Source organism: Scomber scombrus, chromosome 13, assembly GCF_963691925.1.
Source record: "Scomber scombrus chromosome 13, fScoSco1.1, whole genome shotgun sequence".
Classification (NCBI taxonomy): Eukaryota; Metazoa; Chordata; class Actinopteri; order Scombriformes; family Scombridae; genus Scomber; species Scomber scombrus.
This window is the reverse complement of record NC_084982.1, coordinates 9580059-9641418: the sequence shown is the minus strand read 5'-3', so window position 1 is coordinate 9641418 and position 61360 is coordinate 9580059. Positions and strand designations below refer to the sequence as shown.

The 61360-nt window shown below is 40.2% G+C and overlaps 6 protein-coding genes across 11 annotated transcripts; all 6 read right to left on the bottom strand.

The window, feature by feature from the left end:
- Positions 1-853: 853 nt before the first annotated feature.
- On the bottom strand, positions 854-19208 carry tspan7b (tetraspanin 7b). 4 transcript variants are annotated; one of them, XR_009927047.1, is made up of 11 exons: positions 19064-19208; positions 11389-11577; positions 10958-11032; positions 10765-10860; positions 9872-10027; positions 9540-9623; positions 9000-9085; positions 8849-8894; positions 5493-5568; positions 4219-4293; positions 854-3929 (listed from the first exon to the last, which is right to left on the bottom strand). XR_009927047.1 is itself a non-coding variant. In XM_062431570.1 (8 exons), the coding sequence occupies exons 1-7, from the start codon at positions 19127-19129 to the stop codon at positions 9017-9019; spliced, it is 735 nt and encodes a 244-aa protein (XP_062287554.1). In that variant the 5' UTR covers positions 19130-19208; the 3' UTR covers positions 6414-8894; positions 9000-9016. The 4 variants fall into 4 exon arrangements, 2 of the variants coding, with proteins under 2 accessions (XP_062287554.1, XP_062287557.1); XR_009927048.1 differs by lacking the exons at positions 854-3929; positions 4219-4293 and having other exon boundaries at positions 5551-5571; XM_062431570.1 differs by lacking the exons at positions 854-3929; positions 4219-4293; positions 5493-5568 and having other exon boundaries at positions 6414-8894.
- A 2497-nt stretch (positions 19209-21705) lies between these two features.
- On the bottom strand, positions 21706-35914 carry katnal1 (katanin p60 subunit A-like 1). The gene is made up of 11 exons (XM_062431593.1): positions 35843-35914; positions 35108-35281; positions 33930-34090; positions 32628-32796; positions 31596-31723; positions 31388-31493; positions 27308-27466; positions 27063-27189; positions 26784-26918; positions 26399-26525; positions 21706-24894 (listed from the first exon to the last, which is right to left on the bottom strand). The coding sequence occupies exons 1-11, from the start codon at positions 35846-35848 to the stop codon at positions 24696-24698; spliced, it is 1491 nt and encodes a 496-aa protein (XP_062287577.1). The 5' UTR covers positions 35849-35914; the 3' UTR covers positions 21706-24695.
- A 1213-nt stretch (positions 35915-37127) lies between these two features.
- On the bottom strand, positions 37128-39386 carry zgc:101559 (Ras-related protein Rab-33B-like). 2 transcript variants are annotated; one of them, XM_062431720.1, is made up of 2 exons: positions 39093-39386; positions 37128-38345 (listed from the first exon to the last, which is right to left on the bottom strand). In XM_062431720.1, the coding sequence occupies exons 1-2, from the start codon at positions 39348-39350 to the stop codon at positions 37899-37901; spliced, it is 705 nt and encodes a 234-aa protein (XP_062287704.1). In that variant the 5' UTR covers positions 39351-39386; the 3' UTR covers positions 37128-37898. The 2 variants fall into 2 exon arrangements, with proteins under 2 accessions (XP_062287704.1, XP_062287705.1); XM_062431721.1 differs by having other exon boundaries at positions 37128-38339.
- A 1970-nt stretch (positions 39387-41356) lies between these two features.
- Positions 41357-45166, bottom strand: kbtbd7 (kelch repeat and BTB (POZ) domain containing 7). The gene has a single exon (XM_062431734.1). It carries the CDS (start codon positions 44850-44852, stop codon positions 42975-42977), a length of 1878 nt encoding a protein of 625 aa, XP_062287718.1. The 5' UTR covers positions 44853-45166; the 3' UTR covers positions 41357-42974.
- A 1603-nt stretch (positions 45167-46769) lies between these two features.
- On the bottom strand, positions 46770-47524 carry wu:fc50b12 (uncharacterized protein LOC103911624 homolog). Its single transcript, XM_062432273.1, has 3 exons — positions 47504-47524; positions 47232-47395; positions 46770-47001 (listed from the first exon to the last, which is right to left on the bottom strand). The coding sequence occupies exons 1-3, from the start codon at positions 47522-47524 to the stop codon at positions 46770-46772; spliced, it is 417 nt and encodes a 138-aa protein (XP_062288257.1).
- Positions 47525-49007: 1483 nt separating this feature from the next.
- Positions 49008-58838, bottom strand: slain1a (SLAIN motif family, member 1a). 2 transcript variants are annotated; one of them, XM_062432037.1, is made up of 9 exons: positions 58387-58838; positions 56498-56634; positions 53742-53858; positions 52646-52753; positions 52331-52480; positions 51380-51715; positions 50476-50664; positions 50011-50344; positions 49008-49083 (listed from the first exon to the last, which is right to left on the bottom strand). In XM_062432037.1, exons 1-9 carry the CDS (start codon positions 58836-58838, stop codon positions 49008-49010), a joined length of 1899 nt encoding a protein of 632 aa, XP_062288021.1. The 2 variants fall into 2 exon arrangements, with proteins under 2 accessions (XP_062288021.1, XP_062288022.1); XM_062432038.1 differs by lacking the exons at positions 51380-51715; positions 52646-52753; positions 53742-53858; positions 56498-56634; positions 58387-58838 and having other exon boundaries at positions 52331-52391.
- Positions 58839-61360: the final 2522 nt, after the last annotated feature.

The window sequence follows — 61360 nt, the reverse complement described above, 5'->3', positions numbered from 1 at the left end:
CTGTATTTACAGCTGAATATATGCTAAACGGTTTACCGCGCGTAATTACGCACAACAGCTGTCAGACTGCCTCAACACTAGTCTCATCCCAAACTTAACTTACCGTGCAATGTGCTGCTCTGTGAATCTATGATTTTTTTTTCTGGTGAAAGAGTGGCTGACATTACATCACTGCATCTCACATTCTGTTCCGATGAGCCAAACAGCAGACACGCGGGGTGAGGCCTCGCCGGGCGGACAGGACATGAATATTCATTAACCAAGCCATCAGCCCACTGCTCGGCTTCCAGTAGAGCCAATCAGATGGCCATATGCATTTCCTCAGAGGCGGGACAAATCAATGTTGGACCAATGACAAACGCCACTGTTGACTGTTCACATATAGAAAACAGAGGCAACACGTGTTTGAGATCTGAAACTGTAAATTAAATTGTATTTAATTCATGGAACGACGTCCAGTGTGTCACCAACCTACTGGAAGAGGTATTTATATCCTCAACTAAAGTGAGACCAAGATACAGTAAAAAACAAAAACAAAACTCCATTACAAATAGAAGTCCAGCATTCAGCTGTATCATCAGCAAAATCTAACAGTTTTAAAATGAAGTTATCATAAGTTATAAGTTATCAAAAGACAATGACCCAGGTGGGAAAAATAAAGTTCAGTTACACAAATGCATTTTATAGGTTTTGTCTATTTTGTTTTTAAAAGATTAGAGGGGAAATGCCTCTCTAATGGAACTGCTGATGGAACTGTTAATAACCTGCCCCATTGTTTGTGCCCCAAGCCAAAATACAAACACTCATTTAATCTTTAACAATGGATGGTATTTTATAATAGTTTAAATTATTATAATGGGAAAATCTTAATCTGTAAAGTAACTAATAGCTATGACTGCAGTTAAGTAAAAAGTGTAATATTTCCCTCTGAAATGCAGAGTAATCATTTTGAGTAACTGTTCTCTGTACTCAGTGCACATTTAGGGTCTCTATTGAAAACATTGTGATGAGTTGAATTAGTAGTGAGATAGTGAAATATTTGGTGCCACATCAGTAGGCATTCCCAACATAACCATTATACTTTTCCTTGTTGTAGTTGCCCAATTACTATTAAAGCGTTAGAAAGGGATTTGAAAACATTTAAGCTCACACAAACATGCTAATATTCCTGCAGAAATACTACAGGCCTTGTTATTTCTCCTCAGGATAACTTTTGTCTAAGCCAATTACCGTAGTGACAAGCTTTTCAGATTACACTTTAAACTAAACTGTTGCACTAGCCAGTTTCTCATATGCTGGACATCTGATTTCCCTTCACTCTGCTAACTATAGCTGCTGATAAACAGGGGGGGACCCCCACAGGCTCTGCTTTAGAAATAGCCCACCACTCATACTACAGTACATGTGATATGGGCACACTACAGTGCATGCACCACACATGCACTCATGGAGGATCTCAGATTGAAATCTGAGTTTTGGTAAACACATCTGCTAAGACTGAAACTATAGAAACATGTTTTTCACTGTGTTGCCATCAACAAAAAATAAGTCAGCCTGAGTGGTGTTGAATAAAAACAAGTATGTACTCTATTCATGTATTATATTATGGGATAGGCTGGAAGGAATAATATAAAGGAGGGAGGGGAAGATTAGACTGGAATAGAAAGGTGGCCTGAATGATACTCCATGCCCAGGAAGAGATGTCTAGTGGCACAGTTTGCCCTAGATACTAGCAAATGAATCAGTGTTCAAAAATTGTTGCTCAGCAAGATTGGTGGGAATGTGAACATGGATGGTAAAACCTGCTGGAGAGTTTCTCTCTGTGGCCCAGCCTACTTCCGGCTCCTCTTGGAATTTGCCACTTGTCGCTTTTCATTGCGCAACTCCTTGTCAAAAGGTCAGTGATAGAAGAAGTATTCATTTACTTTAGTAAGAGTATTAATACCATAATGTAAAGTAAAAACCTGCAAAATAACTTGTAACTATAGCTGTCAGATAAATATTCCCTCTGAAATGCAATGGAGTGGTGGTGTAAAGTAGCATCAAATTGAAACAGGTAAAGCACACCTCCAAACTGTACAGTACAGTACTTCAATGTATTAGTTTCAGTGGTGGAAGAAGTACTCAGATCCTTTACATATGTAAAAGAAGGAATACTTAAATGTAGAGATACTGTTAAGTAAAAATCCTTCATTGAAACTCTTACTCAAGTCAAAGTACATCATTATTATTGGTTAAATGTACTGTAAGTAGCAGAAAGTCACCTGTGTTTTATATTATAGATATCATTTATTATTTTTACACAATTAAATTTGTATTATTATACAGATGAGTAAACGTGTAATAAGCACATTAATGCTGTAGATACTAAAGGTAGAGCTTATTTGAGCTGCACTGTAAGTTAGTTTAATCTGTTTACTATGCATCATATTTCATAATTTGTTATTATGAAATATACTATTACTGCTTTTAAATAAATGTAGCAAAAAGTGTAATATGTTACTCTAAATTGCGCTGTGAATGTATAAAGTAGTACAAAATGATAAAGCTGTACTTAAGTACATTAGAGGAATAAATGCACTTAGTTTCTTTCCCATAACGCATCAATGGCACATCTGCCTTGGAAGCAGCTTCACAAACAACACAAATGGACTAATCTGATCTCCCTTCCAAAGATTAGCTGATCCTCAATCCAGTTAGGGGGGGGAAAAAGCAGGTCATCAGAGCAAAGGGTGCACTACTGCTGAACAGAGATCAGATAGGAACATGCTCTCGCTTTGCTCTCTCAGCAGGCCTGTCAATCAAGGCCCCACCTCACCCACTTTCTCTATTCTTCCATGAAATGCCTTTGCACTTGTCAAGAGGACGCCCCGCGCCTGAGTGCAACAATGAAAACCTGGATCGGTTCGGAAGGGTTTTTCGATTGTGTGTCATGTCAGAAGCTGAGCATCCACCGATTACGGCGGGTGTCATCATCATCCCGCTGTCTTCAAAGAGAGAGCGAGAGGGAGAGAGAAAGGGGGGGAAGTGGGACAGGTGGTGGGGAGGAGAGGGGTGCTGCACTATAGGAACAGGCAGCTTGAGTGGGAACTGTAGTACTTGTCATCGCAGCTGCATGTTACTGAAAAGTGTGAGGCAGGGGTGTCTGAGTTCAGCAGGGAAGCTGGAAGCGAAGCAGCAAGAGCAATTAGAACAACAACTGCAGCAAGAACAACAGTGACAACAGCTCACATCACAAACAGACAAGCAGGGTGGGAAGGGCATGCTATATTAGTTTATAAGGTAGTAAACGAGATATCAGCGCGGATTAGAAGAGAAAGGTTGTGTGTGTTTGAAAGAGGAAGAGAGAGAGTCTGCATGTTTCCATTTACATGTCTCACCTTAAAGCAGTAATATAGATTTAATAAGTTTTAATCTGATTGAATTACCATTTGAAAACTAATTTCTGTATACCATTTAATGTAATGATATGAAGCTGACTGATTAACAAGATGTTCTTCTGATGAGCAGTGAAGGACTTTCTCTTTAAACAAACACCATAATGTGATAAGTTTAAAGATCCCCTCAGATTCCGCTAAAAATGCAATTTACATAAATCTTCTCCTTCTCCAATGAACAATACAGAATCTATGAATATGCAAATATTTTTAATTTCAAAAGTTCAACTGCTGAATGCAATATGCCTTCTACTCTATTGAAAACTGAAAAGTCCATTCTCAGTGTATGTGTATTTCAAGTTTTCACATTACACTTGAGTAAATTGCATACTGGACCATGATTGGCTCACAACTAGTTGTGATGTCACAAATACACATCTTAAACTCAGATTTAATAAAACCTTCCAGTTTCAGCAGATGAATGTGAAAACAGTCTTCTAGTGTCACAGTCTGTACATACATCGTTCTTCACAGTGAAGATCAAACATCCAACTGAAGGAACAAGAAGAAAAACACATTTTGGGGGTGGGCATGGTAGAGCCTATCAAGGTGGGAGGACTTACATTTTTCATCCAATTCCCACCACTTTAAAGTAAGCAAAATAAAATATCAGCCTAAATAAAGGACATGCAATTTCCACTTTTATTCCTGACAGTGTATAAAAAGGCTTTAAAACCGCATTTAGATCTTCGTGCTGGGAATATCATATAATATAATGTCCCATAAATAAAACATGACCAATCCTAATACAGTAATTAAAAAAAAAATAGAGCTGACATACTGAAATCTGGTCAGGATATTTCTGAAGGGAGGGGGGCGTCATCTGATGACTTCAGTATTCCTGGCTACTGCCCTGCTGGAAACACCACAAGACACCAGATATAGTGATTAGTCATTAAGAATAACGCAGGCGTTACAAATAACATTAACGATGGCTCCGGTCTATTACAGTGTCCCAGATTTGAACTCATGCTGGAGCCACCAAGAGGGTCCAATCAAGTTTTTCTTTTATTAGGACATATAATAAGACACAATGGGACACTGCCCTTCTTTATGGGCTATTTTGTCAGAAAATACATGGACATAGTGGCTGTAGTGAAATGCAATGATTTACTCAAGGCTTTGAATTTGAATTTTAAAAATGTAAATTAATGTTGGCTGATTGCCACCAGTAGGGTATCCCTCTCACTTGATTGGCACTTCAATATGTGTGTGCGCGCGTGTGTGTGTGTGTGTGTCGGAGAGGGAGAAGGGGGGGAGTAATAGCGCTTCCCCGGTGGATGGTGGATGACTCCCTCTAGCCTATAACCCATTAAGCGTATTCGGGAGGCGCAGGCGAGGAGGAGGCAGCGCGAGGAAGCCAGGGGCACGCACGCTCCATTAGCGGACCCACTGCCGAGCCGCTCTGCCGGTAATTTGCGTAACGAGATTGAAGCGAGCCCGGTTAGTGCGGTCTCCCCGAGCAACAGCCTCTCCTTCCCTTCATCCCGCCGCTTTTCTGGCCTTATTACTGATGCAGTCCGCAGCGCAGCGGGGACAAGGCGGCCGAAGAAAGAGCGCCGTGATCCGTCTCTCCTCCTTCTCCTCTCTCCACAGCTCCGGGTTCGTTTTCCACTAATGCCTAAGCGCCATCATGTGGATGAGGACGGTAGTCTGCTCACTGATTTCATAGTCATCAAAAAGTCACTCAGTTTATGGAAAGTGTGGATGACATTTTCCCCCTTCTCTTTTGTATTATAAAGAAATAAAACAAACTGAAATTATGAAAACAAATGATATATAGGCTATGATAAGGCTGTATATAATGGTAAGACCCAGTAAAGAAAAGACTAAATATAGCCTATCAAAGACTGTCTCATGTTCCTGCTTCTATGACCATATCAGTATCACGGTTGTTTCACATATAAACATTTTTTAATAAAATGTTTCATAAAATAAAATAATTAAATCTAATAATAATAATAATAATAATAAGAAGAAGAATAAAAAACATAAAAATGAAAATAAAAAATGACCAATCCTAATACAGTAATTTAAAAAAAAAATAGAGCTGACCTACTGAAATCTGGTCAGGATATTTCTGAAGGGAGGGGGGCTTCATCTGATGACTTCAGTATTCCTGGCTACTGCCCTGCTGGACACACAAAAATGCAATGTTTCTCAGTTTCTGCTCGTTCACGCTGATAGTTGATGTGGCCAGTGGTTGTTTAATGTTGATAATGTGTGCCTCACTCTGTGTGTGTATATATACACACACACATAGGTCTATAAATACGTTACACACACACACACACACACACACACACACACACACACACACACACACACACACACACACACACACACACACACACACACACATATATATATATATATTTGTGTTTTTTTAATGGGACAAAAGGTCCTTCCAATTGCCCTTGGATGTATTCTTTTAGTCCTAAATATGTCAAAGTAGGTTTATATAGGCCTATAATTTCTTACTCACTATCTCTGAGTTTTCTGTGACGACACGGGCTGCTGAGGTTTGATGTTAAGGGGGCAGATAGCAAATCATGTCATTTTAATAACTGAAGTTTTACCAGGAGACTTTATTGCCCTCTGACATCCTGTGCTGCATGACTAGTTAACCCTTAAACTGACCTTACACCAATCCTAAAGCTGGAAATATCATTTGTTCTGATAAAGGTGTGGAAACAGACCAAATGATCACATTTAAGGCAGTCTATATGATAACATTTATAATTATATATTTTTTTTAAAACAATAATGTTCATATTATAAGACAGTTAATACATGATTGTGTGGTGCAGATTCCTTGTTTAACAGGGTCATATGGAAACATATGGAGCAACCGGTCCAGCCAACACTCACATGCAGCTTTGGTAAATACATGTAATAACACACCTGCTCAATCCTGCATTGAAAACATATAGAGCGGCCTCTGTTCTATCAAAAATGAGCAAACTATAAACAATGTTGTTATTCTGTATATTTATTGATAATAAGACCACTGATGGTGACTTAGTCAATAGTAGACTGCATGGTGCAATTTCTTTTTGAGTGTCTGGTGACCCCATGTGTAAGCTGGATGGTATTACAATTTAGTATTTACAGAACAATATCAGTCTGAGGAAGGAAAAACAAGTTTCAGAGTGTTGGAAAACATACATTCACTAAATAAATGTACAGCTTTAAAAGCAATGAGTTTTTAAAAGCCACAACCAAATACTGACCAAAAGTGAATACAACAGGATCCACAAAAATCTCTCTCTCACACACACACACAAATACACACACTCGTAAACCTCATTATACAAGGAAAATAAACACTCAAGGTTAAGGGGACAGTCAAATAAAGAAAAGTATCACACACATTCAGACACACGCACACACACACACACACACACACACACACACACACACACACACACACACACACACACACACACACACACACACACAGTGAAAGAGAGATAGAAAAAATCACTTGGTGAAACTGTAAACGTAATGCCAACCAAACTATAATAAATATACAGCTAAATTGAAACAGCTACATGTTGCACGTTACTCTCAACGAAACATTGGCCACAATTATTTTTCAGTGCGTTTTTTCTATAAACTATCAAACAAATACAGATTAACAGCACAGTGCAGAATCAAAGCTCTGACACACGACTTTAACACTTTAGCATATTAGAATGAGAAACATTACATCATATAAATTACATTTCCAATACATATCTACAGATGGTGATGAATGCGGCATGTTGATGCACTACATAGAATACTGTGAATACTAGATGAACACTGTTTGAGTCCTGCGTTTCTCTAATGTTGACTTCTCTCACTGTGACACACAGCTGGTGTTATTTTCCATTAAAAGAAAACAATTTATGACCTTAATGACTTGGTATGACCCTGGCAAGCTAAGAAGTGTTATTGCTGACCTCTTCGGGACTGAAACTTCATGTGCTTCAAGCTGTAAAGATGTATGCTTTAAATTAAGTGCTTGTGGGACAGAAACTGACTATTTCTTCTGCTTTTCACAACCAGCTAGCCGATAACCTACGTCACGCAGCGACTGGCCAGATGTGCAGAGGTGAGAAAGTAAGCAAGGTTTCGACTGCTCTCTCAAGCTCTCTTTTTTTGTCACTTTTCGCACAAACGACATTATTTGCCGTCAGATGTGTTCGGACAACACCTCATACAAACTACTTCATTTGAAGCATACTGGTGCCTTGAAGTGTTAGAAGCATTACTCAGTCTGAAAAGTCCCGGTCACACCAGTATATAATACTGCAGAATTAATTCATTAGACTTCATTTCAAATTCAGTCCCAATAATAAGTGGATTCACTTGCATGAACGAAGTAAATGTGTGAGAATTTCTGACTGAAGCCCAACTTGAATTATGAAAAATCTGTGCTGTTGACCAAGCCGTCTTAACAGCTATTGATGTGTTGTGTTTGAGGGAAGAGAGAGCCAGAGAGTTCAAAACAGAGGAGAGTGGATTTTCAGCTATCTGTCCACTTTTTTTTTTTTTTAACTCTTCCTCTATCCAAAATGGGAGCAGCTTTTACAATATTTTCAATAAACGGTGAATTTATTGTCCCGTTAGCAAGCAAGCTAACGTGTTTCCTGACTGACCGTTAGCTAGCACTCCTTGGTGCTGATTTGTTTGGTTTGCTGTTTGATTATATCTCTGTTGAGTTTTATAACAAATTGAGTTAGTTCTTATGTATTTATAAAAAAAACTTTACATTTATACTGAATAAAATTTGAAAATGATTTAAAAAAAAATTAAATGGGATTCAGCTCATAGTCTGCCACAGAGTTAAATACTAGGGACAAAAGCAATGTGCCTTGACTTACGTAAAAATACTCTTAAACCACTCCAACTTTGCTCTCCTATCAGTTTCCTTATTCCTCATATAAACTAAAAATATCCTCAGTACACATAATCAGTTCACAAAATGCCACAGCTATAGGAATATACAATGGTGAGCAATAGCAAAGTCAAATGCAAAACTAAATCATCTATCAAAGTATTACTTTCAGGCTTTAGTAATGTCATTCTGTACAAAGATGGTGGTCGGTGGAGCATGCTGCAACCAACACTAAAGCCAAGTTGCACTCAGTCACCTATCTGAGACCAACACCGCTGTCAGCTCGGACAACTCTGGTCTACCTTTCTGTTGTAGGCTGTACTGATCCAAGATATGTGCTAATGAGCAACGTGTACATCAAGTAGCAGTGTGATGTATGGTACAGAAAGCTTTGATGCAACAGCAGTGAGTCAAGGAATGATGCTTTACAATAAGATACATTAAGATATTACATTGAGATCACAGGCAGAGAGACAGAGGGAGGTAAATTCCAAATGAGATGTGTGATAGTGTTTCAGGAATTTACTGTTGTCATGTGCCACGGCTCTTTGTCTCTTCTTCTCTTCATCTCCCTAAAAGACAAAATAAACACATAGAGAGGAATTCTTTGCGTATGAATAAACCCCGAAAATGTGCAGTTGCTTATGTTGGTGTGTTCATCTTTAAATGTTTCTCACCTGCCACGTCACATCAGCTACACCATCTCATACTGATTGGCTGTGATGATCCTGGACAGACAGCAGGCCAACAACATGCCAATCAGCTGAAAGACAGGACAGATGGGGGCTTGGGTTAAATTTACGCCGGGAGAGCAAAAACGTTCCTTCTTTTTGTAAAGATGATGATGCTACAAGTATCTAATTTTCTGCAATAGCAAAAAATGGTAAATAGAGTCAGTAAAAGCCCTTAATAATGATGTCAAAATAGACAAAAATAAAGTTACATTTCCAAAAAAAAGTTGCTAATTCCTTACTAACTAAACTGAGATTGCTGTTTCATGCAATTTTCCTAAAACCAACTCAGTAGATTTCCTGTTAAAATAACCTTCAAGCACACAGTGGTAAATGCGTTAAAATTGTGTTTGTTGATCTCCTTAGCAACTGTTTCTCTTGTTTTCAGTTATGCCTCCTTATTTAAATGCTAAAACACTACTAAGTGCAGTGTTTATTTGCACAGCATCCCCTGTAAAACCATCCAATTTTTGCAGCAGCCCTTACCTGTGAGAAGGCAATCCCGAATGTCACTCCTGCAATGATGGCCATGTTGGTTTCCATGAATGCAGTGACCAGTTCATAGCAGCCCTGAAACACAGGGGGGAGGTTAGTTTGCAGAGGGTACAGGGACCTGTTATATGTACAAATTAGGGGCAAGATGGATATCTGGGAGATTATCTGAGGCAGTTATTAGTGTATGAAAGAGGGAGGTGGTTTGAAAAGGTATGTAATAGATGTAAATACAATCACTGATTACAAGAGATGTGCATTCATAGGCTTCATACAGTGTTCATGCAGTAGATAGGCAAGCAAAATAGCATGCCAACACAACTGACCTGGTGGTAGACTTTGCTTGGAGCTACAGTTGCATTGCGAAGGTCTTCTGGGTTGCAGTCAGAGGAGTTGAAGCAGCAGCTGGCAGGAATGCCGTTGGACGGGTAATACACACTGGCAAGCCAACTGGTGTAGTTATACACTCCACAACAACGCAGCTAGAAATGCACAGAGAAAGAGAAAGTATTAAAAACAAATGAGGATTAAAGGATAAGCACAGTGACAGCTGTGACATACAGCTACTGTAAAAGTTTGAACTAAGAACCATCACGTTAGACTTTTCTTGCTTTTTTCCTTGCAGCCTTCCTGTATATTTGCTATTGATTAGTCGACGGCAGCCACTGCAGTGTTGGAGAGCAATGCTAATGTGCATACATTGGCAGGAGTTCACTGCAAGAACCATGCTGGGTGGTTGCTGATGGCGTTATTCTGTATTGTTTCAATGAATCCCGTTAACAGATCAAAAACAGCAATGTGTTAGTCCATCTCTTAGTATTTTCCAAATACCTTATGCTTTCTTTACCACTCAGCCACAAACTATTAATTTCTAATGAATACATAAATTAATAAATGCAATAAATAGTGCCTTTAATGAGGACTGTTTTCAACTACAAGTTTGTACGTGGGATTAAATCAAACTACAGTGTCAGTGTTGACAGAAATTAAGAAACTCAATGCAACAGTGTCAGTGATGTGTTTTTAGTCATTTATGAACAACAACAATGGAGGCCTGTGGCACAGAGAAAGAAAAAATATCAGACACTGGCTACACAGGTAACAATTCAGTGTTGCTTTATGTCTTTGTTGAAAAAATGAAATACATAGAAAATCCTTCAAAAAATCAAAGTTTCATTCAAATTGTGTACCCTGTTGATGTCACATCACTGGGACTTACCCTGTGCTGTAAATTATCAACAGCACGGCTGGCTTCATCCTCAGCGTTGTAGTTCAGGACTGCATCAGTGTATGTTCTGTGAAAGGTTCCCTTTATCTGTGGCATGCAAACATACACACACAAAAGAGTGCTTTATTTTCAGTCCTGGATTTGAAAAAGTTGTTTTGGATTTAGCTCTGAGTTGCATACTGACCTCATGGCGAAAGACAAATCCAGAGATCCCAGCCACTAATTCAGCAAGGAAGACCAGTGACAGAAACATGGCATACTACACAGAGAGGAAAAGAAAAAGCAAGAGGGAGATTTGCATAGTTTGCATGAAAACCTTTACCTTTAAATGTGTATCATTTTCCTAAGCTTGCAAACACACACACACACACACACACACACACACACACACACACACACACACACACACACGCACTCTCAAATAGACTCACTTGACCACCATTAACTGAACAAAGTGCTTTGCAGCAAGTATTGGATTTCTGATCCCTCTCCTCAGAATAGAGGTCAACCATTATTCCCTTTATCACGTGACCTGAGGCTAATTAATCAGCATCTACAACACTCCTCTCTTTCCTTGTGATACAGCACCCCACCCTTCCTCCTGAGGCCTCTCACCAGCTTCAGCATCCATGGGCTTCCTCTGCAGGTGGCGAAGCATCCGAACAGGCCGAACACGATGATGACTGTCCCGGTGCCGATGAGGACGTAGGGGGCGTTGGTGGAGTTGTCGGCTATCAGGGAGATGTATGGGCCCAGCATCAACTTCCCCCATACTCCCACTGCCAGCAGGATGGCTCCTGTTATCTAGAGGGCGGGGGGGTTTGAGGGATGCATGTAACAGAGAGAGCGCAGGAAACAGAATGAAAGCAGGGAACAGGCTTTTATCTCTGCACTTCTGCGATATTACAATAGCTGTATATTAGCACGGTGGCAAGGGGGAGGAGGAGAAAGAGGATCAAAGTGGAACAAGAAAGGAGCACAATTAGAGTAAGGAGGAGGAGATGGGAGACAGAAGACACACATTTATTTGGAGTATGGGATAGCGATCACCTGCTTTATGAATATGCCTGCACTCACACACACACGCAGAAAGAAATAGAGAAAAAGGGGACAAATCAAAGAAGCTCTTTGATCCCAGGCGAGACGCTTCCTCCTGTTGCGCCCCTCTTAGCATTTCAAATGAAGGCAGCGGATAAAAGAGCGTGTTGTACGAGGCAGCTGAAACGGCGTGTGTCTCAGCTGGGTATGTCTTACTGGCATCTGAAAGGGAGCGGGGTGTGGAACGGCTGCTGATGATCTGCCTCCAGCGAGGGCCAACTCATCCTAACCTCCTTCCTTCCTTCCGAGAGGAGCCTGCTTGCCGTCCTGCTGTCATGTTTTCTGGCTAGAGAGGGAGCAGCTTGTAAAAAATGTCACTGTGCACCCCTGAAACTTTGAAAACTGGGGAGAAGAATAAGCTCAGCTCTGGCAGAGAAGCAGCCACAACGACTGAACTGAAGACTCAGCGACTTTGCTCCTTGAATAAAAGCATCCTCTAATTGCTATTAGTCAACAGTGTCTTCGAGCCTGATGCCATGTTATGTAAAAATGACAATGACACAGACGTGATTCACAATTATGCAAAAAAAAAAAAAAGAGACTTCTTTACATAATCTTTGGCTGCGTTGTCTGTCCTGTGACTGCAGCTCAGAACCAGTCACAGCAGGTAAATGACTGGGTTAACAACATTTACACTTTGCCCTGTTGGCAATGTGTGGTGACGGGGCAAAGGTTTTTCACCACAATAAATCATCACTACTTGTCTTTTGACTGTTGTGTTGCTCTGAATTTGGTTGCATTTCCTCGACAAAGCTACGAGGAGTCATTTCAGCCACACTGAGTCATTTGTAGTAGTAGTTTGTACAGCTATGACTGAACTTGATTGTGACTCATGCAAAAATGCAAATGTGAATTTCCATATCAAACACTATGACACGCAAAGACAATGAGTTTCAATCAAGGGTGAGATGATAAGAGGGGTTACAGTGAGAGGAAACACTACTGTATGGATGGCAGCTACTGAAGAAAGCAGAAGCCATATGTTTCCATTTTAGGTAGGAAATACTTATATTTTAAAAGCTAAAAACATTGAATTTTTCAATTGGATCAAATCTAGCTACACCTGCCTTCCACAATACCACTAATGTCTTTGTATCTATCTCTTTAAAATGCAGCTGTGGCCTCATTTATTTGAGCGAAACTGGTTGTTATTGATGACATGTGGGCAGCGAGATGCTGAAATGATGCTGAAACTCCTCAGTGGAGCTGCATTTGTTGGAGCCGAACCAAACAGATTCATCACACAATCATTAAAGACACTAACAAAGACTCGGGAGTGCTGAGAACTATCCGTTTCCTGGTTTCATATTGGGATGTAATTTCTCATTTGTAGTATTGATTTGCATGTCATGTAGATGCTTATCCATTATAATGGAGGCACCCAGACGCTGAGAATGCATAACACTGATGAGATCTTGAAGTGTTTTTCTGTAGATACTTGGCAGTTATTCGCAGATTTTGGTGCAGAGCACTCAAATGAATACTGGCCATTAAAATCATAGTAAAGAAAGACATTTACTGTGTACTTTGTTTAGTGAAAAGTGAACTGTGACAGACTCGTGTACTCTTCAGACTCCATAGCTTTATAGAACTTGACGTACAAGCACAGATGTAACTTTACGGCCAACATTAAAGAAGTATTAATAGATTGTTTTCGCAGCTTGAGGGCAGCTGTCTTAGCAATAAATTCCCTTTTTACACATCTAGCAGACATGATGAAACATTTATACTCGCTTGGAATCATGGTTCTCGCAACCTAACGAATGTAAGTTTATTATTCACTTCGGTCTCAGCTGCTAAATTCTCCGCTATGTTCACCAGATATTTGCTAACGTTGTCTGTCTACCACATGACGCTAAGCCGATAGCGCACAGTGGGCTCCTCAAAGCTTGAAAACAGCTGCCTGTTGCTGCTAGAGCCTGAGCTGATGAGAGCAGTGAGACTGAACCAAAATAAAAGTTGCGGGGCCGTGAAACCAAAACAAGGAGCTGAAAGATGCTAAAATGCTCCACAGAGTGATAATACTACCAGTTGGCTCTTAATTTACAAGCATTTCTCTGTTCTACAACTGGCTCTAACTGTAACAATGAACAAGCTTTTAGTTGTTTGTTGGGAAGGATGCACAACTCACTTATTGCAAGTCTGGACTAGAGTTGGGTGTTATGGATAAAGTCCTCGATTACAGAGTACTTCATATTGTGATAATATTATATAATACGGTTTTACTTGAAGTATTTATGGATAATGCATACAGACAAGAATGTGTTTATGCTAATACAGAAAATGTAATATCTGATTTAATTTTTAATTCAATATCTGAAAAATGACATCATGTCATCATAACAGTTCCATATTGCCTATATTGTGCTCAATGATTGGCCACATTGGGCACAATATTCAAATGTCATGGAAAACATATATCTACTATATAAAATTCTGTTTGTTTTGTTTTTAAAGTTTTTCTCTAATCTTTGCTGAATTACTGGAAGATTTTACATCTTTGGATGATTAAAAAGTATTCAAAAATCACAATTTGATTATTTGATTGCAGAGGTCTCAAATAGACATTGGACACATTTTTTTAAGGCGTCATAAGCTAAACATGTCCGGATCAGCTGGGCTATAATAAATATTAAAGGGATAGATACAAAATACACAAAATCTCCTTGATGGTAGACAAATCTTTATTGTATATATCATCATATTGCCCCAGACAAAAGCGTCTGTCAAATTAATGTAATGTAATACAATATAACTTAATTGATCAATTGCTCAGGTAAACTGCAGGACTGCAGGCTGATGACTCGATTTTTCAGTAATCTACTGTGTGTATTAATAATGATTTTAATGGCCACAGCTGACTATCACGGTCATTTCAGAGAACAGTTCTCTTGATGACGACGTACTCACTGTTTATGGCCCACAACATTATTAGTGACAAATGATGTAGGCCATAAACATAAAAAAAGCCCCCTCCCCCCAAATTAAAGCAGCTGCTGCATACAAATACAGGATCAGCTTGTCAATACTAAAGTGTTCATTTTAACACCCTTAGGGAAATCAAGTCCAAGGAGTAGGAACAGCTCATCTAGACTTCATGTCTGTTGCTGAATTCCAAGCAGCTTCTGACTCCCCCTCCTCCTCCTCCTCCTTCTCCTCCCTTGAGCCGAGCAGCCCCCCTGCACGTTTTGTTTGAAATTCAATGCCAGGCTGGCCACCCTGGTTACAGCACTGAGTTTAAAACAGGTCAACCCTTTTCCCTCCTCCCCCCACCTAATAAAGAAACAGAAGGTGCAATGACAAAATATGTTGGCGAGGACGCGGTGCAGACCTTACCACCTGCTCCGCATTTCACCATCCTGTGTACATACTATATGTAACTGCCTCTTTTCAGACATACATAGCAGTCTCACACCAACGCTGCTTTTCCAAACGCCAAACAGAATAAACCAACTGATAACGTAATGTAAAGAAAGCTATCTGGAACATCGGAGAGAAGAAACTAAAAGCAAAAGTAGATTAAAATGTTATCCGGCCCTTAAAAAGAGATTATGAATGGGCAGAATATCTCTCTGCTGTCGGAGATAGAAAGCAGAGACAGATCCTGACCGAGTGCAGGCTCAGTGACCACGAGTTGGCAATTGGAAGAAATAAAAAAGATGAAACAAAAAATCACGTCAAGCAAAAGAAAACAGAAAGATGCACTTCCTCCTATAATGTCAAACACTCAGTGAAATGAGGAGCATTTATTTAAGTGCAACTCAAAAGTTTCAGATTTCAAAGAGTTCAATGACCTCTCAAAATTAAACATACTCCTAGGAGATAGAGACAAGGCATATCATGCTGCCCAATATCTATTAACATGCTACAACCTGGACACACACACACACAAATACATGTATAGGATACACTGTATAATACATATAGATAGATATAGTATATATAAATAATATATGTCACTGTCAATGTTATAGTAATGCTATTTTGTTTCACTGACTCATGATGCTTTGGCAATACTGTTGTTGACATTCATGCCAATAAAGCAAATTTGAATTTGAATGTGTGAATGTGTGTAGGGAGAGGGTGGAAGAGGGGGGTGGTGGTAGCATGGCGATACAGCTATTCACACTTCCAGACATGATTTGCCTCGACAAGCTGGTGACAGTGAAACCGGGGCCCCGGGGCCCCGAGACCGAGACCGAGAAAGCTCTCACTCCCACTTCGAACCCTGTGCCCCGTTTCAACCCCGGGCTTTTGAGCCGTGAGACTCCTCTGCACTTCAGACATCTGAAACCTGACTCTGCAGATGTAAGGGAGTGCTAAGAGACCGTCCAATCCTCCGACTAAATATAAAAGTTCACGTCTGTGACACCGACACATGGCAGAGCACAGCTCTTCTTTTTAAGCCCAGATCGGAACTGAAAAGACTGGATTCAGCTCTGTGCTTTCTTCTACAAAGGAAAGAGGTTAATTTAGGTTCTGTTCAAGGCTAAGTAAGCTGTTTTCACTTCCTTAAATTCTGGGTGGATACGGGTAAAGCAAAGAAAGAAAACACTCTTCAAGTCCTAAAGACATTATGGTCAGATAAATCTCTTCCACGTGTTCTTATTAGATAATCCAGCCTGGCTATATCTGGCTGTCATCACAAATGTAACAGACAAGGATGAGCCTATAACCCACAAAACACTGTCACAATTATGGTCAGAGCCATACTAAATTGATAACAGTACTCGACAGTTACTCAGACAGTATGGTTGGTGTTAGATCATATTTGAGGACTCAGCTGGTGAGCAAAACCTACAGTAAAGTGGGTCACACGCCAAATACTAAAAATGAAACAGGGAATAAGACGTATACTTCTTCACTCCTCACTTCTCAAATCTATGAATCATTCATCCAAAAATTGGACTTGAGGCTTGAGTGTTAATTACAGTGACAACGTGAGCAGAATCCAGTCTTTAAATGCTGTTTCATATCGCTTGTGTTGTAGTGGGAGTATGATTTTATGAGTGAATTCAAAGCAGACCGAGGCTTTTTGAAGCTAAAGAGCTTGATAAAAATCCTCAAGACTGGCATGATTCAACTGTTAGGTAAACTACGTGCTGTTGCATTGGATTGCATAACACTGTGATTAATATTCTTGCTCCATCATGTAGCCTACAGTATGTAAATGGGGTAGTGGATAGTGTGTAACCTCTCCTTTTTCTTTGCAGACTGAATATTATGAACACTGGAAACTATTCTGATAAGCAATCAAAATTTGATGAGTGTTTTTCACTGTTTTCTAACCTTTTACAGATCAAAATCATTGATTCATTAATTGAGAAATCAATTTGCAGATTGAAAATGTTCCCTACTTTCAACACATTTCAACACCACAAAGCACAACCTCAAGATAAACACTCAACAAACTTAAAAGAAGTAGTATAGCCCGGACTCGAGGTGTAAAGATTTCTTGAATAATTGATTTACATTAATCTTTAACTACTTTGATAATCTAATCATGCCTTTTAAAGCAAAAATCACAAACGTGCAGGTTCCAGCTTATTACATTTTAAGGTTTGATGCTTCTCTTTGTTGTATGTGATAGTAAACAGAAAATCTTTGGACTGTTGGACAAATGAAACCATCTGAAGACGTCACATTGGGTGGTGAGAAACTATAACAGGCATTTTTCACTATTTTCTTACATTTTACAGAGGAGCAGAATGTTTGCACCCTTGCAGATTGAGAGGTGCTTCGAAGAAGACCACGGGCCGACTAAAGCAGGTTATTTTAACCTGGTGAAGGTTATTTGCTGAAAAGTTGTTCTTAGTAATGCTGGAGTTCTTTGTTAGTCATTGAGAAGGTAATGAATAAGCAACTGTTTTGACAGTCAATGAATTGTCATTTATTAAGCAAAAATGTCCCAGCTGTCTCTGCTTCCAGCTTCCTCCAGTGTGAGGACTTGCTGCTTTTTGTTATCATAAACAGAAAATTGTCTTCTAGCAGTTTCTAGGTTTGATTTAATTTATCTTTGTATCTTTGGATACAAAGTTGTATAATACAACACTACTAAATCCTCAAAATGTACAGTTAACAGCTAATGTAGTTATCTTAACAGTAACAATTTAAAGTATTCATAGAAGGTTCTTACTGCAGTATTTTTGTGTTTTATTTACATGACATTAGATACAATCTGTTTACACGCTGTTTATCACATGCTGTGATGTCACATCCCTGTGTGATTTTCATTCAATATGTAGTAATAAACAGTGTTGCTTGGATATTGGTAATACAGTATCTATAGAAATGGTTCTCATCCTGAGGGTCAGAATGATAGGACAGGATAGGATACATAAAAAAAACCTTACTTCAGACATGCAAAATTGTGATTTTTTTCAAGCTTCCTTATATTTTCTGCTTTATTTCGTGTGCATTCAAATAAACAAGTCCTCTTTCGAGAGCTGCAAGGTTTAATCAGCAACTATTTTGATAGCTGAATAATCGTTTTAGTCTTTTTTAAGCAAAAATGTAGAAGTAAAACGAAACAATAACAAAACAGACTGGTTTCAGCTCCTAAAATGCATGATTTATAGCTTTTCTTTATCAAACATGATGATAAACTGAATATCTTTGGGTTTTGGTAACTCTGGATGTGGGGGACTTTAACAGATATTTTTCACTATTTTCTGACACTGAATGCACAATAGGATATGTGAGGGGGGGGGGGGGGGGGGTCCCTGTAGACTTTGCTTTATGGGAAACCACTGAGCTATAGGATCATGCAGAAAGGGTGCAATGTCCCTTTAAGAACCTATAGCAGCGGCCCCAAAATGTAACATTAGCTCAGTAAAAACGGATTTTTTTAACGGGGCCTTATCAAACAGACGAGGCCCCGTTAGACATATCAAACAGACTGTTTAACCATGATGCTATCTATGCGTGTTATAGACGGACACCACTGACGCCCTACAGACGAAATATGTCACAGCTCAGCACCAGCCCTTTAATACTGAACATATTCATATCAAAACACTTCAGACTGTCGATCATTTTTTACATTTTAAACCACAGCTGGAGTCCGTCGATGATGCTGGCGGTGTCCACCCCTTCATCACGCACAACAACAAAACACACACGCACACACACGCACGCAGCAGATTAGGATGTATGCATTAATTTTCACTCAAAATATAGAAAGGCTACATACCCAAAAGACGAAGGAGTATACGATAAGGAGGGTTTTAAGGCAGGTGATGACAGGTTTGGTCTCCATTGTGAAGCGTACGTTAGAGCCGCCGTGGAGGGAAAATAACCGTCTGTACCGACCGTCGCGTTGCAACCACGCGCTGATACAGCCGCACAGCGTCACTGGAGCAGCGCATCAACGCCGTCAGTCAGCAGGCTGCATCACGTCCACCCTCATCTCTCATTTTGCATCAAATGACTCCACACTTCTGCCCAACACTCTATATCATTATGGGGAAACGTTCAAAGTAATCATTTTCTTATGTTTATTTTGTTTAAGAAAGGGAATAATGCGCATTAACATGAGCACTTTGGCTCATCATGTAAGTGTGTTAGATTTAGACATACAGGCTAAATTTCATTATGCAATCCCTGCCAGGTTGATAGCATCCAAAAACATTAAAAGTCAACATACAATAAATGAATACAATTTTGGTGTTTGATCAATTACATGACTCATCTCAATAAAGCAAACATTCCAGCATGTTAACCCACCATCATCTAACAGCGCAATACACACATATCATCCAAATATAAACACCACCCACATGTAACACTCCAGTAGGCATCCCACAATGTTCATATATACAAACACAGCCCTCTAAACACAAGACATAATACCCACATTCTAACAAAACTACATCTACATCTGTATCCATTAATGCCAATAGTCTGTAACCTATATAGAATTTGAGGAGTTTATCTATCATATGTTACTTTTCTTCTGCTGTACCATGCTTTGGAAAAATATTCAGAAAATGCAAAAACATTATTAAAAAAGTATTCAGTTAAAGCTCCATTCTCAACACCCATCAAATCTAAACCAGGGATGGTAACTTATTTAAACAATATTTGTTGTAAATCATGATATAAAAGAACAGTACATAATGAAATTAATTTTGTTCTCCATCTCATTTAGCTCACAATATTCACAAATTCTTTCATCTTCAGTCACACTTTTAATATGTACTGGTAATACACCACATCTTAACTGTGCACACTGTGTGATCTCTGACTACAGAAATTAAAATCATATTTAGAAATGAAATTATATTGAACATATTTTCCCTTTTTTTTATTTTAAACTTTCTTAAATAAATAATAAGTTCTGAATTTTGGCCTATGCCAGATTCTTCTGCTTGTGTATCTTGTGTGTGTTTAGCCTGGGCTTGATATTTAAGCTCTTCCACCTCCACATTTGCTTGTTGGAAATAATTTTCAAATTCACACTGTTTGAGTGAATCAAATAATTTGGATGCCCATTCACCTTCGACAGACGATACAATATTTAACTACCCACCCTGTTACTTATATTTATCTGCAAACTCAAGACCACATAAGCACAGACAAATAGTAAAACAATGACATAGCTACAACTCCAGATTATTAAAGCATGTTTGATTGTCCATTAACTACTGGTTTATAGATGTCGTGACTTCTGGGTATGTGCTGCCTAGAGGTACTTATTATTCTATGTGGTATTTTACATTCCCCTCTGCTAGTAGCTCTGGTAGATGAGTTTTGATATTGTTTAATGCATTTCATTGAGTAGTGGAGCAGAATATTTATATTTTAGTAAATACTTCCATTTTTGTATATTCTTAGTCACTTTAGAAGTCAAAACATTTCAGGCTAAAAGACTACTACGTAACACTATTTAAGGGTTAATCGTTGAAGCAGTTTTCAAGCACAAATGCCAAACGTTCGGTATTTCAAGTTTCTTAATTGTGTAGATATTCTGCTAGTCCATGTCCCTGTTTCAGAGAGTAAGATAAAAAACTATGTCAATGTGGATCAAAGAGCTTCAGGAAATTGCGATGGACATTTTTCACTCTTTTCTTGCATTTTACAGAGCAATGACTAATCGATTGATTGAGCAAATAATCATCAGATAAATTAATAATAGCAACAATCACTAGGAATCCTAATATGAGTCATGACTTGTCAATATTCATAATGGAAAAAGTCAGATCCCATTCATTCATTCATTCATTATACAGTGGTAGTTTAAATCTGCAAGTATTCTTTCAATACACTTATCAATTTATGAAAGATTGAATTAAAGATTACATTTTTTGACCATACATGTTTCACCAGCTGCACTTTCAGAAAGGTGTGATCTTTCCACGCCATCCAGAAGGACTGTCTTTTATTCATGAGGATGAAAAGATATTCAAACGAGCTCACGCTGAGCCAAAACCCTCCTGACTACTAAAGGTCAAGTTCATGTGAGGACTTTTTCTTTTTTGTTTTTAAAGTTGTGTAACTTTGTACAAAGTCTTAGTCATTTCAAACAGAGGAACAGGGGCTTCTTTTGGATCATTTTGCCTTTTGTGTCCCTTTTCTTCCCTTTCCATTGCAGGAAATGCTAATGCTGAGAATATATACACTACATATGTGAGTGCAGTGGGATCAATAATGGACATCACATGATCCGGTATGCTTCAAAACACTGCCTCCTCTCTGGTCTCAAACATCCACACACAGCATCACTCGCGGTACGTTTTCTCCTTTCTTCTATGTAATCTATCATCCACACTCCAGACATCCTGAACACAGTGACAGGACAAATATCAGAATGAAAATCGAATGCTTTATTGTGTTCAGACGAACCGACTCTCACATCCCTTGAGCCCCCTCAGCAGTAGACGCAATACATTCAAACAGGAAAAAAGGCTGTGTTACTATGAGCCTGTTGCTGTGCTACAAAGATATGTTGAAATGCTTTGCGCTTAAGGTTTCATCACACGATGAAGGAAATTCAAGGTTTATGCAGATACTGATTTCAGAGTGGGTGTGTTACTGTATATTATGAGGAAGAATCAGAGAGGTTTTAGGGAATGTTTTGCTTTCAAAACAGTTAAAATGATAATTTTCTGGTCACCAGTCTGTTATAACAGCCTTACAACACAACACAGTGCAATTCTTGCAAGCTTGGGGGACACAAAGATTCATCAACGGAGTAGTGAATGTTTAGAGAAACAGCATGTACAAAAATGTCAAATGTAGGCCAATGTAAAGATGACTATGACCATAAAATATCAAGTGTTTCAGTGTTACAGAAAAGACAAAAGAAAAACAATAATGTAAACTAAGACGTAGTGCAAATTCTTTACAATCACCTTCATGAGAAGTAAAGGGAGCACGGCCTATTTTGTCTTAAAAATGCTGCTTCATAGTGAGTTAAGTCAGTGTCGTGTTTTCAATCAATGAAGCACTGTGGGATGTTTCTTATGCACACATCAATAATCAGTTGCACAGTGGTTGGCATGTGAACTGAACAGAGCTCTCTAATTTTATTCATTTTAGTGAATGTTAAAAAACATCCTGCTTGTAAAATCTCTGATGGACTATGAACATGAGGCAGGTCTTTAGAAAGCCACAACAGAATTCTGCAAGTCAGCTTACGTCATAGCTGACATCACAGGTTTAATATTTCAATAGCGTGACAAAACAATCCAAAGTCAAGGTCCACCGACTAGCTTTTTGCGAGGCTTTCCACTGTATCGCACGGTATTCATCGGCAGACGGAGCTTGCTTGGTTGTCATGGAGATGGATGGGATGAAATGTAAGCCCGGTAGATGTATTGTCATCCATAGCACCTTCAGGATTTCTTGTTTGTGCTGGATTAGCAAGTGAAGCATGAGTATTCGTTCCAAGTTCACACGCCAACAGATCCATCTCCATGACAACCAAGCGAACTCAATCTCTTGATGGCTGACAGCTCCAAGGAAAAGCTGAGTCAACCGACTACTTCCAAGAATTAATTTCCATACTCAGTATTTCAGCTAATTCGGTTGAGCTTTAATATGAACTGTGATTAAAAAGATTTCAGTACAGGAACTATAATGCACTTAACAAAACTTACTGGGAAACTGTGACACACACTGAGTGGAGCTTTTAGTAGTTCATTATTTCCCTTATATGTGCTGCCTTGAGAGCTTGAGGCAGTGTAAGATGTATGGGAAAACACTGAGAAATACAGGTAAAAACAAACATCCACAAGGTATGGACTGAGTCAGTGCACTAATCTTATTACTTACTGTCTCCATCCTAAGGAAGACTTTAAATGATCTGAATACAGAAGAGTGATGAAATTCAGGACAAGCTGTCTGAATTGACTTTAGATCCACTGAGCTATTGACTCAGCTTAGAGTGATTTAATGTAAAAGACCTCATAAAATACAGGGACCATTGTGTCCTCTAATTGAAAAAAATCAATAGGTCGAGTGGTCGCGCTTTTTTAAACTCGACTCTTTGTCTCAACACAACTAAAACTTAAAACAAATATTAAAACCGATGAATAATACATACACAAACACATAATCAGACACTAAATAACAGACATCATGGTTTTTCAAGTGTGTTCAGTCAGTAGTAAGTATGAGGGCTCCACGGGGAAATACATTAAAAGTGCTAAAACATACAGTTATTTAAGACGAAGGGCCTCATGCAAGAACAATTCACACTCATTCTTTAGTGGTATGTAAGAGTAGAGATTATTGCAGCTACCCATTTTCTCGTACTTCGGTATGAACAAAATTCATCTGTAGTGTGACCACTTGTAACTAATAACTGAAATTAACTTTTTTTTTTTTTTTAAATGTCATATTCTGTTCACTGCATCATTGTTGTGGCTTACAGTCTTTATGCAGGTCGCTACCCAGGTGAGTGTCCTTTGATGCACCCGACAGAGTATCATAACCTGCAAATCTGTCATCCATCTCCATGACTGTCATGTAAGTCAGGTTTTAGCATCTCGCTTCATGTCAAACTATTCCATCTTTGTTTCTGTCACCGCACAGCACTGCTCGATGACATGAGTATCAAATGTGTTTGGCAGCTGTAATAATATTTTGGAATTGTTTGGGGTCCTATAGAACAACTACTGATGCAACTAAGTTTGTTATTATTTCCGACAGCGGGATTTAAAACTCTGTGGTGTGAAGCAATTACTCTGTTGGCATTTTTTAAGTGAAACTTGCCCCCAAAATATCTCAGTTTATGGGTGTCGATTAGGCTGAAGATCAAATCTCATGTACGCTCAATTACTTGTAAACAGCTGGTGGTCATTAAGTTGAAATGAGCAATTTACAAAACTGTGCAGTTTGGTGAATCTGACTAGGAACACTCGTATGAGCAAAACTCACAGGAAGAGAAAAACATTTATGATAAGAATACGTTCTTGCATGAGGCCCAATATGTAAGTAAAACTAGTATGCATTCCCTGGCCTATTTATGTGTGTTAGGCTACTTTTTACATTAAAAGTTCCCCGTGTGAGAGAAGTTCACCCCATTCTTCCTCAAGTCACTCAGCAGCTGGATCTGGTCTTTACACAGATAATCAAGTCAAAGCAACAAAGGAAGGGAATGTGAACGGGAAGGAGTGAAGTCTTCATAATGCTCAATCAAAGGCACCGGTCTCCTGATGTGAACTTGAGTCCCTGTATTACCTGCATACCTGATGTGCCGCCTGGTTCACCCACAGCTCTGTGACATGCACCACATTCCTCTTCAAGGCTTTCATCATTGTCAAAACTGCGAGTGCTTCTTTAAAAGTTCTGGTCCCTCTGAGTTTAAATGGTATCTGTCTCTATACTGACCCAAACTCAGCCATCCAGGAGTCGTATTTTTCCAGGTCGGCAGCAGACACAGACTTGGAGATCTTTTTGAGCGTGAGGGTGAAGTCCTCCATCGTCACTGGCATCTGCAGCTCGTCTTTGGACAGAGCTCGGATCTCCTCGGGGCTCAGGCCTTGGATACGACGACGCATGGCCATCATGGATGCATCCCTGATGTAAAGACAGAAACAGAGATAGACAAGGGGGAGAAAATGTGTTACTTATCTCCATAGCATTCAAATATACTTCACATTGTATTTAAACTGTTTTGAATTCTGTATTCAAAGTGTTTCTCTCATGTCAAAAAGGATGGCGTCTTAGTTGTGATCACTAAGCCGCAAATGACTGAAGTACTGCAGGCTAGAGGCTGTGTGTGGGTGCTGCTCACACACATCCAAGGTTAACAAAACAATGCAAGCTGCAAAAGAGCAACATAACATACCTGCCATGCCCACACCAAGGCCAGGACGACTAAGACTGACTGAAATTGCGATTCGAAACAATGTTCATGCTTCAGCACATATTCTTCAGATGATCAGACTTTATAATAATCACTGTTGCCATCTGTTTTTGTATTGTGGATCTGAATGTGTATCAATAACTATTCTACTTCACTATTTTAAAGACCTATCTGAATCTGTGTTTGTGTATCCCAAGAGTGTATGACAGCCAAGTCACCAAAACAATCCTGACTGTGTTTGGAGAAACAGGAACAGTATTGATGAGAACACTCTGTTAGTTTCAAGGAAGAAAAACATTCAAGAACAACAACAGTCAGTCAATGAGAGATGAAGAAAAGCTTCTTCATGAAGAGTATGTTCTGATGATCTAACCAATCAGTAATCATTTACATGCAGGCAGGTGCAGACATTTTTTATTTGATTTTAGGTTAAAACAAGTCATCCCTTTGACTCTCTTCTGGTCTGAATCTGTGTGGATTTAATAAAGTAATACTTTATAAAGAACATGGCTTTTAGTGCAGGACGTTCACAGAAAACACAAAAACATGACAATAAATCATCTCATGGCCACTTCTTACTCACAATGTCTACCCTCATCTGTGAAAGAGAGAAATCATAATGTTTTTATTTTCTGTCATACAGCAGGTCCCAGAAAAAGCATTTTACTACTGATCAGATGACTGTCCTTACACAGGCCGGTGATGCCTGTAGGCTCCACATTGTTAATGAAACAGATACACTGCCAAATGCAAATACTCAAAAACACAATCTGTGGCTCACACATTCACAAAACACAAACTGTCTATGGTTGCTCTGATCATTTCAACATGATTTAAATGGCTGTTACTCACCTTCTGCAGCTATATGTATTCAAACTAAAATACAATTGGTATATAAGGTCTATAAGGTCTATAGTCAGACTTCATTTATTTACATTGCATGTACTGCATATACCAGGCTGTAGTATTTCCACTTATGATGTACACAGCTCAGCAGCAGTGATGTGAGCAAAAGCTGGCAGCATGATCAGAAAAAATACAAAAAAGATATGATAGCATTATCTAGAGGGCAGATGTATTTACAAGTGAACAACATCCAGGTAAGGAAAAGCAAACACATACTTATATTTAAAGAGTTCAATTCAGACCAGTCACTAGGGCTGAGACATTCCAGCTCAGATTTTTTGCCTCTCTGCACATATGACACGCACACACCTGCAGACGTTGGTGATGTCCGCTCCTGAGTAGCCCTCAATCTTCTCAGCGATGAGGTCCAGGTCCACGTCAGCAGCCACATCCACCTCCCTCAGGTTGATTTTTAGAAGCTCTACACGACCCTCAGCTACACACACACATACACACACACAAAAACAGCATTCAGCAGATGTTAGGATGACTAATCTAATCATCAGTTTAAGATGAATGGGTATAAATACATTAAGTGAATCAAATGCTATTGACTCCGTAAATCAACAATCAATATGAATTAATTTAGCTTAGGTTAAGTGTTTCGAGTTGATGTGTGCAGCATCTGTCAGACCACTACAGAGACTGTGGCTCAGTGGTTTGTTGTGCTGTCAGTTTGTGGGTGGGAGGTCACCTGTCGGCAGGGGGATGTAGATTCGCTTCTCCAGCCGTCGTCGTAACGCCTCGTCAATGTCCCAGGGGAAGTTGGTGGCAGCGAGGACCATCACCATCTTAGAAGGATCATCATTGTCCATGGCTCCCCCGACACCTGCTCGCAAAACACACACAAAATAAAATAAGAACAAGCATATTACAAATCAATGTGAAATTTCATCTTGGAATCTGTAATCACTTTCATACCGACTACTCTATTAGCATCCCTGTCACCTCCTCACTCCTGTGTACCACTTACCGTCCATCTGAACCAGAAGTTCTGATTTGACCCTGCGGCTTGCCTCATGTTCATCAGATGTTCCTCTTCTGCCACAGATGGAATCAATCTCATCTATGAAGATGGTTGTTGGTGCATAGAACCGGGCCTAATAAGACAAAAACTGTGGTTTCACTTGTTCTCTGGCTTGTGTCAATATATACAGATTTTCACTTTGGCATTGTGAGGTTTTGCTAAACAGGCCACATACATGTACGTACTCTTACCATTTCAAACAGCAGACGGACAAGTTTTTCAGACTCGCCCCTATATTTGGAGGTAAGGGTGGAGGAGGACACATTGAAGAAAGTAGTCCCACATTCTGTAGCCACAGCTTTGGCTAACATGGTCTTCCCTGTCCCTGGAGGGCCGACCATTAACACACCCTGAGACAAAATAATACACACTTCAGACACATGCACACACATACACACACAGATGAAGACTAGCACTGACTAGAAACGCAGAGGCTATGAGAACCAGATATACATAATACTGGCATAAATGTCAAACTATCTGCTGCTGCTATCAGACAACTATGTATTTACTTCAGCACCCTGGCAGAATAGGCAAACACATCTGCTGTAGAAGTGTCTTTGGGAGAAGGGTGAGAGGTGCGAAGAGGCTGAGTGGATCATAAATTGAACTCACCACAGAAGTCCACACCTTGTTATTGGCCTGCTTTTCACACTGATAGCGAACATTAAAGTATCAGAGCCTGTGCACCATTGGACTTTAAGAGCCCTTTCAATAGACAAAGTATCGTGATTTACATCAAAATCATTGAATTCCTTTGACCTCTCTTCTTCTGGGACTGAGGCCAAAAGCTTACCAATTACTTTGTACACTTGGTTAAATGAAACCCTCTAGTGGCACATACGGCAGTTAATTCCTTAACCATGGCAACAGCCTCAGGCTCTGCTGCCACAGCCATCAAACAGTCATCGACAATTTTTTAATAGTCTACCGTGTTTGGAAATGACTTGCTTTGGTTGTCCTCTGCCATCCTCCTTAATCCAAATGTTGCACAGCTGGGTGAGGACATGCCACCAAACAGATATACAACTATCTTGTACTCTTCAAGGCTTTCTGTTAGATCTCCCTGAGGCCACCAGAAATAAGGAAAAGATTGGTATCTTCATCTGCAACCCTAACGTGGTGAAACATTGCCTCAGTGTCAGCTGTCATTGCAAATTGGTCATGCCGGGAACATGTGAGCACTACTACAAGGCAGTTCGCTGGGTCGGGGACCCTGCAGCAGTATGTATTTGGTGACGCGCCTTGAAATGGGTTTGCACAGTCAAACACCACACGCACCTTCTTCTTGCAAGGATGGTACACCCCATGGGGAGGGATATACCAAACCTACCATCCTGCCAGTCACATTGAAGATCAGATACATTCACTGCATAGCCTTTCTTTATTATGTCACTGATGAAGGCCTTGTGCTCCTCGTGGACCTCTGGTGAATTTCCTCCTGAGATTAAGTGCACATTGTTCCGCCAGTCTTTTGTTATCTGGCATTGTGACAGACTCCCCATTAACAGAAAGGTAGGCGTAGGTGTAGTAGGGACCATTGATGTTACACACTGAGCGATTCACCTTGTTCGTGAAGTGGCTGTCCTCATGAGACATTTCCAACTTGTCATTACAGCTCCTTTCTTGTAAGGCTGTACCGTTATCTTGTTAATCCCTCTGTGTCCTGTAGTGAGATTCTGTTGACAGTAACTCTTTGTTGCACATCTGTCTCTGATCAGGCATCTTTTGGTTCTCTGAGGGGGCTGTTTAATACTCAGCCAAGAGTGCTTCACAGCATATGGTCGACTGTCCTGGCTGTTTATCACTTTCCAGGGCTCCACAGCTCTGTATGCGTTGTTCCCCATCAACAGTCCCTCATCAGTACTGACGTACAGCAGTTTAACATCTTGCCAGTTATCAAACTCTTTCTGCAGAGGAATGTTTGTTTTTCTCTCCTATAAGTCTTTCTGTGTGAACACTTTTGGCAGATCAATAAAAGTGCACTCCTCTAAACCACTCACTTTCAAGTCAACAAGAGAGTGTCGACAAATCCTCTTTAATTCATGGTAGACAGAAAGATTTTTGTTTTACTGCCTGTTAGATTTCGTTGTCTGGCTAAATCTTCTGTACAAAACCAGAGCTTCCTAGGCAAGTCTCAATAAATTTTGGACTTTTCTTTGACTTGACTGGAACAGGTACTATGGTGAGGATGCTCTCACCATCTCTGGCCCCTGTATGTGTACAGTTTCCCTTGTGGACCAAAGCAAGAGCACTGGACAAGTCCTTGCTGAGATGTCCTTTGCCCAGACAGCTGAAACAAAACCCTGACTTCCTCAAAAACTCCACTCTGTCCTTGTGAGGTTCGTCTCTGTTAAACCCCTGTATATCAGCTTTCAAATACAATCAGAGCACTGTAAGCTGTCCACCAGAGGAGCAGCAATTAGGTTTATTTATAGGAATGAACTGCTGCAAACTCTGTGAGTCACTGATATCCATCTGAGACGAAAATGTAAGAATGCACAGCATTTAGGTCCACAGGGCTGATAAACAGAGACAGCAGAAATTACTACATCTACCCCAACGTGACTGAAATTTTACAGATCTGATTTACACTCATGTAAATATGAAATATAAATGTATATCACTGCATTTCTTTATATAATTGCTAAATCTACTTTTGTACCTGAGTGTGTGTGTGTCTACAGCATACACATAGAAAGTAAATGCTTAAAAAAGCTTATTCTTGATTTTTCAGATCACTTTTTCATCATAGTAATGGGGAGTTTACTGTAATTAGTCCTGACATCAACAGTTCTAATATAAATAATTAAAATAAGCTATTCCGGCTGTGTTGGAGACTAAAAGCTATTGATGATGACCTGTTGCCATTTTCTTGATACAACTGAAGTTACTTGGTTGCTGATGTTGTGATCACTGCCAGTCATTATTACAGTGCCGCAGTGCTAGTTCATTGCCGATTCCTGGAAGCTTGACAGGGAGCTAAAGCAAAAAAAGCAATACTGATTTGTGTGTGTTTAATGTAAATGTCGATGCTGTACTTAATGAGAAGGAATATGCGGACAAAAATGAACATTCTGCATCATCATCACCAAATGTGCACAAGATGCAATCTGATATGAAAATATATGAGGTTGGTATTATTGAGCTAACCATGCATGTAAATTAACTGCCTTCAGCAAAACTGTTTGTCCCCTGCTAGCACATTAAGTTTCAGTTTACTTTCTCGCTTTCCTCGTTCACCACCTGCATCCATCTTGTTGTGTGATCAGTTACATACATTTTGTTTAAATGTCAATAACGTTAAACAAAAAGAACTACGCTGAATCAAATCCCCTTTTATAAACATTAAGGCCATCACTATCAATGCCGCTCTGATGTCGGACATTTCTGCATCTGGTATGAGTCTGTTGCTATGGAGACAGCCATGGCCATGAGAGAATCTTGGACATGGACATAACATTTTTATAGAATTTTAGTCCCTTCTGGCTCCATAATCCATATATGCTAACATGTCTTATTCCCTGCAGGATGGCGCACACATATTTTCAATAGATGCTGGTGGAATTCAACAAAATCTCAGCAAGAGCAGGTGGGAGAGAGAGGACACGTGAGCAGAACTGTACAGACCTCAAAATGTCACCTGTAATGAAAAAATGATACCATTCTACCATGTGCCACAAAAAACCTCTCCTTTTCATATAACTCATATGAACCCTTCAGTTTATCCCATTTTTGGTTATCTGGAAAAAGCCCCTGAATCTACATAAAGTGAGTAAATAGTTCAATTATTTATGTGCACATCAGACAAATGAAAAGCACTGTTGCTGATGTAGAAACTGAGTAAGGATTGACCCTCACATGGTGGGCCTGAGGGGAAGAGGCCTCACATGATGAAGTTCACCCTGGTACAAAAGGAAAATAAACTCTGACTGGTCATTCAGCAGAGTCATACTGACACAGAGTCATATTGCTGAGCAAGTCCTTAAACTCCTTAAACTAAAAGATGTTGATGATACAAACAAGCATTCACGTTAAAGTTGTGTTTATATTTGAGCAGAGCATAAACCGGCTTGCACCAGCTCCTGTATGTTAAAAGGCCAGCAGCTAAGCAGATTCAAAATGACTTGTAACAATCTAAGCTGCTCGCTGCTGAAAACCTTTCTCTACTGATTTCTCAGTAGTTTAAAAAACAATAACACACTAGCAAAATATTCTGCCCAAAGTGTGTATGGAAGCACATTTGTGTGCATGTATGTGTACACGTGTACCTTCCAGGGGCGACGAATGCCTTTGAAGAAGTCAGGCATCCACATCGGCAACACCACTGCTTCTCTCAGCAGCTTCTTAGCGTCTTCCAGATCAGCAATGTCATCCCTACAGGTCGCCCGGAGAATTCAGTCAGCAGTGCAATGGAAAAAACAGCCCTGGTAGCAAAATATATAAAGCAGTAGTAGCAGTCCATGTATGCTTTCATACCAGTGTATGTTAGGGTTACGGGACACAATATCTCTCTCCAATGAGTCCACCAGGTCACTGTCATATCCCGTGCCGTCAAACTTCTTCTGCTCTACATCCCCGGGTGTATCTCCAACCCCTTTCTTTCCCTGATGAAGCAAAAAGGATGAAAGCAGATTAATAAAGGTTTTGACAAGAGCCACAGAGCAGTCGAGAGCACAGAGTTGTCACATATCACTAATATTAATTCACACAAAATAATTGCATGTGGTTAGAACACCAGGAATTGATCGACTTAATAGTTATGGACCTTTCTAGGGCTGTGCGATATAACGTTATATATTGTGTGACAAGAGAAAAACATCTAGTTTCGTATTTTGCTCTATCGTTTATTTTGTTGCTCGTCTTCTTGGCCTTTTACCACAAAGTTTTTATTGCACTTCCAGTAATGTAACCAGTTCAATTCTCAACTCTCCACTGTTGCCTGTCTCTTTGCTGCTGCACAGTGAGGACTCAGCTCCACCCACGCTGAGAAAGAGCAGAGAAGCAGCAAGAAGTCAACTATAAATGACTGCAATACTATAAATGACTGTCTTTATTTATGTTATTTCCAAATCTATGTGCACTCGTTTCATTTCAGCTCAGTGTTAAGAGACTCTGCTGTGTTTTTGCGTGTTTGCCGGTCACGCTATTCTCCTGTGCTCTATATGGTTCGCTGCAGGTGGAGCTGAGCCCTCCGTGTGTGTGCTGTACACACACAGGGGAGACGGTGAACCAAGTGAAGTACTCAAGTTGACGACAGCTCCATTCGTTATGTTACTGTAAGTGCAATAAAAGCTTCTGGAGTAAAAAACCCAAGCACAGTAATTTAATAGGCACAAAGGATGCACAGCAACGGGGGCAAACGGACCAACTATTTATTAATTGAATTAAAATGCACCATATCGGGATAGGTTTTGTTACCAGGATATGAGCTTTTGGTGATATCGCCCAGCCCTAGAGTTTGCCAACCTATCTGTGAAACCCATCACCAATCAACGGCTATTATCAGACCTTGTCGTCTTTGGCTTTTGTGCCTCGGGCATCTCTGAAACCCGGCCGGTCTGGTTTAGGGTTAGCCTGACCACGCCCACCTGACCCTGCCCCTCGATGCTGCAGACCAGGGGACTCCTTCCTCTGCTGCTTCACTGCACTGTTGGGACGCTTCACTGCAATGGGATTCCTACAGAGACACACACACACACACACACACACACACACACACACACACACACACACACACACACACACACACACACACACACACACACACACACACACACACACACACACACACACACACACACACACACACACACACACACACACACACACACAGGAATAAACCTATACCCGCTGGTGACAGTAGGACCCACCTGCAGCCAAAAACATCAAAGCAACTCGCAATGAGGAAATGATTAATTCAGTGGTAATAACTAATAACACGGTTCTGTGTTTTATTCAAATCAAACCAGCTCTGTCAGTTCTCTGTTGAGGTATGGCTGGGCAAAAAAAAAAGAGAAAAGAAATCCATCATGGCTAGTGACACTGCACTGCAAGAGATGTAACTGATTATGCAAAATATGTCTCTGTAATTCAAAGTGCTTCCTTATAGCGCTATTTTGTTCCCTTAGACTTTCTGGGTAATATTAATTGCAATACTGGCCGTTTCTGCCATAACTGTCCTTCAGAAAGCAGAGAAGCACCCTTGATCACAGTGGAACCCTGAGCAGGTGTCTGAAATGAGGAATCCACACTGAGAGATGAATAAACACCCACACGCTGGAGGCTTGTTCGCGGTTCTTTTATTCCGCATAGCATAAATTAAAAGCTGGGAACGAGGCAGCGGTGGACTGGTATCTTTTCAGCTCTCAGCACATATTATCATGCAGAATTTATGGATGGTTTCCATAACAATGGCTTTTTGGAAATTGTTGAAATGAAGAATCACCAATCAAAAATCGAATAGACTAACTGTTGAGCCTGGGTTTGAATATGTGTGACATAATACAAAATGATAATGTCAATATGAGTAAAACCTTAAGATCTTCATCTTTCATTTCACCAAAATTTACTAGGATTAACGGCTCGTAAAACATTGGAATTGTTGGAGCTCAGCTTCTAAGCATGCATTATAGATATACCAATAGAGTTCAATAAAAAGATTTCTGAGTCAGTCTCTTCAAAACTATAGTGACATTTTAAAATACACCAAATAAATGTCAGCTAGCACAATCTGAAAAAAGCTGAATTAAGTTTTATTTCATTGTGGTGAACCCTGCATGGAGCTCACAGCAGACAGAAACACACACTTACCTGTGTTCTGCAGGGGTAGGTGGCGGCCAAACTGATGGGTCCTCAGATCTCTCCTCTGATTGAGGAGCAAGGATGTCAAGTGGCTTCTCTGATTTAAAGCTCTCCAGTGTTCCCATGATACATTTAACCTGCTCATACTCCTCAGTCAGTTCCTTGCTGACCTAATCACACACAGAAGAAGATACATGTATCTGCACGGCATCACAGAGCATCCAACTGAAAATACAGCAGGTGAATGTTGTTTTCTGTGGTAAAACAAGTACAATAAAGCTTTAATATCCCAGAGGGGCAATATAAGGGGCATAAAAAAAATTGTATCGCAATAATAAACATAGATACACCGGTCAATGCAAACATCACTACTGTCATTGTTACTTATCACCAAAACCATCTAGAGAAGGCATCAGGAAAATGATGAATAAAGGTGGACCACTGTTGCATCCACAGCTCGTAACAGTCCAAATAACATTTTGTTGAAAAGCCAATAACTGATGGAATAAAATACCCCATAGACCTGTTAGGGCCACCTCTGTGGACATAAAAACCTCCTGCAGGACCCTGACTGCATACAAGTGGAAAGCTCACTTTAAGTCCCTCAAAAACATGTTTTTCCTCGAGTTTGACACTAAAAGACTGTTTTCACATTAATCTGCTGAAAATGTAAAGTTTCTCTGTAATCATTATTTAAGTGGTGGGCCTGATTTGTGACATCACAACTTATTTGGTCCAATATTCAACTTACACAAGTGTGATATTAAAACCTGAAGCCTACGGTGCACATACACTAGCAAAAGACTTTACAGTGGTAAAGTTTTGTGGAAAAACTATATCAGGCACACATTATTGTTCCAAGCAGTGTATCTTTATGTAAGTACATGTCTGGAAGGGATATTTCAATTTACACCAGTGAATTTATGGTCTGCAATTGCTATTTTAGGTTTTATTTTGCAGACTGATATTCCCAAACCAACATATAAAAGCAAATGACTCAATGAGTGATATATGTCAAGTAATCTCGGGGTTCCTCATGAAAGATAACTTTTGTTTTGCCCTTTTTATAAATAAAAATCAGTGTTGGCACCACCAGAACACTTTACAAGTATATGTACTGCTGAATCACAAGCCACAGGCATCGATTGACTAATTCTGAATGGCTTAATGGGATTTGAGGAACTCACCTGTTGCCATTTGACTTTGAGTGCAGGGTCTCTGAGGGTCTGACAGTGCTTGTGGATCTGTTGAATTACGCCCTGGTAGTACACAATTGAGGAGTCGTAGTTCCCCAGTAAAGCATACTCACGGCCCTTCTTGGCGTTGTCACATATCTCTGCCAAATTCATGCTGAATAACAGCTAAACAGTGAGAGGGGAGAGAAAACCAATCAAGTAACGACATTGACTGAATAGTGAAACGATGAATAGCTGGCAGGTGTTTTGCCGCGTTTTAAAACGAATCAACCCCACATTTATCGCGGAGTCCTTATTAAAGCTTCTATTCGTTACAAGATGATGGTGCAGCTTCATTCAAGTCAGTTACCAATCAGATATAATGAAGCTGCTACACCCGGCGAAGCAGGCTGGTTAAGCTAGCTCATGTCAGTGACTGTGATTTTAAATGAACGTGTTTACCGCAGACAGTTAACGCTACACCTGCCGATTACATCAAAACCTTTGGCGCATTCAAATGAGCTTCTCTCCTTGACTGCAAACCGTCTAATCTTTCCGATGTTAGCTTTTGCTAGCTTGCCTCTAGGCCACAGACAGTAAACAGCACGATTCGTGTGGCAATAAATAATGAAAACGCCTCCAATTAATCCTTCCAGCATGTGTAAATATTGAAGTATTGAAGTAACAAACGCTCGGACTATATAATATCCTTTACCTTTTTATCTTACATGGAAATAGTTTTCATACCTGCATGAAAAGCACTTGTGCACTGGTGCTGTTTTTTTTTAGTCAGAGGTTCAGTATTGAGCCGAGTGTTACCATGGCCGCGGAGACGCCGCGTGAAGAATACAGACGGCTTGGCCACTGTGCTGCATTCACGTACTAGATATAAACTGGTAAATATGACAACTCATAGAAGACAGCACAGATCGAGAAGGTCACAAGAAAAAAGCTTGAATCATGGGACAAGTCTCGCTATTTTTTTTGTGGTATGATTTCGTGTTAAAATTAAATGTATAATCTCTTGTTTATTATATAAATTAAGCAACGGCAGACAAAACGTAACTTCAAACAGAAAAGTAGCGAGTTTACACGGTTTCCTCAACCCAACATCCCGAGCTAACGTTATGCAATCGTCGGCCACTGGTCGGCGGTAAAACACATTAAAAATTTAAAATGTAAACCAACACGGATGAGATCAAAAAGTACATCATATTTGAGCATCTCCCTCATATACTATCCTATTATAGTACTTCCATGGCATCTTGATTAAGTCCAATTACACCTGAGGATGTTCGCATCTCCTAATGAGGACCATGTGGTCAAAGCTCCGGAGAAAGCTACTGAATGTACTCTGTGGTCAGACTTTTTTGTGAACATTAAACTATTCCAAAATAGGACACATAGAATGGAATAAATACAATTTAAAAAAAGAACAATAAAATAGGCATTATTTTATTCTTGATTATATGTATTTGTAAATTAGGTTACTTAGGTTATTATGAGTATTCATACTAAATGTTTCATTTGAAGCATGTAAGTTGCACAACATATATGATTTCAGCTAAGCAAAGTCATACTAGCATTAATAATTAACCTGCATATTTAGGAGCAAAAATGTCAACATGAGTTTTCATGTATGTTTGATTGCTAACTGGCTGTTCCTTTTTAATGTCAAAATGTGTCAATGAAACTGAAACCTTGAAGTGATTTCTGAATAGAAAATAATTCATGATGATGCTCAGCTTTAGGCATGGATTTAGGCATTATAAATTAACCGGGTAAAACAGAAACAGATGAATCACAGAAAATGTATTCTGCCACAACTAGTTTTCCATTAGAGGAATGAATAGTGTTCAGTGTGTTGTCTGACTGAGCAATGTAGTGTTATCTGTTATGCAGATCAAGGTAGCGTAGACTATATCCAGCACTGCCCTCATAGTCATCACACCAAACAAACACTCGCAACCAGCAACCTCAATAATTCAAATGATATTACTGATAAAACCATTTTTATTTTCTTGCAGCTTTACATGCATCAGTCAGTTATGATTTTATTTCACATCATCAGTTACCTTGTGGAAACACATGAATTTCAAGGACCACTGAATCACTGTTTGTCAGTTGAACTGTTTGAATTTTGCAATTTGTCCAAAAAGACAGGTACATGCTGTCATTACTGCTCATGGTTTGACTGAGTGTGTAGGTGACTGAGCTGAAAATAAAGCTGGTTATGATCATATTTGTGTTTAAGACATGTGCATTCCACAACAGCACCTACATTCCCAAAGTAGTTATACTTTTAAGAACTGAAATGTAATTTTAAATCATTTGTTGAATAAAATGATTGCACAGTTTTGTTCACAGTTTCAGTTTACCTTATTGGTCCCTTTACACACAATGTAATCTATCTTCCCTTTAATTCACTGTCTGAGTTGAATACTGTGGGTAAGTGCTGCTAGATGGCTGATTGCATATAATTTGTTTCTTTAACCCAAATTGATTTTATGTGCAGTTTGAGCTAAAAATATTTTGCATCCCTCCTTATCATTACATGCATTTCATTGAAATGTTGATTAAATATTGTGCAAACTTGCTGGCCTACACTGTCACTATATGTGCATAACAGCAGGCAGAACAAAATGTAGTCACAGGTAGCTTCTTCCTTTTCTTTCTCATGATCATATGAGGCCTTTCTGAATACAGTCTTAATGTTAGGACGGCACCCCTGTTGTTAATGAAAGCTCTAATGACCTTCTGACACGCTCTGGGCGCATCCATCCACAACAGGATGTAAGTGACCTCAGCACTGACAAGTTGCTGCTTCCTGCTCTCTCTGGTTCCACAGATGCCTTAAATTGCTCTCACTGGGCTGCTTTAGTCTCAGAGGTTTGTGGCTCTTCAGTCTATAAGCCAAAGTCAGGAAGATGGCATCGACGTGTTCCTTCTCAGAAGGGTCCTTGGCTGAAGTCTCAAACAGTGGGAAGTTGTAGCTGTCAGCTAAACACTGGGCAGCTGATGTGGGCACTTCCCGGCGCTCCCTCAGGTCACACTTGTTCCCTACCATGATGCGGGGCACCAACGGCCCCACGGCGTGACGGGTGCACTCCTCGACCCATTCGGGGATGCTCTCAAAGGAAATGAGGCTGGTCACGTCATACACGAAGATGACGGCGTGGGCGCTGCGGTAGTAGTGTTCCACCATGCTCTTCCTGAAACGCTCCTGACCTGCCGTATCCCAAATCTGCAGCTGGCACAAAAGAAAAACACATTGATTTAACCCTCAGAGACCCATCGTCTCTGAATACTTTCAGACTTGGGTCACAAATGGTTTTATTTTTCAAAACAGCAAAAAAGAAATTTCCTAAGAGAGTTGGGAACTGCAGTTTTTCAGCAAATGTTCCTTAAACATGAGTAAAAAGTGCATTTGTTTGGTGATATTTTTAAGCCACACATGAATACAAATGTGGTGCACTAATGAGTAGTTACTGCCACAGGATGGCGTATGTGGGACTGACTCAAATTAAACTATGGTGCACTGTGTTCATGGTGATGAAAGAGCATGTCACCCAGTGTACCGCTGGGGCTCACTTATGTGTTTTTAATCATTTTTAGAGAACAATAGAGCTCAATCAGACTTTGGCTACACAGCCATATTTATGTCTCATTTTAAATAAACACAATTATTTAGGATCAGCATGATATATGAAGCATCAGTTCTCAGTGTTGAATGTGAAGCAAATAAAGCTTTGGGAATTACATTTGTACTACATATTTTATTCCAGGAGTATAATATCCACTGCATCTATTTTATTATTAACTATAAGGGCATGTAGCCTTCCAAGACAGTCATTTCTCAGATCTAGGGGTGGGCCTATGATTTGTGGTGGAGTAATCCCAATAATGCATAGCCTTTAAATAGACAATTCGCTGTTTTTCCAGACAATGGAATGTGTGTGTGTGCTGCATCATATGTCTGTGTTTTATGTCCTCTCACCTTGATATTCTCCCCATCGAGCTCCAGCGTCCTCTCTCTGAAATCTACCCCGATGGTTGCCTCTGGGTTCTTCAGGAAAGTGCCACCGCAGAACCTGTAAGTTAAACAAGTCTTCCCCACATTTGAATCTCCTATGACTATTATCTTAAAAACCCGAGCTTGTGCAGTCTCGCTGTCGTGATGCGACGACAGCTCTAAGGAGTCATTTCGACTGAAAACTGTGTCAAATACCTCACCAGGTTTGTTTTCTATTGCCATCGCTCATCTTCTCGCAGTCTGGAGACTGAGCGGTGCCCAAACCTCGCGATAATCGTGAAAGCACCGCCAACAGATGTCGCTGTTGAGCAGCTCACGTCTTCAGTAGATATCGTGTTATTATGTCAATAGGGGCCAAAATCCTCCACAATATAGTAATAATAGATAAATTACTTCCTTCTTTTTAAAAAAAAAATCCATTCCAAAAGGGCACAGATACAGACAGGCTTTAACGTGAATCATTCTCTATACACTGCCAGGGTCACTGAAGGCTCTTCTATTTTCTGTAAGTTTCAATCTGTTTGTAATTGTTTGTTTGGATTTATTCTTTTATTTGACCTTCAATTCCCATTTTATTAATACCTTTATTTTTGTATTCTCTATTTTTAAAAGACTTGATAGGAAATGGAAGATAATATTCCTAAATCCTATGTTTTAATTAGTGTATAATCACCTGAAATTATAAATCGTTTTGTTTACCTTAGAATGAGTCCTTTATACTGTATCTTACACAGAGGCCACCATGTTGCACCACTGTTTCTACAAGTTCTTAAAACAAAATAGTGAGAACAAATGAAAAACCTTCTTATTGTACATTTCCTTAGGCTATTTAAAATTGTTATATGTTATATTTCAATAAATACTAATACTATAAAGTTGAATATTCTCCGCACTTCTGTATTTTGTACTTGTTTTTTGAACCTCTGTGCTATGTGAACTTGCTTTCTGATGAAAAAAAAACCTCTCTTCTGTATCAGACACACAAAGGTTTATTTGACACAAACACAAAAAAAACATCATTATAATCCAGACCCTGTTTGTTAAGCCTACTATGCAGAGTAGGCAATAAGCACCAGCCACCAGCCAAATGATGATCAAATATGAAAGCGGCTGGTAGATTTCAGACACAAATTAATGATTTACTAATGAGTGGCTGTTGAATTTAATCATTTATCAGTCAGTGACTGGTAGATGTTATCAATTTAAAAAGTGAACCCCCCACTCCTTCCTCTTTATATACACACACACACACACACACACACACACACACACACACACACACACAAATAGAGTAAAGTAACACTTCAACTATCCGTGAGCTCAAATGTACCAAGAGAGACAACAGTGACACTCATTTGCCAGTATATTAGTTACACCTAGCTGAATCTAATACAACTAATTGTACGCTCATGATAAGATTCAGCCTTTGTTGATACTGTTTCAGAGGTGCTGATTCAACTGAATGGTTATTTTAGAGGCTGTAGTTTGTGTAATTGCTTTATAATGATGGGTGTTTCCGTGTGTTGTTCACCACATTTATATCAATGAGGGCAGATAGATTAGAAACAAATAACCTGATGGTATGGGGGAGTGTGTGAGGGAGGTTGTGGAAACCAATGGCTTTGCAACACATATCACATGCAGATAAATTATCCTGCAACTAAAAACAATTCACCAATACCAAACAATACTCTAAAAACTTTGTGAATCTTGGTTTCCGATAATAACACAAATGTCAACTTAAAAATAATACAGATACGAAAACTCATACATATACGCAATAAAACCGTTCCAAATAAATTTCATCATCTGTGACCAAAAACAACCTAATTTTTACTACATCACTACAAAAAAATTCAAATCGTGGCACACAGGCTTTTACTGAAGCCTAAACCTGAGTCAGTGTACAGTACATTGGCATCTACATTTTATAATGGGTTTCACAACACAGCTGTATGACATCTTCATGTGCATCAACCACATACACCAATCATCCAAAAAGATAAAACCATTGACAAGTGAAGTCAATAACATTGATTATCTTATTAAAATGGCACCTGTCAAGGAGGTGGGATTAGGCAGCAAGTGAAGAGTCAGTTCTTGAAGTTGATGTGTTGGAAGCGACTTTGCCAAGGGCCAAACTGTGATGGCTAGATGACCTAGTCAAACGTTCTTCAAAACAGCAGGTCTTGTGGGGGGGGGGGGGGGGGGGGGGGGGGGGGGGGGGGAGACCCTGTATGCAGTGAGTGGTCAGTGCCTACCAAAAGTGGTCCAAGGAAGGACAACCTATGAACCTGCGACAGAATAATGGGCATGCAAACTCATTGATGCATGTGGGAAGAGAAGGCTTGCCCATTTGGTCCAATCCCTCAGAGCTACTGTAGCACAAGTGACTGAAAAAGTCAATGTTGGCTATGACAGACAGCTGTCAGAACACACAGTGCATCGCAGCTTGATGCATATGTAGCTGCAGACCAGTCAGTGCGCCCATGCTGACCACTATCCACAAACGAAAACGCCTACACTGGGCAAGTGAGTGTCAGAACTGATTTTTTTAAATGTTATGACTGATTGGTGTATAAAGGACAGCAAATTAGATAGCCCTGTAAATGACCTGTTGTGTTTTCAGTCATAAATACGAGGCACTTAAGCTGCCTGACGTCTACATAAAAAGTCAGTCATTGATTTACACAGAACAGAAGCAGGTGTGTCAAGCGGTTTCTCTCTTTATATCAGACAACACTGTTCAGTCTTAAAACATTTAAGGGGCACTCATATATAGGCCTTCTGTTGCTCCTTCGACCAGTCTTAAAAATGTACTTAAATGACATCATTCAGGTATTGCAGCTTGTGTTTCGGAGTGTAGTAATTATTTACAAAAGGCCTGCATTACAGATTAACCACTTCTGAAGGCAAAAACAAATGTAACTGCCAGAGATTTTACACACAAAAGCCACACAGTGCTCCTGCTATACCGAGAATTAACTCAAGAGCAAGACAGGATTCTTCATATTTAGTATATGGCTGATGTGTTTTCCTAATGAGCATCACCAGTTATTTTCGTCCTTCCTGTCAAAAGTACCTTCACCTTGTGCTCCACATTTTGCTTCCTTAATAAATAATAAAATCAATCAATTATCAACATGAATTTTGGGCACATCAAAGCACACTTGGATTAGATTCACAGGTGTTTTTCACAGCAGGCATTTGATTCATAATATGAATTATGACTCAGTTCAAGCAATTATTATTGCAATGCAATTCAACTATTAAATATGTTATTAGTAACATGTGTTTGACAGGTTAAAATATCTCTGCTATGAAAAGATGCTCTCAATTCAAATTTCTTCCCACATTGTTACCCTCATCTTGAGCCTGTATGGGGATATTTCAGCCTCTGCTGCTGGGATTTTGAATATCTCTCACAATTCCTCCAATTCTAAGAAAATGTTTAAGAAATTCAGCTGCCCTCATTAATATGCAATCTTATTGTGGATTAGTGTGTTTCTATCATGTATTTGTCTTGAGTAATTGAGCAAACAAGAGTCTGCACACTCTTCAGGCATCTGCGCTCACTATGTGAAAAAAAGAGAAGTATGAAACCAGTTCTGATCATTTCCTTCTGTCTTTCTTATGTGAATCATCGTATAGCCAGACTGATGACAAGATATGAAAGAAAATATGTCCACTTCTGATCAGCTTGTGCTTCTACTGTACATGATGATGTACATGGCTTTAATACTGATTTAATTATAGATCTACGATCTCTCCCGACAGACAGAACCCTGTACAATTCATTAAATTATAAATAAATGTAATAGTTCTTTGACACAGTGACACACTTTGCTACCAGTTTTCATCTGAGAACGAGCTAGAGCTGCCAGAGTCAGAGTCTGCATCCGTCAGTCCATCGAAGTCCCAGTCTGCACTGGAGCCGCTGTCATCATCCTCCTCTGTAGAGAAGCTGTGAGCAGATCCAAGGCACACCGGGTACACGCGTGTCGAAACACACACCGGTCCCAGAGTGGACACGTACACTGCCATGACGTTCTTCCAGGTGTCTCTGGCTGGGTCATATTCGTGGATGAGGACCCTGTTCTTGTTGTGCTGCAGTAGAGTCTGCGTGAGCAGGAGCAACTTGTTGTTGTGCTGTATCACCTGGTAATTAAGAGCACGGCTGTCAATAGGAATGTCACCCAGCCTCCTCCATTCCCCTCTGGTGGGACTGTAGGCTTTTACCACAGGGATGTCACACACACAGATGATCTGGTCCTGAAAAACGCAGGCCTTGTGAAGCTTGTCTCGTCTCAGTGAGCCACAGTGCCGCCAGCGGTTCCTCTTAGGATCATAGCAAAGCATTCTTCTTTTGTTCACCACATACAGATGGTCGTTCAATGCCACCACCTGCATTTTACCTAAAGAATGAGGCAGAGGAGCCACGAATGTCCACTGGTTCCTCTGGACGCTGTAACACTCGACCTCCTTGAGTCTCGTGTCCGTCACAGGGTTCCTTCCTCCCAGGAGATACACATGGCCATTGAGGTAGCCCATCCCAGAGTGGATCCTCCCCAGTGGCCTCTCTGCCAGCTCCTGCCAGCTGTTGAGCACAGGGTTATACAGCCAGAAATGTTTTGAAAGGTGGGAGGCTAGATACAGGTTGTTTTCAGGGGTGGCGCAGGCGATTAAGGACTCCATGGTGGAGCGCTTGTAGTCCTGACTACTGAGATCTTCAAGGGGAGGAGCCATGAAATACAGGTCTTCTGAGTAAGGGTCACAGCACATTATGTTGTCATTAGGTAGGCCAAAGAAGAGAATCATTTCTTTAGCACTCACTCCTATTCTGTGTTTTGGTAAGTCCACAGCTGCAGACATGCCACAGCCATCTTCTGGAGACCTGTTGAAGAAGGACTCAAGGTATTTCTCAATTAAAGGCCTGGTCATGAGCCCCTCCAGGTAACACTTGTCCTTCTCAGTAAACAAGTTCCACCGAACACACTTCAATACGTGTAATGCATCCTCTGAGTCCTTTTTCTGCAGTGCATTAGCTTCTATCCACTGTAAAGCAGCGGAGCACACCTTCCTCTCACAGTCCACGTCCAAAGTGTCCAGAGACAGCAACTCCTTCAGCTGCATCAAATCCAACTCACAAAACTCCCCTCCATTACACAGCTGGCTGAAGTTCCTGGCTATGAAGGCTCGTGCATTCTCCTTCAGCTCAGGATTGTCATACGTGTCTGCAAATTTCAAAATCCCCACACAGTTGGAGAGGTCCAGCCTCCTCGTCATGAAGCCAGAGCAGGCTTTCCTGATGTACTCCAGCTGCAGCATATTGGCCGCAGCGTACAGCATCTGCACGTTGTTCTCCGTGATGGTCACCCTGCCTGTGTAACAATAGTCGATGATAACCGACATGGACTCAGCGTCCACCCCGCGGATGACCACCCTATCCTGCATACTCTCATTGAGCCCCCCGGTGAACATGCTTTTGAAGTAGGGGCTGGCGGAGGCGAGGACGTTGCGGCTGCATAGAAACAGCCGGTCAATGTCACTTCTAGTGGACTCTCCGCCGGGCTCCAGCGACTCCTCATCACTCTCCACCCCGATAGTAACGTCCCCGAGGAGCTGACAGTCGTACAGTAATTTCAGTTCCCTCATCAAACCCGGGGCGTGATTCACGTCCTCCAGCACCTCGGGACCACTGAAGCAACTCAGCGCCGAAGCCATTGCTGCAAACTTCGCTGAGCGAGTGAGCTTTTTATTTCACGTCGGGGGGGAAGGCTTCAAATAGTCCGCTGTCATGCGGTTGACACCACTCAGAAACACCAAAGGCTCTGTGCGCCGATAGTGACACATCCGCAGCTTATACACGAAAATACAACACATGCTGCGAGAAATACATTACCAGCTAGTGGTTCAGCGGTCGCCCGTGTATCTGTAAACCAACAGTTCTCAGCCTCACAATGAACATAATGTCGCGTCTGAATCAGAGATAGTCCACTAATTATACGACGAAAGATACCGAGGGAGTCGTATCCATTTTTCTTTGCTTTGCTGGTCAGTTGTATTATCTCTCCTGAGTGAAACAGACGGCAGCTCTCGTAAAAAAAATAACTGTCAAACTGTCCAGGGTGAGAAAAAAAAACATCTTCCGGGAGTGATTGCCAAAATAAAATTATACAATTATAAACAAGTGCTGCAGCGATTAATCATAGTTTTATTCCTGAAGCAAACCCAATACGATTTTCTAAAGAGTTCAATGCAGTTATTTATTATTACACTACTCATTACTTGAATTAGTCTCTTTAACACAAAATTGAAAAGATATGTAAGCGTTAATTTTGGAGTCAATCTCTCCTCGCTTCCGCTCTGGTTCACTGTACGGCGGCTGTTTTTTGTTTTAACCCCACCCGCATTGTACGAAGACCCGCCCCTACTCTGGCTATGATTGGTTCTCACTGACAGTTGTGCCCCACATTTAACCAATCACACTGCTCATGCCTGAACCTAAAAAATAACCCAAAGGCAACAAGTACTATCCAATCAGAGGTAGAGTAGGGCGGGTCTTCGCAGAAAGCGGCAGAGGGGGAAAAAATAAGGCCACTGCGCACTCATACAAGCTTGATAAGAAAGGGTTAGGGTCTCTGATAGGCTAGAATAACTGGGTCAATTGAGAGCTGCATACATTAAAAAATAAATCATTGAATCAAATTTATCTTCCATATTTGTGTGCATGGTGCATGATGAAATGTAATTTGTTTGATGCTTACATTTGTTGGATGAGTGAAATCCATTCATTCATTTATTTAACCACCACCTCACCTGGAATCAGCCTGGATAATCATCACAGGTGACTTCACTTATCAGGTCTCCTGTCAGATGTGTGTGGGCACATAGAGACTGCTTGACTGGCTTCTCTCTGACTCTTGACTTGGTTGGTCTAATTAGAGCTCTGTGTGGCTGTGCAGTGCTTTAACTAGATTAAAAGATTTATTTAGCCACAACCTTTCTAAATCTTGCTGTCCTTACAAGTTATACAGTTAACAGTTTAATATACACATTTTACAGCATCATCAAATGTCTATTTACTCTCAAACATTATTCTAAACAGACTGAATAAACTGTATTGTATATCCATTGATAGATTCACATAAACAACCTCTGTGTGACCTACTATACTTCCAGGAACTCCTGCACTTCTACCTATATAACCCTGTAGTTTACAGTAACAATTTAACTTGCACAAGGCTGCTGTGTGTTTGTTGTCAATAGTCTATACAGGATCCATTTTCAGGTGTAGCCTATCTATCTATCTATCTATCTATCTATCTATCTATCTACCTACCTACCTACCATCCATCCATCCATCCATCCATAATGTTTTTCATTGTATTGGAACCTTAATAATTAGAATTCAATGTGGGTCTTGCAAACTTGCTTTTCATCTTTATTGTGAAACTTTAATGTCTGACAAGACATTAAACATGGCACAACTAATGTATATAACTATATGGCAAATTCATTTAATTTGTTTCTTCAGTGACATACAGTATGTTACTTTCAATGTGCAGTGTAGCTTATGTACATGGTTTTTAATTGTAAAGTAAGTGAGTAACATGAATGTAGTCACAGCTTCAGGTGTATCTAGTATCTACGGTTGAGATCATTGATCCTGCGAAGCCCATCTTTGTTGTGAATGGTCTTATGGACTGTGATGAGGAAGGGGAAGGCAGACGGCAGCTCCACCCTGCGGCTCAGCTTCTGGTGGCCCCAGTGGAGGCAGCGCAACCTTTCAGCCAGGTCCCTCCTGCCTGCTCGTTCCAGTCCATCTTGCAGCAGCTTAGTCTTATTGGGCTTGTCCCATGACCTCTCGTACCTGTGGAGAGTGATGAACAGCTGAGTAACATATGGTCCAATTCATATGCTCCCTATTTTAATCTATAAAGAGTTTTAATTGTAAATGATCCATTCTTTCTCAATGATACAGATAATGAGAATTTCAATAATCTGGTGTTACTTGAGGAAACTGACCTATGTATGCACTGTGTTTAAGTATAGTACTTTGTTTAAGTATGATCACACTATAATCAACACTTACACACATACCAGTTTTCCAACATGATTCTGGCCTGGACAGTCTTCTCTGTGGATTTGGTGTGGACGCGTCCTATCTCAGTTCTGTTGAAGCCAAGCTCATATGCCAGGACTGTCCACTCAAAACCAAGCTGCCTGGAAATCTCCTGCAGCGTCTTCAGATTGATTACAGCATCCTAGAAAGGAAAAAAAACATGCAAAATCACTGTCAGTGAAATATTTTAACTGTATTTAAAGATATAAGAAATTGGTAATGAAAGAAAGAAAGAAGTAAAAATACATACCTCTTGGGCTTTGTTGGGCATTATCTCAAATTCCACAAAAATCAGTAGTGCAGGTCTTACACTTAATAACGATTATAAACAATTCTCTGCTTCAATGTCGGTGATTGCAGTTTAATAAACTTACATTTACAGTCCAAAATATTCCAAATAGCAGATCAGTCTTAACACTCACCCTGCGGTACAGTAGGCCAAAAATGAGCGTGGAGAGTGTTACTGGGGAGATTCCAGATCAACACACTAAGCTGTTAAACATTAGTTACAGCTCTAGGGTCCCTTGTGGAGCTAACAACTGTCAGGTTAAACTGCCCCCATCTGCTACAACTGGTAAACAAGAGTGTCCATACTGTGTCCTCACCGTCACATTCTAGAAAACTCAATATTATCTGGCCAAATCATTTTCAAGTTGCACATTTAGAAGTTGGACAGTGTTGAGAGTAACTGTGACCAATATTCTCTTTTAATGAAAACTAGCTGTTCACATAACCTTTGCACACTTACAGCAACTTTTTGTTCATTACTGTGAAAAAATAATGATGTTACTCATGTACTCAAAAAGTACATCATGACTGAAAAATGTTACAGCACAATAACCATCTGCAGATCATGAACGTCAACTAACTGAGAAATTAATTTCTTTGATTCTTTAATCCAAATAATCGTGTTATGAGAAAGACTGCAAAAACACACAATTCTCTGAAAGGCTTTTATTCACTTTAAAAATTCATCTCCTCTTTAAATTCTCATCATCCATAAAAAGCATCAGGGCTCTATGTGCAATATCATTGCAGCAATTAATGTTTATCAAAGAACATTAAAAATCTCAGCCGTGATGTAAATAATAATGAAAAGAACCTAGCCAAAGGATAATGTGTGTACATTTACATTAACAAATTGTCACATTTTACTTAACAAACAAATATTTTAACGTGTTAATCATAGTTCTGATAAAAAGTGCTGCGAGGTCAGGTCAATAAATATAATGGACATGAATACAATACTTTTAAAACAGGCACAGGATGTAAAATTCCAGTTTGGGGTTCATATCTGACACCAGAGTCTGACAAAAATTAAGTTATAATTAGTCATATGAATTCATTAAGAGCATGTACAAAAGCATGGGCTATCGTTTTTTCAGGTGAAGAGAAATTCTCATTCTATTGAATGAACGCCTTAATTATCCACAATGACAAATCAAAAAACACATATCAAAGAGGATCCAGTTCACAATTAACAACTGATTACTAGAATATTGCCAGGTTGTTTCAAAGTGTGTCAGTCTGTGTTTCAGCAGGTAGTTAGGTCAAGATCCAGCCTGCTGGACCCATACTGCTCTCAGTCTCTACTTTGTCCCTCAGTCAAGAGTAGTGCTTTTTTAAAAAGATTAACAGTCACTTTCTCTTGGGTCACAGCCCAAGACTGGGCCCTCCAGACAGAAACTGTGTCAATCAATTGGGTCCCATCCAGTGCTACCCTGTATACCTCTTGAATGTCAGTTTATTTGGATTTAGTAGCAGCCATCTTTCCAGCTGCCGTCCCTCAGGGCACTCAGGGAGGCCAGGCTCTTTGGGGGAGTCAGCAAACTGCAGGAGGAGACAAACAAGTTGATTAAATGTCTCATTTTAAACTACATTAACTAAATGTTTATGCACTTGGTGGCAGCAGAAACAAGCTGTAAACACCATAAACACATCACTGACACATTATCACTTAATAGTTTATACAGTAACCTTGTTAACATTTACACATCCAGAGCAAAATTAGCATTCATTTGGAGTCGTGTTTCTGACTACTTGATGAATCTAACTCCAATATTTACTCTCCTTTCAGCTCTGTTTTCAGTGTCCACTGCCTCCTGAGGGAAATATTCGGCTCATTAGCTACTAAATGCTCCACTATGTTTACGAGTTAGTCCCTAACTTTGTCTGTGTGCCACTTGGTCCTGGGTAGGCTGTGAATAGCACAATTTTAAGGCTTTTTCCATTGATAACAGCTGCCTGCTGCATCTGGAAACTACATTGCTGAAAGTGGTGAGAGAAAACCAAAAAAGATAAAGTTGTGGGCCAGAAAACAAAAACAATGAGGTGAAAGAAGCCATAAAGCTGTGCAGAGCTGGATTGCAGAGTTGAATAATAATCCTCTGTGGGTTTGTCATTACAGTGACCCCTTTCATATACATGTGGTAATTTGATCCATTTTACAGTAAAAATATATAGAATATAGCAGCTGTAATAAAATAAAATTTAAAGATGCTCGGTTCCCTCCAAGTATCAGGAACAAATTACTTCAGCTTTCAAAGTTTGCTCTTTGGGAAAATCAGTGTTAATATTCAGACACTAGAACAGTTTTCAAATGCATCATGATTCACCAAAATCTGACATATTACAATCCATTTATAAAAAATCTACATCCAATGATGTACAGTACAGACTGAAACATGTCACACAAACTGACCAGACATGTTACTTTTCAGACAAACAACTTATAAGTTAACCTAACTACGTCAGTACCTGCGTGTGGGTTGAGTGATTTTGCTCGGCCGTTGAGCTCCACTGATTCCTACAAAGGAGGCTGGGCGAGGAAGTGAGCTGCGGGGAACAGCCGACTGGTTGGTGTTGGCTTTTAGTAGCTGAGGTACCAAACTATTGCTGGGTTTGAGGGGCTGAGGCAGTGCAGCACTGCTGGGGATGGAGTGTAGACTGGCAGAGGTGGACAGGGAGGTGGAGGTGGGACCCTGCAGGACTGTGGGGCTTACGTAAGCTGTGGCTTTTAGTGGGTGTCGAGGAATAGTGGGGAAATTGCCCACACTCTGGACGCGCTGACTGAGCTGGCCTGGTGGAGGAACTGAAACACAGCAAGAGAGAAGTGTCATGAAAGTAGTAACATTGACTTGATTCAGAGAACAGCACCCTACATTTACCCATGAATATCACTGAGATCTGATTTATTCGTAGACATGAGGACAAGTGTCTTACTCGAGGACTGGAGTCTTGCGAGCCCATTGGACGAGTCAAAGCTCTGGCTGCTCCGGAGGGAGGACATCATTGGCAAGGAGGAAGGACCGTGGGAGGGTGGGTTGACAGGGGACACCAGGCATGGAACACTGGGAACACTTGGCATGCTGGGAGCTCTAATCAGGTTGGGCATGCTTCTCCGTAGCTTGTCTATGTAACCATATCAACAAAACAGATCAGGTATTGTCCACTCCATTTGGAGCTTCAGAGGCATTTAACCCACATATCCAACATTAAACAGTTTGATGTTTTAGGGAATAGAAAAGTCACTGCTCCAAGAAATAGTCTGTTACCTAACCAACAAAGTCTTTATGCTAAGCTAAAGCTAAGCTAACCAGATGTTGGTTACAGCTTCATATCTATGGTACAGACATGAAAGGGGTATTGATTACATCATCTTACTCTTGGCAAGAAAGCAAATAAGTTTACTTCCCAAAATGTCAAACAAAATTCTGACTTGATCAAACAAAAACTGCGTCAAGTGTGAATGTCCTGATTAATTCTGACAATATGCTCCTCATCATGACTACAATATCATTCAGTCACACAACTGATACAACAGAGTAGACTGAAGTGTGGACCTGAACTGAGGATGCTCTTCCTCTCTTCCAATCCTGTAACCAAGAGCCCTCCCTAAATCCTTTTTGGCACATGCAAAAATAGTCTGGTCAGAAATTAGTGACATCTCAAATGTGGGTAATTCTTCAAAGATGCTTAACTTCTTCATGGTCTTACTCTGGGATTTTTCATTTCATTGAAAAAAAAGAACCCAATGACCCCAAAAAAGAAATCATTATTTACTATGATGAAAAATATTTGGCGACATGGAATCTGCAAAGGAGCAAGGAGTTTCTTAAACACTCACCTGTGCTATTCCTGTATACTGTGTGTGTCTCTGTGGTCAGGCAGGAGTTCCCAGAGTACTGGGAGAGTCCACTGAGTGAATACTGTGGGGTGATTGAGCTGCGTCTGCAGTCTCTGATACTGGAGAAGGTGTGAGAGTGGGGCAAGCTGCCCCGCTGCATAGACCCTGTGCGGAACAATCGAGGCTGGGGAGGAGGGAGCTGGTCGTACCCCTCATCTTCCTCGTCCTCCTCCTCGAGATCCATCTCACTGCGCCTGAGAGAGTGTATGGAGAAGCTGGAGCTGCGGCGACTGGCTGTGGTAGAGGTAGAGGTAGAGGCGTAGTCCTGTCGGAGACCTACAGTGTGACAGATTGATGCTATTAATCTATGCGAAAAACTGACCCTAAACCCCATATACTTTATATGATACTTGTCCTCTTGGAGGCGCCCCTCATCCATTATTCGGTTATTGAATGAGTAGACCAGTGTGTTACAAGAACGTTTTTTTCTGAAATCTCTGCATACTTTAACAACACAGCATGCATTAGGATACTGCTGCCTGCTCATGTTCATCAATTTATATTTTTTCTTGGTTTTAGACATACATCAGCAATGTAACAGAGTAATCCATTTCAATCTGTCCAGAGTGGTGATCATTGTTGTTGTATTATATAGCTATGTGTCATTCACTTGCTTTATCTCAGGTTTTAAAGAGTAGATACAATGTACTGTAAGTATAGTACAAAATGTGAATTTAATCATTACAACGTGCAGTCAAAAATATGTCTGAAGTAGTACATAGCAGGTGAAAAATACTGTGCATGGAGCTTTTAATGACCTATGTACGTTATGTAGCAATGTGTGCGGTCTTGATTTAATTACTTCAGATTTGAAGCACCTTTTCATAAAGGGTATATCTTATTTTCTCACTCCCCCAAAAAGCATACTAGACAATTAAATAGTTTACTCACTCTCCTCCTGAAGTCGTGCCATGACCTCCACATCTGTCATGTCCTGCAGTTTGTATCCCATAGAGATGGTGTCATCTTCCAGTTCAGAAACACCAACCTCACTGTCCACGGAAGACTGGGGGCTGATTGCTGCATGCCGGCGACCAATGTCTAAAAACACACAGAAGAGCCACATCTGTCTCAATACACAGAGAAGATGTTTTCACAGCAGATGTTCAGTCTGTATGATAGCATGTGATGGTATATCCATTACAGATGGATAGGTGGTGACAGTTAATGACAGTGCAGATAAAGTGTGCTGTCAGTGTATCTTACTGTGGAGATTTGAGTTTGATAGGAAGGTGGGCGCTCTGTCACTGAAGCTGCAGCTGGCCCTGAGTGGGGTCGAGTGGAGCAAAGACTGACCAGATGACGTCATTGGAGCTTGGAAGGAGAGAAACACATTGAAAGAGAGAAGAGGTTCAATCATTGATTATGGCAAAACTCAAACTTCACTCTCTGACATTTGTATATATTTTAAACATGTATGAAAAGGCAGAAAAAACTTTCATATTGGCTCTTATTGTTATTTCTGTCTGGAAGAGTTTGCATGTCACCATCTGTCTGAGGGCATGATCTTTTAATCTGTGCCCTGCAAGCATTTTCTGATTTACTGTAATCTGAGTGTAAACTGTAAGTAACAGGTTGTTTAAGAATCTGGGTTATCTTAGGCCAGCAGGGGACAACTCCACTGGCTCAAAAAAAAAGTATTTCTTGTAGGGAAGTCTATGAGAAATGACCCTTTCATATCATAACCCCAGATTAGAATAGAGAGTATTGGTGTAGCTGCCGCTATTTCACAGTGTGTTTATTCAGTTCCTGAAAGTTAATAGTAACATTTTGGTAGCCTAAAAAGTCTTGTTCATCTTTCAGTTGTAATAAAAGACCTTGTAAAGGGTCGGGTGCTCAGTTTTTCTGGTATATTTGTTTTAAGCCTGTTTTTCACTAGCCAGAATTATCAGTTGCATTGGCATAATCACTATAGACTGTCACATTGACCCTCTCTGTAATCAATTAATAATGTAAGCACTAACAAAAATACACAATTCAACAGCATTTTTAATGGTTTAATGATAAGTGTAAGTGTTCTACGGATAATAATGAATTCAGTAATTTGGGAATATTAGGCTAGGTTAAATCCCTAGACACTGACCATCTGGCTCCAGACTCTCTTTCCTCATTTCCTGTCCCTCTCTACTCTCCAATAAAACATTTTTAGATTTTTTATTAAGCACAGAAACAGGTAAATAAAATCAGAAACTTTGACATCTATAAATGATCCTCAGAAACCCAACAGGGGTTAGAATGATACTTGTGTGGTTAGCAGGAGTTATATACATGTGTAGTATATTATGTATAGTATGTGTGTTACCTGGGGATTCGGTTAGTGCAGCAGGTTTAGTGTAAGGCAGGACAGGACAGCTGAGGGTATTAAGTCCCTCTATGCAGCTGTATGGGCGGACAGAGGACACTCCTCTCCACCTCTTAGCTGGACACAAAATTGCAAAAAATCAGATTGCTTTACCATGTAACACATACAAATCCATACATACCCAAACATGCACACAAGCAGTACATTGATTATACTGTAATACTCTGGCCAAATTTTAATCTGCTCTTTACATATCAGTATTGATGTTTTAAATGATTTGGTCAGAGCTCGGACAGAAGGGGCTGATACTGTAAGACGAGGTTTAGATTACCGCTGCAGCTTATTGGGCTAAACTACAGATATTTTTTTTTGGAGGGATCTTCGGATAAGCAGGGATTGTGCATGTAGGCTACATCTCATTCCCAAAATTAGAATTAGATCTACTATGGTCTACTTAGGGATGTGAAGGTTACATTTATAGAGCACACATTTATTTTTTCCCCTGCTGTATTCATTTTATGGTTCAGTATTATGATCAGATATACTTAGTAAAGGATTACTGATGATTTTAATAATGGTTAAAACATTTAATTGCATTTGGAGATAAGTGGTAATATTGATATGGATAACTTTTGGGTTGCTTTGTCTATCAACTCAAATGTTCTAATTAATGACTTATTGCTGATCTATGGGGCATTAATTAAACTTTTTAAATCATTAAGGAAGCAATTAATTGCAACCCATAAACCTTAATAAAGTGTGCTTCATTAGAAAGTGTTTGACAGTGAGTAACTCTTGCCTGAAATAACAGAACTGACATGAAATAATGTGTGTTCAGTGTGTAAACACTGGGTTCACCCCCACTGATTGGTAGTCAGAGAGGCACACACCTGACCAAGTGGAGCATTTGGCATTCCCAACACAATTAGGCTCAACCACTACTGGATAAAACTAGCATTCACAGCAAGTTACAAAAACAACAGCTACTGGAGCTCAGAGACAACAGTGTATTCATGACCCGGAGGAGTAGAGCCAACCTTCCTTGAATACTGCTTTAGAGAAAGACGAGGACCTTCAACCGTACACACACGCACTAATGAACATCCAAACCTCCAAACACTTACAAACATGCAGTTTTAAATAAAAGTGTTGACACAGCATGTCCATAATATGAAAATAATTGATCTGAGACTTCTAAAATCAGAGCACACACAGTATATATTCATACTTGCACATAAGTGCATGCTTTCACAGTACAAGAGTCTCTTGTACAGGATGTTTGAGCAGTGAGGGCTGGGCAAATCTGCCTCAAAACCCAGTTAAGCATGGTTTCTATGGTAACCATATCCCCTTGCTAAGTGTAGAAACTGTAAAGCACGCAATATGAAAACTAGGTCCGGCAGCAAATGTTATTCTGTAGCACACTAGTCTCCAGAACATTTTTTGTAGTATCCTGGTTATGTGTTAGCACGTATAAACATGCTATTTGGGTCATAGGAATCTAAATAAGGCCATTACATTGTTTGAGAAACTCCAATAAGCTTCAGACTGTAATCACTTTATTCAGGTCTGCTATGTGTATGGATAGGAGTTGGTCAGCAAAACTAAATATATGCTGATAGTACACTGTGTAATGAAGTATGACAGTGACAATGCTTTGGATTAGCTGGAGTCTTCATCTCCTGTTCTGTTACTAATGGAGATGGAGAAGCTAAATCCAGCAGGCTGGTATCTACAGCAATGTCCAGGGAGAAACCAAAGTGGGTTCATCCTCAACTGTTGGTGACTCAGACTGCACAGAAATGTCAGAATTATTGGATGCGGAGGAGTGAAAGACATGCCTGCACCACCATAGAATCAGAGACCTAGATAATATCACAATCATGTATACAGGAAAGTGAATAAACAGGTTTCACTATGTTCTGTGGACATAAACTTTACAGTATATTCCAAATATATTCAAAACTAGGACACTAATGTGCAAGTATATTCGCTGAAAACTATATTTGTATTTAAAGTGCTAAATCGACATTCTGGGAAATTAATTTATTTACTAGCTTGCTGGGAGTTAGATGAGAGGATGATATGGTATCAATCTTATCATATATTTCTTGGCAAATAAGCATACTTCCCCAAACTATTCCTTTAATATTTTTAAAAATGCAAGTTTAAATTTAAAATGGAGAATGTTTAACCTTGATTTGTGCTTTTCTAACATGGAGATGGAGATCCAAGTGTGTGGAGCCACTTGTAGGTGTTGCAATGTAATGGTGATACTCTGACCAGAGTTTTGTAATCCTCTCTGCTCTGTTCTACACTGTCTTCCACTTAACACAGTGTGATACCATCCAAAGTCACAGCACGAGTTCCTCCAAATGGATGTTTTTTTCTATCTGCCGAGAAGCAAATCTCTCAAACTGATTGTAATTGTTCTCTGGAGGTACTGATATGTGTAAATGGGAGTGCGTCCAACTCTGCTGCCAGAGAAGTAATCACTCTGTGAGAAGTCGTTTGCTACTTTACAACCAATAAATTTATAGCAAGTGATTTAAATGGTCAAATGAGAGAAACAATAGAGCTGTGTGCAGTGAAACGCTCCCACGGTTCAGAACTTGTCACTGAAATCCTGCTGCACATGGAGACATTTTGTGTCAAGTGCTTACAGCTTATGATCACATGTCAGCAGCCAGAGAGACAGATGTCCAGATGTGGCCTCAGATGAAAGCCTGTTAATCTGGGTGGTGAATACACAGTACCTTGGTCCAGTCTGTGACAGAGGGTCATCTTAGCCAGCTCCACCTCGGGCCCCGGGTGGTCCAGTACCTGCCTGCACCACTGGAGAGAGCTGAGGACACACTCACCCTGCAGCTTGGCTTTGGGACTCACATATAGCCTGAAACAAGGAGCACAACCCACAGTTTAATCCTGACACCTTTACAGCATAGACTATATTGTTAATTTACAGAGAGAGCTGACATTATTTATCCGTGGAACAACCTATGGCCACATGAAATAGCGGTTAGTGATCCTTCGGGACTTAACATTTTACAGTGGCAATATATCTCAGCTGAGCAGCCTAGTGAGCTAAGGACACTTTATAGCAAAGGATCCCGTGGCTTTGGGAAGGGAGTGATTTTCATATCATCCAAATGTAAAACATTCAAAAAAAAGATCAGACTGTGTGTAAAGGGTCATTTTCATTTTACTATAAAATTGAACATGTAATATACAAGTGGTGATAGCTTCGTTCAGTGCAACAATGCATAGGGTGTGACAGCTATAGTCAAATACAGGAGGGTTTGTGACAGTATCTCTTCTCTTTGTGAGTGGTAGATAGTTGTAGAGCTGAAATGATTAGTCAATGAACTGATTAGCCTATTGACAGAAAATTAATTAACAATAAAGATAAATCAATTAGTCATGTATCAAGCAAACATAATTACATTTCTTTTGTTTCAGCTTCTAAAAAGTGAGAATTCGCTGCTCGTCTTCATCATATATGATACTAAATTAAAAATCTTTAAGTTTTGGACTGTTGGTCAGACAAAACAAGCAATCTTAAGACATTGCATTGACCCCTAGTAAAATGTCCTGGGCATTTTTTCTTAATTGTTTTATTCAAAAAAAATAATAAACAGATTGATCAATTATAGAAAATAATTGCTAGCTCTATCCCTTATAAAGCTTTGCACTGACTGTGCAATCTACAGTCCTTTAACAAAACCAGGTCCTGGTCAAGACAAGACAAATGGAGTTTATTACTGGAAACTGGACCATAGTATCATTGACTGCTTGCTATCAGTGGAACATATGTGAGCAGTGAGTAAAGAGGATAAAACATGCTTCTCAGTTTCACATACAGGGAAAGATATCCAATCAATAAGCTCAATGTTACACAGGAGTGCTAAAAATCTATTTAATTGGCTTGTTAAAAAAGTGAGGCATCACCTGTGACTAAGCAGAACTGACCCTTTACTTGGCAACTGGGTCATAGTGTCACAATGACTTTGTGGTCAATTAGTTAGGATAAATGGAGTGAGAATATACCAACGTAGCGGGTGAACGTTGGATACCATCATTGTCGCATTCGGCTGTGTGCTACATTTTCCACATCATCACATCAGATACATACATCTGGAGACGGTTGAGCAGTCAGCGTGTCAGTGTGTGAGCTACCTAAGTCAGCAGATACAGCGCTTCAAAGTAGTTCAGCATGGAGCTGAACACTACACACAAAGCCAAGCTGTTTGATCACAGGCTGAAGGGGGTCATTGTTTCTAATTTCATCCCAGTGCTGTCTTACTCTGAATAGACACCTATGCCCATGCACAGTGCATTCTGGGATGCCCAAAGCCTGTGTCAACCCTGTTTTTGTTCTTTCTCCTCCTGAAGTCATTCTGTATGCCAGTCCCTGCAAGTCTACTGGAGGAATCAATAATATGATCAATGAGATGAGGATACACGGAAGGCTAGCATTACACATCATGTCTCTAAACTGTACTAGTTGGCAATCCTGTGGCCTACAAAGCATCTATCAGGGTCAGAGAAACACAGGGACAGTCATTTTTCATTGTGAATTCACAAAGACAGACAGTAGCCTGATGTGTGGCTGCTATGGAGTGGCAGATGAAAACAGAGCAGTTACCAACTCTCAGGCTCTCCGACAGGGAGCACGGTGTTGAGGTCCAAAACATCAACCTCATCCAAAACAGTCGCGGGTCCAGCGGCGCCGCTGTCCTCCCCAACCGCGTCAGGAGACACCGAACTCGGCTGGAAATAGGCGAACGGCTCCTCCGTTGATCCCCGGAGTCCATGGGAACACGGATGCGACTGAGTCGGACTCAAAATGCTATATTTGCTGGAGAAAGTGTCAGTCGGACAAGCTGTACCCCCGTGCAGACACGACAGCGAGGTCTGGGCATGAGGGCCGATGGAGCAATTGTTTACAGCGTTCGCTCGAGTCCGCAATTGTTCGTTTTGCTTCTCTAATTTTCGGACCAATTCCTGAAGCTTTAACACCTCCAGCTCCGCGTTGGTGATTTTATTGTTGCCATTGACGTCTGCCATCATCTGGGGGTTCAACACCTCTGCTTCCATTTGGTAAAAAGCACATTGAGAGGGGTAAAATGCACGGCCTGCTCGCAGAGGGGTCCTGTTCAATTTAGAGAGGGTGTCCAGATTCAGGCTACAACACACACACACGCTCTCTCTCTCACACACATACACTGATGCTGCTGCTGCTGCTGCTGCTGGGATGACTACACATCCGGCGTCTCATTGGTCAACGGCACGGAGTTCAACTCCCATCACACCATTGCTTAGGTTAAGTGATTATATTATGTGAGCCTCCTCTGGACTTTGTTTTTATTTTGAATTACGGTGGATGTAATAATTAATTAATTTAAAGGACCAGTGTGTAGAATTTTGTGGCAACTTGCAGAACAGACCTGGCAGAAACAGAATATGATTAGTGTAGAATCACCTGATAATAAGAGTCGTTGTGTCACTGATACCTTGAACTAGTCCTTTATCTCTACATAGGGAGCGGGTCCTCTTCATAGGTTAATAAGAGCTGGACTTTAGACCGAAAATGGCACCAATTCAGTCCAAAAAAATGTCTCAGCTGGCACATATGCCAAAAACAGTTCTTATCTTCTGGGTTTTACTTCCAAATTGTGTGGCCCACTGAATATGAGTTCCCACTCAGGCCATAGACTTTACATTGGTATGGCGTCACAGATTTTTTACACCTTGTTCCCAGCTTGAGGAAAATGTAACAACACTTGGATAAAAAATTCATAATAGCAAATGTCATAATTGACCTTGTTTGGTGTTCAAGGTGTCCTATCAACAGTTGTAAAGGCATGTCTTTTACTATGGTGGTGTATGGGGAACATATTGGGCTTGGATGATTTTTTATGCAGTACTGCAAATAACCACTGGGGGAAAATTGGCTGCAATACTTAGCGGCAGAGCCCTATCTAGCTCATAATACATCCATGGTCCTCTTTCCAAGGAGGCCGCCATGTTGGAGTGGCATATTTCTACAGTAGCCCAGAATGGACAAACCAAACAAGCTGTAGAGAGGGTTTCACGTAATTTTATTTAAAACAGCAACAAAAGCATAACAAATCTAAACAGAAACCAGAGTCAAACACATACTCATGACACTGACACTATGAAAGGCTCCAACTTTTAGAAATAAAAAAAATGATGAGTCTCGCTATATACTAGCTTATAGCTAAATTAACTATCAGTGAATCAATTACAACCCGAGTGTGCAGCAAAACTGAAATACAGCAAATATATTATGCCTGTAACATCTAAAAATTGTTTAAAAAAACAAACAAAGTACACACACATAAACAGTGCAAAAGGCAACAACATTAGAGGACAAATTAAAGCTAGGGTATGTAATGTTGTAAAGCTAGCAAGAGAGCTAGCAAGATTTGAAAATATGACCTCCTCCTGCCTCCTCTAAGTTCCACCCCGCTGCTCCCCCTCCCGTCAGTGAGTCCATCCAAGCCACGCCCCACCAACTCTGTAGTTCTGCAGAGAAGTGTGCTGTTTTTTTCCGGCAGAACTAGACATGAAGGCACCTCATTGGTTTTTGCTTTTCGGTGCGAAGAGCATGGATTAGTTGGAGTTTTATCAGTCCTGTGGCTGTCACAGGGGTCTGATTTTTTTCGTTCCTTTTTCTAAAGTCATAATGTATTGATACCTATGATAATAGAAGGACCATTTCACCCAGTATAACAAAAAGTGCTTCTGAACAACATAACATACCCTACCTTTAAAGCAGGAGAAGCAGTCACACTGTAGTCCGTCATGCCTATTCAGACAGCTGCTGCTGAATGACCAGCAAGGGGCACTGCAGTACACAAAAAGCTATTCCATGGTTTTACATGTGATTTTGCAATTGCAATAATTAACGTGAATTTATGAAATCCCTATAATATTTGCCAGAGCTTGCAATTTTACTGAATTACTGCAACCTTTCCACATGAAATGGCCAAATCAACAGACCGCTTGTGATTTGGACCAATTGTCACATTTCATGTTGTGGTAACTTATGTAAGCGCAACATGCAGAACACATTCAGCAAGGAGGATGGACAAATCTCACTTGCTAACAAAAATGAATGCTATAGACCGAGCAACATCTCAGACATAAAAATGGGAAACTATATTTTATGTTAATGGATTTATTTTATAGGCATTATTGACATATTTTATTTGGTGCTGATATTGAGGTGAAAATTAAATAAAGGCTTATAGTTTGACCTGATGGTGGCGCTAGATAAAAAGCTGGATGATCACTGTGGCAGTTTCCCCTGCTACTGGTAATACACCACACCAGCACACCACACCATCATTCATTACACAGGCCACATGTTAGCCTGGTAGCATGCTTTTGTTAGTTTGGTGGGTGCACACACTGAACTACATTTAACATCCAAGTAAGTTTCCTGTGCTATTTATTCCCATAAAGTTTCCTAGAATCACACACACACATTTATTGTTTTGGGTATCTCTTTATTATTTGAGGTTTGGAAATTATGAGTTTGTATCTAATTATGTTGTTTTTTTCTTACCACAGTATTTCCTGGTGCTGGGCAG

Coding starts and splice junctions, on each gene's coding strand:
- tspan7b (XM_062431570.1), bottom strand. CDS start 19,129: ATGGAGACCAAACCTGTCATCACCTGCCTTAAAACCCTCCTTATCGTA. Junction 10,861..10,957: donor GATTTGTCTTTCGCCATGAG/GTCAGTATGCAA, acceptor TGCATGCCACAG/ATAAAGGGAACCTTTCACAG. Junction 9,086..9,539: donor TCGGGATTGCCTTCTCACAG/GTAAGGGCTGCT, acceptor CCTGTCTTTCAG/CTGATTGGCATGTTGTTGGC.
- katnal1 (XM_062431593.1), bottom strand. Junction 31,494..31,595: donor CGTAACCCTAACATACACTG/GTATGAAAGCAT, acceptor GGCGACCTGTAG/GGATGACATTGCTGATCTGG. Junction 26,919..27,062: donor ACTTCTGGTTCAGATGGACG/GTAAGTGGTACA, acceptor TTTTGCGAGCAG/GTGTCGGGGGAGCCATGGAC.
- zgc:101559 (XM_062431720.1), bottom strand. CDS start 39,350: ATGGCAATAGAAAACAAACCTGGTGAGGTATTTGACACAGTTTTCAGT. Junction 38,346..39,092: donor TCGATGGGGAGAATATCAAG/GTGAGAGGACAT, acceptor CTTTTGTGCCAG/CTGCAGATTTGGGATACGGC.
- kbtbd7 (XM_062431734.1), bottom strand. CDS start 44,852: ATGGCTTCGGCGCTGAGTTGCTTCAGTGGTCCCGAGGTGCTGGAGGAC.
- wu:fc50b12 (XM_062432273.1), bottom strand. CDS start 47,524: ATGCCCAACAAAGCCCAAGAG. Junction 47,396..47,503: donor TGCCCAACAAAGCCCAAGAG/GTATGTATTTTT, acceptor TTTCCTTTCTAG/GATGCTGTAATCAATCTGAA. Junction 47,002..47,231: donor AGAATCATGTTGGAAAACTG/GTATGTGTGTAA, acceptor CACTCTCCACAG/GTACGAGAGGTCATGGGACA.
- slain1a (XM_062432037.1), bottom strand. CDS start 58,838: ATGGAAGCAGAGGTGTTGAACCCCCAGATGATGGCAGACGTCAATGGC. Junction 52,754..53,741: donor TGCACTAACCGAATCCCCAG/GTAACACACATA, acceptor TCTCCTTCCAAG/CTCCAATGACGTCATCTGGT. Junction 51,716..52,330: donor GGCACGACTTCAGGAGGAGA/GTGAGTAAACTA, acceptor GTCACACTGTAG/GTCTCCGACAGGACTACGCC.